Here is a 72,089-nt window from a genome sequence, read left to right as displayed (position 1 = left end):
AGTCTATTTGGTGTTCTGTATGCTTCTTATATATTGGTGGACAACTCCTCTATTAGGTTAAGAATTTTTTTTTAATTTGTTGAAAATATTTTTTGTGACTTTAACCGTAGTTCTTTCTTTTTCCTTGATTCCTATTATTCTTAGGTTTTTCTTCCATAGTGTCCTGTATTTCTTGATGGTTTTTCCAGGAGGTTTTTGTTGTTGTTGTTGTTGTTTTGTTTTTGTTTTTGTTTTTTATTTAACATTGTATTTGACCAAGGTATCTATTTCTTCATTTGTGCCTTTAGTTCCTGAGAATTTTACTTGGATTCTACTGGTGAGGCAATAGAATACATTTAAAGTTATTTGGAGTTGATACTTAGGAATGGTGATGGCTTAAAGAGGGAGCTGAAGGGGTCCACAGGGAGGAGGAAGGCAGGGTGTTCCACCATAACCTGTTTAGTTCCTTGGTCAGAGAATGGGGACAGACTGCAACACATAGTCTTTTACAGAACTGGGGATGTGCCTGGGGGGTTGTGTATGGCAGAGATGAGAAAGAGTGAAGCTCTGAAAGTCCTGTACCTGTGTTTCTTTTGCTCTGGTGGCTACTTGCTTCTCTGGCAGGCTTGGGTTGTGGATTCCCAGGGAATGCCTACTGGAATAGTGGGTTTGGAGGGACTACTTTCCTGACCTTCATGGCCAGTGGTTTTCTAGGAAAAGCCTGTTAGAGATGATGGGTGAATTGAGGTGGTAAGTGGGAGGGAAAGAAAGTTGGAGGAGAAGATCTGTGTGATACACTGGAGATGGGGCCGGAAAGTGAGGAAAGGACACAGTAAATGGAGAGGATGGAGAGGAGGAGGACTGAAGATACGCTGTTAGCCTACCTGCTTCCCTGGCAAGGGGTATGGAGGGTCCCGTCTCTGCCGTTTCCTGCTTAGAATGCTACCTTCATGCCTTCATTTTACTGGACAAGCTTTGGTGCAGCTGTCATGTGTGGCTTGAGGTCCTAATTTTCTTCCAGGCTTACCTTGGTCATAGAAAGGAGGAAAAGGTAGTTAATTCTAGCCTCCTGATCTACTCCCACACATGATGCTTAACATTTCATCAAAAGAACCCAGATCTTACTGTGTTGAGTGAAGACTTATGCCTCAGACATATGTAATTACATCTGACAATTTCCACCTTACAAAGGAAAACATTTAGAGAGGAACATCAGAGTGAAAAATAACGATGTGACAAGTACCTTGGCTTTAGGGACACTATAAACAAAATAGTTAAGCATCTGAAAAAGTAATCAGAATTTCATCTGCTTTAAATAACAACTAAAAACATGTTGACTATGTTGGCCAGCGTATTTTCTCCCCCCAATTTAGTTTCTCCAATGTTGGATCATCAAACTCAAGAGCAGACTTAGGTAAGAACCAGTAAGGACTTATTTTGTGCTATAGACATAATTATGTCTTTTCTGGGCTATTTTTTCATTATTATTTAAAATTATTATTATTTATTACAATTTATTCATTCTCTGTCCTGGCTGAAGCCCCCTCCCTCATCTCCTCCCAGTCCCACCCTCTTTCCCTCTTCTCCTCTTATGCCCCTCTCCTCGTCCACTGATAGGGAAGGTCCTCCTCCCCTACGAGCTGACCCTTGCCTCTCAGGTCTCATCAGGACTGGCTGCATTCTCTTTCTTTGTGGCCTGGCAAGGCAGCCCCAACCCCACCCCTCCAGGGGGAAGTGAGAAAAGAGCCAGTCACTGACAGAGACAGTACCTGCTCCTCTTACTAGAAAACCCACATGGAGACTGAGTTACAAATGGGCTACATCTGAGCAGGGGTCTAAGTCCTCTCCAGGAATGGTCCTTGGTTGGAGCAACATTCACTTCAGGCCTGTGCCCAGCTTCTTTTGGTTCTCTTGGTCTCCTTGTGGAGCTCCTGTCCCCTGCAGGTCTTTCTGTCTCCCCTTTCTTCTATAAGGTTGCCAGCACTCTGCTATGAGACTCAACAAAACTCCAAGTCTCTGAAGGAAGAAATCAAAGAAGATAACAGAAGATGGAAAGATCTGCTATGTTCATGGATGAGTCAGGTTAACATAGTGAAAACGTTACTAAAAGCAATCCTACCAAAAGCAATACACAGATTCAATGCAATTCCCATCAACACATACCAACACAGTGTCTGGGCTGTTGATACCAGCAGTGGGGTATGGCCTCATAAGTTTGAAGCTGTTCTGAATATTTTAAAACTTGTAGTTATGTCACAAGTATAAAATTGTGTGCATTTATGGCTTAGGGAAAAATCTCTGGCAGTGACTAAGCCACCATGTTCCACAACCCCATGCTTCTCTGTTCATATTCATTTTGACTTCTCTGGACTGAAATGGAGTTTTTCCACCTTTTGACATTTTGCTGGAAGGATTCATTTCTCAGGGATTGATGAAAGGCCATTCATGATCCCCTAAGAATCTTTTTTCACAGGAACATTTAGAGATCATTCTTCCCAACAACACAATTATTGTTGTTCATAAAAATGCCAAGAAATTAAACACTGAATAGTGTCACAACAAGTATTCAAAGGTTCTTAATGAGGTTAAGATGTTGTCAATGTGAAAAATTTGTGATCCTATAAAAGGAGTCTTTATAATTTAAATATTTAAATAATTTAAAGAGTTCACTGTGCCTGTTTTAAAGACATCTCAGTTAACTCTTGATTTAATACAACTGTAGTTCTGATTGAAAAACACTAAATGTGTGGACATAAAGGATTTATACCAAAAAGTGATGATTGTAATTTATGTGTTGAGTACTTAGATTTACTCATTTTCAATGCATATATACTTGAAAACATGCCATTATTATATAAGTATAATAATTTTCTCTGTCAACTCAAAGTAAGTAAAATACAAAACTCTTACTTCCATGTGTAATGTGTTGTTTTGGCTGGACACACAATTTATTTTATTCCTTTGTCAATTTCTCTGTGATTTACCAGGGGTCCAAAAGTCATAGAGTAAAAACTGCTGAGATAAAATATCAAGTGAACCCAAGGCAGTCTTCCCGGGTAGAATTGTATTTCCTTTAACTTCCTTAAAAAGAAAATATAGCAAATTCTCCTATAATGTTACTTGGTGGATTAAGAAAGTGCGTGGAGCTGAACACCTTGAAACTCTGCCTGGAAATGCACCATGTCTTAAGAAGAATAGTGCCGCTTAGGAAATGAACACAGTAGATGTTTCTGTAAGCTGGCACTCCCGCTGCGGTTTTTGGAGTACTCGCACAAGCATGCATTGCCCAGTAGTTATGTATGGTAGATATTTTTGGAGTCACTTGATAGAAAAAATGTTCTTATCTTGTAAAAATAAGAAAATAAACAGCACAATAAAACCATCTACTCATCAGTTGAGTTTTAGCAGCCAAGCTTTTAAAGTCGTTTAAAATTCGTTTTCTTAATTTTTTTTCTTCTTAATTATTTTATAAACAAAACTTGGATATCTGATTTCTAAAGAATTTATTTCTAAGAGTTCCTGACTTTATTAGGTTCACCTTGTTGTTGATCACAAACTGTTAGTATTAAAACTATTTGAAAAACAGCATACTTCAAACTTGCTCAATTATAAAAAAAAAAAGCTCTACCTTTAAAATTTGTTCAAATGAAAACACCAACATGAACCATGAAGAGAACTTGGTAGCACTTGTAAATGTATTTTCCACTCTAGTAGTTGTCATTAATTTGTTGACTATAGACTAGCATTTCAGATTTTTATTTTTATTTTTTTAGACTCTGAATTTGGCTGCTTCTCATGTGCTGGCATTGACTCATCTACCTACATTATAAACCTGATGTCTTAATTGATTCAGTCTCATATTTAAAACAAACTCTTCAAATTACAATGAAGAGATTCCATGGACTTTCTAGAGCATCATGAAAGGAGAATGTTCAACTTTCACCTGGGTAGTCTGTAGGGTCTCTCACATCACGGGTTCCTCATCAGCCTTTTTATCTACTCATTTCCCAGTGACCATTGCCAAGGCCCTTTCTTTCCTTTGAAGTCACACTACCATGACTTTTAATTTTTAAATAATTTGTTGTTAAATTTGTTCTGTAAAGAATAACTCATTCAAGAAATGTTGCTTAAAAGTGGCATAAAAGGACACAACTGAGCTTTTTTTTTTTAAGAATTATTTATTTTATGTATATGAGTATTCTATCTGTATTTACACCTGCCAGAAGAGGGAATCAGTTCACATTATAGATGGTTGTGAGCCACCATGTGGTTGCTGGGAATTGAACTCATGACCTTTGGAAGAGCAGACAGTGCTCTTAACCACTGAGCCATCTCTCCAGCACCCACAACTGAGCTTTTATTACCTCCCTTTACATACTAATTTTCAGAATGAGAAATTCTTATTTGTGTGACTTCAAAGTTCATCATTGATTTGGAAGGAAAAATTTGGTATATTTTAGTCACAGATGAAATCCTTTTTGATTTGCAAATCCCCCTGCTACTGACTAGAATTGGTTAGTTCTCCTACTTTTCCTTGTAACTCCACAGTATTTTCACTGTTTATTAGCTTTTGTTGTTGTTTCTGGTTTTGGTTTTGACTCAAAAAATATCCCAGGCCCATTTGTAATATCCCAGGACCTAGAAACATGCATTTCTTTAAAGCTTTTTTGTTCTTTTTCCTATTAAATGACAATTTGACTTTGAATGAGGCGCCAAGGTTGCCCATTGTTATTGAATCATCATTTCTTTGTTTTGGGGGGATCTTCAGGAAACAGAACTTGAAAGTACATACTTCCTTATGGTGAGGAAATGTTTCAGAAATTGATAGTGATACTGGCAACTTAAATTTAACATTTTGAACTTGTAAATATTATAAAAATACTTGGTAACAGCCCATGTGTGTGATATATTTTAGTAGTATCCACTCACTATTTTCCACCCTCTCCAGCTTTTTTCTCACCTTTCTCCACATCTCCCTCCTTACTTTACATCTTCTTAAAAAACATATTTATTGATTTATTTTCATAACCCATTGAGTCAGGATTTTATTAGCTCAGATTATCCTGGCCCTCTTTGTATGGCTGACGCTGACCTTGATTTCGGGTACTCTGGCCCCTGCCTTCCAATTGCTAGGCTAGGGGTGTGTGCTATGCCACCATGCCCAGACAAATTATCTGATTGTTGTGTTAAGATTTCTTTCTTTTATTTTGTGAGCTTTGCTTTCTAATATCCTTAACATACTACTCAGTTCTGTTTTACACATCTTCATAATGCCTTTGAAAAGTAATGCCAGGAGTTCTACTACTAATAATATCATTGAAAACATGAACAACAAAACCAATCAACCAAACAACCAACCAACCAAACAAACAAACAAAAAACAGCTTTGTGTAGTTTTGGGTTTTGGTTCATTTTGCTCTTAGGACATATCACACAGGAATTTGTTTGAAAATGCCTCAACATATGTATATGCATGTGATTATATTGTTGCTTCAAGATATAATGAGATTCATTTGCTTTAGTTTCTTTCCAAGATAAAGGTATACGTGTTAACTTTGTTTAGCAGATATACAGTATCTGTACAGTAATGAGGCTTCAAAGTCAAAACTCAAGACAGAAGTCTGTATTTTGACTCTATGCTACTTCTTTTTATTGTTTTTAGGGTACATTTTTGTAGTCTTTAATTATGTGTATCTTTGTAGGTGTGAGGTAATTGTGTAATTCAAATACTGATTTCTGTACCTCCCCATATCTGTTTGCAATATTTGTTCTGAGAATTTCCTGTTTCAATCTTGTGTAAACATGGCTCCCCAGTTGTCCTCTGATATGCAAATAAAGCAGCTTTTACAGACAATCACTGAACATGGGAGAGAATAGGGCTGGACTTTCTGCCAGAAAGAGGGGATTCAGCCATGGACAAAGGTCCAGGAGATATCAAGAGAGAAGAGCTGAATCAGGAAAGCCAAAAAGTACAAGTATGGCTGGGATGTATATTGGGAGGAAACCAGGTTACTTTAAAGGGTTAAGAATAGAGTAATAACTGCTCAGTTATTGCACTGTGAAGCTTGTTAAAATAATATAATATAGTCTCAAGTATTTGTATGATAGACTGGTTAAGAGAAACTGAGAAACAAACATAGTTCAGTAAAAATAACTTCAATAGATCATTGTGCACATGCCCACAAGGCCAAGCTCCAGAGGAAATCTCTGGAGTTAGTGGGCAACCCAAAGTGGGGTCTAGGCTGAACTTGGGTCTTCTGGAAGATATGTAGGGATTTTATCCATCACTGAGTTGTATGTGCACATATGTGAGCATATGCCATAGATCTGCACACACACTTATACTTTCCACTGCCCACTCATGTAAGTGCTGATAGTTCTATTCCCAACTTATTAAGTTATGGTATTAAGTAAAAACAAAAACAAAAACAAAAACAAACAATAACAACAACAAAAACTTTGGCTTGTATACTTTACCCAATAATTTATCTTGGTGATGACTGAACACCAAACCCACTTGTATTGTTTTTTTTCCTTTAATTTCCTATCTGTAGAATTGTCCATTGAGGCTTATAAAAGGAGTATGGACATCGGATCTTCTCTAATATTTTCTTACTACTGATACTATTGCTATGAATAATCTTGTCCCTTGACATATGTATTATTGCTGGTGTTCCTGGAGGAAAGTTTCTATTCATTGGATTGCAGAGATAAAGGTTAATTAAATATAATTTTCCTAGATATCAAATTTTCTTGGGTTGTATCATTCTCCATCCCAACCAAGAGTATAAGAAATTTTGATTTCCACAAGACAGGTATACAGTATGTTTTCAAATATTTTATTTGTCTTTTGATTTGATAATAAATGATATCTAAATTAGGTTTAAGTTGATTTTTTATATTCAAGTTTTTCCTGACATTTTTAATACATGAGAATTGATTTTACAATATTTTCTCCATTTTCTTTCCTCTGGTTCTAACATCTTCTACTATTTCTCAAGTTCATGACCTCTTCTTTAATTACTATTGTTACATGTATGTACAACCTGTTGTTGATCTTATATACATGTGTTTAGAACTGACCACTTAAGGTTGGATAAGATTCTTTCCTTCTTTCTTCCTCTCTCTCTCTCTCTCTCTCTTTCTCTCTGTTGTTTTTTGGAGACAGGGCTTATCTTTGTAGCCTTGGCTGTTCTGGACTCACCTGTAGACCAGGCTGGCCTTGAATGCACAAAGATTCACCTGCCTCTGCCTCCCCAAGTGTGGATAAGATTCTTTCTAGCAGCATGCAATGATTGCCTGTAATTCTTTATGTAAAACTAAGGCCTTGTGAATTCTGCTGTTCATGTCATCATGATGACTGATGTTGACCTAATGCTGGTTCTGCTTAGGCAACTGTATTTATTGTTGAGGTTTGATGAGTGCAGCTTTCCTGTATTGTCCAGAAAACGCTATCCCCCATCATACCTCCTGCTCCTTTGGCTCTTACATTCTTTTTGAGCTCTCTGTGTGATATTCTTTGAGCCTGAGATAGAAGGATTGTGTTGTACAAGTAACAATTAGGGCTGGGAATTCAACAGTTAATTATTGTCTGCATTTTGACCAGCTGTGAATCTCCATAAGAGTCTCCATATATTGCAAAAGAAACTGCTTTAATAAGCAGTGAGAGCTACACTTATTTCTGGGTATATAAGCATTTAGAATACAGATAGAAGCCATGTTAGTTTAAAAAAATGGAATCTCATATGCATCACATCATGTATAAATAAGAATGCTTTGACTTCTCCTGGATCTACAGCATTAATTAATTTTCTATTTGAATTAAGATAAAAATTTTATAGTATTCTGTCTTTTTATTTTCCTCCTTTCTTTTCTTTCTTCCATTTCTTCTGTTCCTCCTTCCTCCCTTCCTTTTTTCCTTTCCAAATTCTCTATAGGTAAATCAATCATTTCCTTACCAAAATAGCAAATGCCATTGCACTTCCTGAGGACAATACCCTTTTATCTGTTATATTTTACTGATATTTAATTTTCTGGTTTACTGATTTCCTTTTTTATTTGTTAGTTCTGTATGTATTCTTGCTTCTGCCTTATAGAAGAAAATAGTATATTATATCAATATATCAGATTTATCCTCTCACATATTATAGTGTCTTATATGTGCTTTCTTTACAAAAAGGCACACGAATTATACACACATAAAACTCATCAGTCCTTTTTTATCACTTCTTTGTTAGGTATCATAATTCGCAAGTGATCTCTAGCCTTATTGCTAAAATATTTACACATTTTAAGTATATGTATGACTATATTTTCTATGTCTCAACTTCTGGTATATGTAAAATTTATCCTGCTATATAACATGAGCAATGAACCCAGTTTATACCAATGACTTTACCATTTTCTCAGCACAGTTTTTTCTATTTTTTTAAATTTTTTTATTAATTAAACTTTATTCACTTTGTATCCCCCTATACCTCCCTCCTTCCTCCCCTCTCAATCCCTTCTTTCGTTTCCCTTCTCTACACATGTCACTCTTCAAGTCCACTGACAGGGAAAGTATTCTTTTCCTTTCTTCTTCTTATCCTAGTCTATTAGGTCTCATCAGGAGTGGCTGCATAATCTTCCTCTGTGCCTGGTAAGGCTGCTCCCCCCTCAGGGGGAGGTGATCAAAGAGCAGGCCAATCAGTTCATGTCAGAGACAGTCCCTGTTCCCATATCTATGGAACCCACATAGACACTGAACTGCCATGGGCTACATCTGTGCAGGGGTTCTAGGTTATCTCCATGTGTGGTACTTGGTTGGAGTATAAGTTTTGGGAAAGACCGCTGTGCTCAGATTTTTTGGTTTTGTTGCTCTCCTTGTGGAGCTTCAGTCCTCTCCAGATCTTACTATTTCCCACTTCTTTCATAAGATTCCCTGCACTCTGCCCTAAGGTTGGCCATAAGTCTCAGCATCTGCTTTATAGTCTGGAGGGTAGAGCTTTTCAGAGGCCCTCTCTGGCAGGCTCTTGAATTGTTCCCTGTTTTCTACTTCTTCTGATGTCCAGCCTCTTTGCCTTTCAGGATGGGGATTGAGCATTTTAGCCAGAGTCCACCCTCTTAATTAGTTTCTTTAGGTGTACAGATTTTAGTAGGTTTATCCTATCTTATATGTCTATATGAGTGAGTATGTGCCCCGTGTGTCTTTTTGTTAATGGGATAGCTCACTCAGGATGATCTTTTCCAGATCCCACCATTTACCTGCAAATTTCATAATTTCCTTGTTTTTATTGCTGAGTAATATTCCATTGTGTAGATATACCACAATTTGTGCATCTATTCCTCCACTGAGGGGCACCTGGGCTATTTCCAGCTTCTGCCTATTACAAATAAGGCTGCTACAAGCATGGTTGAACAAATGTCCTTATTGTGTACTTGAGAATCTTTTGGATATATGCCTAGGAGTGGTATAGCTGGATCTTGAGGAAGCACTATTCCTAGTTGTCTGAGAAAGTGCCAGATTGCTTTCCAGAGTGGTTGTACAAGTTTACATTCCTATCAGCAGTGGAGGAGGGTTCCCCTTTCTCCACAACCTCTCCAGCATGTGTTGTCACTTAAGTTTTTGATCTTAACCATTCTGATGGGTGTAAGGTGAAATCTCAGGGTGGTTTTGATTTGCATTTCTCTTATGACTAATGACATTGATTTCTTTAACTTTTCTCTGCCATTCGATATTCCTTTATGAGAATTCTCTGTTAAGCTCTGTTCCCCATTTTTTAATTGGATTACTTGATTTTTTGCTTTTTAACTTCTTTAGTTCTTTATACATACTGGATATTAGTCCTCTGTCAGATATAGAGTTGGTAAAGATCCTTTCCCAATCTGTAGGTAATCATTTTGTTCTGATGACAGTGTCATTGCTTTACAGAAGGTTTTTGGTTTCATGAGGTCCCATTTATTGATTGTTGATCTTAGAGCCTGTGCTGTTGATGTTCTGTTCAGGAAGTTATCTCCTGTGCCGATGAGTTCCAGACTCTTCCCCACTTTCTCTTCTAACAGGTTTAGTGTGTCTGGTTTTACATTGAGGTCTTTGATCCACTTAGACTTTAGTTTTGTGCAGGGTGATAAGTATGGATCTATTTGCATTTTTCTACATATAGACATCCAGTTAGACCAGCACCATTTGTTGAAGATGGAATCTTTTTTTCCAGTGTATGGTTTTGCATCTTTGTCAAAGATCAGGTGTCCATAAATGTGTTGGTTCATTTCAGGGTGTTCTCTTTGATTCTATTGATCCACCATTCTGTTTCTATGCCAGTACCATGCAGTTTTTATTACTGTTGCTCTATAGTACAGCTTGAGATCAGGGATGGAGATATCTCCAGAAGATCTTTTATTGTAGAGGATTGTTTTGGGAATTCTGGCTTTCTTGTTATTCCATATGAAGTTGAGAATTTTTCTTTCAAGGTCTGTAAATAATTGTGTTGTTATTTTGATGGGAATTGCATTGAATCTGTAGATTGCTTTTGGTAAGATGGTCATTTTTACTATATTAATCCTGCCAAGCCATGGGCATGGAAGATCTTTCTATCTTCTGATATCTTCTTCTAATTCTTTCTTCAGAGACTTGAAATTTTTTTTTTCATACAAGTCTTTGACTTGCTTGTTTAGGGTCACACCATGGTACTTTATGTCCTCTATGGCTATTGTGAAGGGTGTTGTTTCTCTAATTTCATTCTCAGCCCTTTTGTGTTTTATATACAGGAGGGCTACTGATTTTTTTGAGTTAATTTTGTATCCAGCCACTTTGCTGAAGGTGTTTAATAACTGTAGGAACTCTCTGCTAGGATTTTTGGGGTCACTCAGGTGTACTCTTGTATCATCTGCAAATAGTGATAATTTGACTTCTTCCTTTCCAATTTGTATCCCTTTGGTCTACTTTGTCTTACTGCTCTAGCTAGGACTTCAAGAACTTTGTTAAAGAGATATGGGGAGAGTGGGCAGCCTTGTCCCTGATTTCAGTGGGATTACTTTAAGTTTTTCTCCATTTCGTTTGATGTTGGCTATAGGCTTCCTGTATATCGCCTTTACTATGTTTAGATATGTGCTTTCTATCCCTGATCTTTCCAAGACTTTAAACATACATGGATGTTGGATTTTGTCAAACTTTTTTTCAGCATCTAAGGAGGTGATCATGTGGTTTTTCTCCTTCATTTTGTTTATATTGTGGATTACATTGATGGATTTCCATATATTGAACTACCCCTGCATACCTGGGATGAAACCTACTTGGTCATAGTGGATGATACCTTTGATGTGTTTGCAAGTATTCAGTTTGCAAGTATTTTTGTTGAGTATTTTTGCATCGATGTCCATAAGGGAGATTGGCATGAAATTCTCTTTCTTTATTGGGTCTGTGAGGATTAGGTACCAAAGTGACTGGCTTCATAGAATGAATTTGGTAGTGTTATTTCTGTTTTCATTTTGTGGAATAGTTTGAAGAGTATTGATGTTAGCTCTTCTTTGAAGGTCTGGTAGAATTTTAGAACTTTGTGCTGAAACCATCTGGCCCTCGGCTTTTTTTTTTTTTTCTTTTGCATGGGAGACTGTTAATGACCACTTCTATTTCCTTAGGGGATATAGGACTCTTTAATTGATTTACCTGTTCTTGATTCACCTTTGGCAAGAGGAATTGATCAAGAAAATTGTCTGTTTCTTTTAGATTTTCAATTTTTGCTGCATATAGGCTTTTGAAGTAAGACCTAGTGACTGGATTTCCTCAGTGTCTGTAGTTATGGCCCCCTTTTCATTTCTGATTTTGTTGATTTGGATATTGTCTCTTTGTCTTTTAGCTAGTTTGTGTAAGGGTTTGTCTATCTTGTTGACTTTCTCAAAGCACCAGCTCTTGGTTTCATTGATTCTTTGAATTCTTTTATTTGTTTCTAATTTATTGATTTCAGCCCTGAGTTTGATTATTTCCAGCCGTCTACTCCTCTTTGGTGTGTCTGCTTCTTTTTTTTCTAGGGCTTTTAGGTCAGCCATTAAGTTGCTTGCATGGGATGTTTCAAATTTCTTCTTGAAGGTACTTAATGCTATGAACTTTTTTCTTAGCACTGCTTTCAATGTGTCCCATAAGGTTGGGTATGTTGTGCCTTCATTTTCATTGAATTCTAGGAAGACTTTAATTTCTTTCTTTATTTCTTCCCTGACCCAGCTGTCATTAAGTAGCAGGTTGTTCAGTTTCCATGTGTGTGTAGGCTGTTTGTTATTTCTGTTGTCTTTGAGATCCAGCTTTAATCCATGGTGGTCAGATAGGATTCATGGGATTATTTCAATCTTTTTTGTATCTGTTGAGACTTGTTTTGTGACCCACTCTATGGTCTATTTTGGAGAAGGTTCTATGAAGTGCTGAAAAGAAGGTAAATTCTTTTGTGTTTGGGTGAAATGTTCTGTAGTTGTCTGTTAGGTCCATTTGATTCATGACCTCTGTAAGAATCATTGTTTCTTTGATTAATTTCTGTTTTGTTGACCTGTCCTTTGTTGAGAGTGGGGTGTTGAAGTCTCCCACTATTAATGTGTGGGGATCTATGTGTGGCTTCAATTTTATTAATATTTCTTTTACAAATGTGGGTGCTCTTGTATTTGGGGCATAGATGTTCAGAATTGTGGTGTTTTCTTGGTGGAGTTTTCCTTTGATGAGTATGAAATGCCCTTTTCCATCTCTTGATTAATTTTGGTTGAAATCTATTTTATTAGATATTAGAATCGCTACTCCTGCTTGCTTCTTGGGTCCATTTGCTTGGAAAACTGTCTTCCATCCCTTTACTCTCAGGTAATGTTTATATTTACCTGTATATATTTACATTATATATAGACATATATAATGTCTATATATGTCTATATATGTGACTTAGGTGTGTTTCTTGTATGCAACAGATTTTTGGGTCTTGTTTAAACATCCATTCTGTTAGACTGTGTCTTTTTATTGGAGAATTGAGTCCATTGATGTTAAGGGAGATTAATGATCAGTGGATGTTAGATGTTTTGTTTTTGCTGTTGGCTCTGGTAGTGTGTTTGTGTGTTTGGCTATGTTTAGTTTTGCTGTAGTGAGATTATTTGTTTCCTGTGTTTTCCTGAACTTAGTTAGTTTTCCTGGGTTCTATTTTTCCTTCTAGTATCTTCTGTAATGCTGGATTTGTGGGTAGGTATTGTTTGAATTTATTTTTGTCATTGAATATCTTTTTTTCTCGTTTTGTGATGAATGAGAGTTTTGCTGGGTATATTAGCTTTGGCTGACATCTGTGTTCTCTTAGGGTCTGCATTATATCGGTCCAGGCCCTTCTTGCTTTCATAGTCTCTGTTGAGAAGTCAGGTGTGATTCTGATGGGTTTGCCATTATATGTTACTTGGCCCTTGCAGCTTTTAGCATTTTTTCTTTGTTCTGTATGCTTACTGTTTTGATTATTATGTGGCAGGAGGATTTTCTTTTCTGGTCTAATTTATTAGGTGTTCTGTAAGCCTCTTGTATTCTTATAGGCCTCTCCTTTAAGTTGGGGAAATTTTCTTCCATGATTTTGTTGAAGATATTTTCTGGGCCTTGGAGGAGGGAATCTTCTTTTACCTCAATTCTTATTATTCTTAGGTTTTGTCTTTTCATATTGTCTTGGATTTATTAGATGGTCTCTGTCATGATTTTTTTTGATCTAACATTTTCTTTGACAGATACATCAATTTCTTCCATTGTATCTTCTACACCTGAGATTCTTTCTTCCATCTCTTGTAGTCTGTTGGTTATTCTTACCTCTGTCGTTCCTGTTTTCTTTCTTAAATTCTTCCTCTCCATGATTTCCTCTGTTAGTGTTTTCTTTAATTCTTCCAATTCTATCTTCAGATCTTGAGTTGTTTTGTTTATTTCCTTTACCTGTCTGATTGTATTTTCCTGTTTTTCTTTTAGTTCCTTCAAATGTTTGTTTGAACATTCCTCTGTTTCTTTTATTTATTTCAGTAATTTAATTATTTTCTCTCTGAAGGCCACAAACTGTTTAGCTGCATCTTTCCGTATTTCTTACTGATGGCCATAATCTGTTTGATTTTATCTTCATCTAATTCTTTATGTATTTTATATGTTTCCTCTGTTATCTTCTTCATCAGCATAGATATAAGGTCGTCTTCTTGAATTTCAATTATGCTGGGGTGTCCAGGGCTGCTCACCCCTGGATGACTGGGTTCTGGAGATGCTATATTGCTCTGTCTTTTGTTGGGTGAGCTTTTATGCTGACCTCTACTCATTGGGCTATTTTAGGTGTTAGGTATTAGTTTCTGGTGCTTCCTGGAATCCTGGGGTAGGGAGAATCCCCTTGGCATGAAGATGATTTTTCCTGAAGGAGGCCTCCTCTGCTTTTGGGGTATGGTCACTGAATGGCCAGTGTTTCTCAGAAATTGCCATTGCTCACCTCAGGTGTATAGACCTGAGTGGTAGCTGTGATCTTTGTTAGTTGGTGGCTCTTCTCTCACCCGTAGAAGTCCTGGAGACAGCTGCCCTGCTGCTGGTTTTCTCTTCTGAATTTAGTGAGCTGCTGCTGTTGTTACACTGTTTTCCAGGTACAGCCCTCTTGAAGAACCTGCTGATTCCCTAGCTGTGGGGTTTTCTCCCAACAGGAAAACTCAGTCCTGGGTGTCCTGGGGCCTGCACTTCTGTCTGGGAAGGTGGGTCCAGGGCACAGCAAGTCTCTGGGCCACAGGCTGAGCGCTCTGCTCTGGGCTGGTTGCTGAAGGCCCAGTTCTGGGCTGGAGACTGTGCACCCCTAGCTGGGATGACAGCTGGGGGTGCAGCTCTGGGAGGGAGACTGTGTGCTCTGATCTGGGCTGGTAGCTGTGAGCCCAGCTCTGGGCTGGCAGCTGTGCATCCCCTTCTGGAGGCTGTGCACTCCTCTGTGGTCTGACAACTAAGGGCTCCACTCTGGGCACCTCACTCTGGGCCCGAGGTTGTGTGCTCGATCTGGGCTAGCAGTTATGCGCCCAGCTCTGGCCCAGAGACTATGCGCTCCTCTCTGGACCGACATCTGAGGGCTCTGCTTTGGTCTGGAGGCTGGGTGCCTCACTCTGGGCCGGAGTCTGTGTGTCCTAGTCTGGGATGGCGGCTGGGGGCGACGCTCTGAGAGGGAGGCTGTGTGCGCTGATCTAGGCCAGCTGCTGTGTGCGCTGATCTAGGCCAGCTGCTGTGTACCCGCTGGTCCCCAGGACATTTTTCAGGGATTGACTGGGTGACCTGAGGTAGGTCCCGATTGGTTTCCATACCTTAGGATTACCTCTCACCTGGCAATCACAAACGCTGGCGTTTTGGCGCCAGAGTTCAGTCTCCTGGTCGCTGTGCTGACACTGCTGCCCTGCTCCTCAGACACAGTGTCTTCCTGGTGCCGCCATCTTGGATCTCCTCTCAGCACAGATTTTATATGCTATGTTTATTGTAGTCTAAATTTCTCTATTCAGTAGTATCATATTTATATTTTTTATGGGTGGATTAATATAGATAAATATTTTGCTTGGCTACTTTTCCGTATGAACATTAAAATGAACATAATATATATGAATATATTAAGAGATGATTTTTTATTTTTTTGTTTTATTTATGTATTTATTTTATCCTTCTTTTGTTGTTGCTTTCGAGGCAGGGTTTATTGTGTAACCTTTGCTCTTCTTTACTAATTTTGTAAACCAGGCTGTCCTTGAACTCACAGAGATCCACCTGGTTCTGCCTCCCTGAATACTGGGATCAAAGTTGTCTGCCACCTCACCAAATCGTCAAAAAATTATCTGATTCTTTGATAATTTTATAGATATTACACTAAGTTGGATAAGGCAATGTTTATTTATAAAAAAGATAAATTTACTTTTTCTCAATTCTGTTTTTAAAACTTTCTGAGATTCTCACTAAAAATATATTGCTTTGAATATGCATATAGATTTACAAGAAGCCATGACTATCTTTTTTATGATAAGTTTCCACTGAAAAACATGCATTGCTCAAGAAACCCTACTTCCTTACTTTATGACCATTTTTTGTACTCTTTTTAAGAGCTAACATGATATGAGGCTGGTATATCAATTGTAGTATTCAAAATATTTATGTAATAATACATTTGCACCTACATTTATACATTTCATCTAAATATAAGATATCTCACCATTAGATAATGTATAATCCCGGGAGGGGAGGTGGGAGGGGCTTATGGGGGGGATACAAAATGAATAAAGTGTAATTAATAAAAGTTAAATAAAAAAATTAAAAAAAGAATCACATTTTAATTTGCTACCTATATTACATTAAATACAAGTACATAGTGGTGAGACTTTATGGGTGTAGCTTCCAATACTAGTAAAAGACACAATCTCATAGCAATATTTTCTCTGGCTCTAACAACCTTTATGTCCCTCTTTCACAAGGCCCCTGAGCCTTGTTTTGTAAATCTCACCAACATGGCTTCCTAAATAATAGTTGAACAAACACAAGAGATATGCTAAATGGCTCGGGGAAGCCCACAAGGCCTGAAGCCTTCATAAAGAGGCACATGCAACTAAGAAAGGTTCAGAGCAGGAGAAATAATCTTCTCCAGGGAGGAGCACACCAAGAAAACACCACTTGGTTATTCAATTGGTCTTTTCTACAAACATACATGAATACATACATACATACATACATTACATACACACACACATACATACAAAGCAAGCTGTTTTTAGGGCTGTGTATTCAAATACACACACACACACACACTCACAATCACATCTGTGTGCACCCCACAGATAGCAACAATTACATACATAAAAAAAAAGAGGCCACAAATTTGAAAGAGAGCAAGGAGAGGCATGCACAACTTTTTTTTTTTTTTTTTTTTTTTTTTTTTTTTTTTGAGGGAGGAAAAGGTAGGGGAAACAATGTAATTAAATTATAGTCTCAAAAAATGAATAAAAGAAATAGTGGTTATATACGTAAAAAAGCATCCAAATCTAAAGAGCAGTAAGTTTTTAATTTTACTATTTTATATTAGTGCCTGCATAGTTCTGTTATTAGTTTCATTAGTAAAAGTAAATGAACTATTCAAATAATATAAATGATCAAACTCTATACTTGTATTATTTCCCTTATGATTAAATGTCTACTGCATAACAGACTTGTTTTTGTCATTTGGGTTTTGGGTTTGCGGAACTTGCAAGCCTGTACTGTGATTGCTGTCGTTTTGAAATGGTGATGGTATCTTGCTTTCCAGGGACAACTGACAGTTGTGGGTGTTTTCTTTCTTTTTTTTTTCTTTCAGTGTATTTACATGGGAGAAATGCTGTTGAATTTTTATATCAAGAACCAGAGAGTCCAAAGTCCTACTAAATAAGTGGAGTCCTCGGTGGCAGTAAGTTGTGCTGCCCTGATTCCAGAGGAGGTGTTGGAAGTCTCTAGGGACATAGAGAATAGAGAACTTTTGCTAATGTTCGTCATGGCTTGGGCTTCACAAGTTGTCCACGCATTACCCACTGACCAACTCCTGTTAAGTGAATATGTCATATTTAGGACCATAGGAAAGATTGGTGTCACTTACCTGTGGCTTTGAGCAAAATTGTGAATTTTTGTGTTTTTACAGTAGAACCATAAATTAATAAGACACTTTATAATATGCCAGAGAATAAAACTTAACAGGTTGATACTATGCACTAATTAAATTAATAAAGTGTGATTTGTTTAAGTTTGCTTATCTTGTGTTAGGGGCTTGTGCATATTTTATCTTGGGCTTTTAACTTGCACAGAAATGAATTTCCATTATATTTCCCACAATGCAACCTTTCCAATGGGAGTATACAGGCATAATCAAGAGAAACTGAAGCAGCAAGGACACTAAATTATTTCCAGTTTCCTCATGAAATTTTGTATGATTAAATATGTACTCTCTTGGTTTACAGGGTGGCTCTAAGTGGGAGCTGTGTGGGTGACATTTTTTTAATCCTTACAGGAGATTTCTAACTTTGAGTCATTGTATCAAGATATCTGGAGTGACTGCTTTTCTTCTTTAGAAATCATTTCTAGAAACAAGTTTAATATACAGTTGAAAAATCAATCTTGTTATTTTAATGGTAATTTCTTGTAAGATTTGAAAAATAACCCATTGTTAAATGTAAGAAATGAGCAATGAAACTAAAATAAAACCTTAGGAAATAATTTGACTCTTCTAAAAGAAAGGAGATGTTAACTCCAAAGGTAAATGGAATATCAGAACGTACTGAAAGAGAAAAATACTCACAGGGTTTTTTTCTTCCTTAAATTCCCCAAATCCCAGCAATCCCCAGGCCTGCATGTCAATCTCACAGCCTCGCTTAAATATGTCAAAAGTAGGCACAGGAAATAGGAGCTGGCAGTTCTCCCACCTGTTATAAAAAAGACGGAAGCCCATCATGAATGAAAGCACACAACTCTATATCTGCCATCTGCATAGCTTCCAAATCTCTTGTATTTTATAGCAGTCGCCTGCCAAAACCCCGGAAAGCCAAAACCAGAATAAAACCCACAGTCTGAAAGAAAGAATATGGTAAATAATAAAATCATCCAGACGGCAGAGAAGCAAAATTGCAGAAAATCCGACTGAAATAACAAAACTGTCAAGCAGCGCTGGGAGAGCTAAGAAATGCGGGCGAGAGGATTTGGAGGAAACTGAAGGCTGAGGATAATACAAACCATTGTTCAGTTGGGAGATTTTGCAAAGCAAGTGTGCATATGCTGGTAATAAAATGTTAAGCCTTTCCAGAAAATGTTACTTCTTTCTCATTTCTTATGTTCTAGCTATGTTTGTCTGAGATAAAGAAAATCTTGTGTCTCTGAGCATTTGGTCCCGTTTTATTTCGATAAGAATGGGATTCTGAGAGGGGCTCAAACCCAGCCAAGGCTTAATAGCTTTTAATTTGTCATTTGGGATTCATTCAAAATTAAAAGCCAAATAAACACAGCTTTGCAAGAATCAAAGCTAATAACCTGCAATACATTTTAAGACATTTTTCAGCATTTGAGACTGAGATTTTGATGTAGGTTCAAGGGACAACTGTCTCTAGAAAGTAAAATTCAATTCAGTTCTTCCAGTATAAGCAATTAAGCAGGTAGAAACACATGCTCGTAGAGTTTTCTAGTGTCCTAGTCTTTATCTGAGAGGTTAAAAGGCAAATTAAATAAATTTTTATTTTAGGTGTGTGTTATCTCTGCTCTGACTCTCTGCCCAACACTGCATTTGTGTGTGTGTGTGTGTGTGTGTATGTATATAGATGATTCCCTATTTCCCTAAAAAAAAAAAAAAAAAAAAGAAAAAAAAAAAAAAAAAAAAAAAGACCATAAGAATGTGGACTAGAACCATTGAGATGCCTCAGCAGCTAGAGGAACTACAGCTGCCAAGTCTGAAGATCTATCTGATCCCCAGGATTCACATGATAGAAAAAGAAAACCAGCTCCTGAAAGTTGTCCTATGGCCTTCCAATGAGTACTGACGAGCCCTAGTGTACATACGCACCCCACCCCCACCAACCACCCTCCCCACACACATACTTCACCATCCATCCACCGATCAAACAATAAAAGGTTTTTTTTTTATTATGTCCAGTTTATCCCACATTTTCTTAAAATCCCCAGTGAAGGAATTTCTTCACGAAGATAATGCGGGATACTTAAGTCTTGCTGTTGAATTGATGCCTGCATCGCAGGAAAAAGTTTTGCGGGAATGTAGTCTGTTACCGTTCCTCCAATGCCAGAAGCGTAACCATATTCATCAGTTGATCCTTGGTCCTTCAGATGCCCTTCTCACGAAGCACAAAGTTGATTGACAGATTTTATTTGAGAGCTCGGGAAGCCACTTAAGACTTGGGTGGCCTGCCTTATCCAGTAATTTCCGTGTACATTGAAGAGTTCTCACAGGAGGGTAGATGGCGAGGGTTGCAGTTGTAGAAAACCGAATGGCATTTCCACTTTTGGATCCCTGACCATGAGGTCAGTTTGCTTCTCATGGTAACACATCAAGAAAAGTGAAAATAAACGGTAGAAGTGAGCGCATCTTTAGGAGTGCAGAGAAGGTATTCCTAAATTTTACAGTGTGGCATTTTTATTAAAATATTGCCTTCAGGGGCTTGCTTTCCCAGTTCCTTCCATGCAGGAGCTACATATGTTTCTAAGCAATACTATCTGAAATGGGGTGATTCTTATGTCAAAGATTAATTAGTGGAGAATAGGAACAATTTAAAATCATCTATATAAACTCATATAAATAGTTTAAATATATATACATACATATATATGTATGTATGTATATGCATATACATATACACGTATGTATACACACATATACACACACATACACACAGACATACACACACATGCCCTAGGGAATACTGAAGAGTGGAAATAATGTGATGCAGGGACAGCAAGACTTTCTGCTGGAAGCTCACTGTTTCCTAATTCACCTGTAAAGCCAGATACGCTTTGGGTGATGTGACGGTTTTTAATTGTAGTCTGTAACACCCAAATGACTGCTCAATAAATATTTATATACAAATTTATGTCTTGTTACAGTATAGATCTGAAGGTAGTTAGACTAAAGCTTGAAAGCTTAATACGTTTGCTCTGTAACATTGGACAAAGGTATAATTAACCTCCTTAAACCTTAGTTCCCATTGGTAAACTGTGGCAACACTAAGTATCTCATGCGATGTACAAGTTTCTCTCTTTTCCATCTTCTTTTTTCTGTACTGTCCTCTTTCCTAGGAATACTTCTTCCTACAGTTTGTGTTTTCTTACTCGTTTTCCAAGGCCGATTTCAAATATAGATTTATCTGTAAAGATTTTTACCTCTTCTATTATTCTTCTCTTCTCTATTGGCTATTTCTTCTAGCCTGGGAGCTATTTTATCATAATGTTAACATGCTAGTGATTTATTAAAATTTTATTGTTATTACTAATTATTATTTAATAGTAATAATTGCATATGCAGACAGACAGCAGACACACACACACACACACACACACACACACACACGCCAGACCCAGCTGTGGAGGTTAGAGGACATTTTTAAGGAGTTGAGTCATATTGCTCTTTCCATGTTTATATGATCTGTGGGTATCAAATATGGTGATAAGTGACAAGTATTTTGACCAGTTGAAAAATCTTCCCATGTCTGTGGGGCTACTTTTCACTGTTGAGAGTCAAATTTTTATTAAGGTATCATTTGCATATGAAATAATTTGTAAGGAAAAATATCTTACAACAAACAGTAGCTAGGCTAAGGCGGGCCCTAAATTATAACATTTGGAGCTTTAGGTTTTTTTAATTAAATTTTTATTTTTATATTAATTACAGTTTATTCACTTTGTATCCCAGCTGTAGCCCCCTTCCCTCATCCCCTGTCAGTTCCACCCTCCCTCCCTCATCTCCTCCCATGCCCCTCTCCAAGCCCATGAATAAGGAAGGTCCTCTTCCCCTTCCATCTGACCCTAGCTTATCAGGTCTCATCAGAACTGGCTACAGTGTCCTCCTCTGTGGTTGGCAAGGCTGCTTCCCCATAGGGGGAAGCCATCAAAGGGAGGTTTAGTTTTTATGTGTGGCAAAATGGTAGCCACTGACCATTGTTAAGGAGATCAATATAGTTCCATTCCAGTTTTGTTAAAAGAACTATCATAGCATTCTGAGTAGAGTGGAATGGAGCAACTAAAACATTGTCCTTACAAGTTATTGTTGTAGATATAAGTAAGAGGTGACGATAGAATAGACATCATTGGAAGGAAGGAGGAGGCAGATGGAAGAGAGCATTTGGAGTTGTATGTAACTGGTGAGATGGTCATCATGTGGATGATGGGAAAAAGGCAAATCCAAACAGTCAGATATGTCCTGACCTGTTACGTGGCTGTATACTGGGAAAAATCAGATCATTTCTTGGTTCCCTCAGAGTGAACTATGCAATCCTTTGACTAATAAGCCATACATCATTTGGGGGAGGAGTGGGGGATGCTATATCACTTGGTCTTGCCTTTTGGTGCTTTTCCCTGAGAACTAAATCTTTTCAACAAATAATAGGATAGGTTACAAATATGAGAAGCACCTGCAAACTGGAATATAGGCTAGGATTATTACTTTCCACTGAGCATTGGATATCAGTCTCTGTCATTTTGATATCTGTGCTGGCTGGTTAGTAGGTCAAGTTCAAAAATATTTTTTCCTTCATTAATAATAGCTTTTTTCTCATACAGGATAATCTGATTTGAGTTTTCTCCTCTTCTACTCTTCCCTGCCCTTCCCCAATGCCCTCCCATCCATATCAACCCTCTTTCTGCCTCCCAGAAGAAAGCAAACATTCTTCTAAAGGATAACAAAAACAGAAAACTGGAAGCCACAATATGTATACAAAGGACCTAAGTGGTAAAATATAGAAAAATGTAAACAAAATAAAGTTAACATAAAAATAAGATTTTAAAAGAGCCCTGACATGACATTATGAGACAAGGAACCTCCAACAGTGCTGTTGAGTTTATTTTCTGTTGGCCATCTTCTGCTGGGCATGGAATGTACTCTTAAGAGTCATTTGCTTCCCCCTTGAGACTCCCGTGGAGGAAACCAATTTTTTGTTTGCAAGTGTTTATCAACTTGGAGATAGCTTCTGTATTAGGGATACAGGCATGTGTCCACTTCATCTTTCAGCTTTAGGGCCCCATTTGGTGCAAACCCCTGCAGGTCCTGTGCATGCTGATCTAGTTTCTGATAGTTCATCTCCTTGATTTAGAGGGCCATGTTTTCTTGGTGTCCTCCATCCATTCTGGCTCTTACACTATTTCTGTCTCCTTTTTCCACATGGTCTCTAGAGATGTAAGGAGAGGGAGAGGAATTTGATGAAGACATCCCATTGAGGGCTGAGTGTTCCAATGTCCCTTTCTTTGTGTAACATCTGGCTGTGGGTCTATGCATTTATTTCCATCTGCTGCAGAAGGAAGCTTCTAGGATGATGGATGAACAAGTCACTGGTCTATAACTATAGCAGATTTCATTAAGAGTCAGTCTATTGCTACTTGTTTGTTTTGTTAAGAAGATTAGTATTTGGTTTTGCCTTAGGTCCCTTGTCTATCTAGTTTCATATTCTTAGTCATTCAAGTAGTGTCAGCCATGGGTTATATCACGTGGAGTAGTTCTTAAGTCAAATCAGATGTTGGTTGGTTCCTCACACAAGCTTTGTGCCAACATTGTACTAGCATATCACCATAGTACGTAGCAGGAAACAACTGTAGATGAAAGGGATTGTGGCTGTGTTGGTGTTTACATTTCTCCTTCGGTTATGTGTAGAGTAACTTCCTGTACCAAAGATGCTATTGTGAAAGGTGTTGTTTCTCTGATCCCTAGCTTAGTCTATTTGTCATTTGCACTGATAAAGGCTACAGATTTTTGTGAATGAATTTTATTTTCATCTACTTTGGTGAAAGTGTTTATTAGATGTAGGGATTTTGGTGAAATTTGTAGGGTTACTTATGCGTATTATCATATCAACTGAACGTAAAGATACCTTGACTGCATTCTTTGCAATTTGTATGCCCTTGATCTCTTTCAGTTGTCTTATTACTTTAGCTAAGACCTCAGGGATTATATTAAATAGATACGAAGAGAGTGCCAATTCTGTCTTCTTCCTAGTTTTAGTGTACTTGCTTTGAGTTTCTCTCTATTTAAGTTGATTTTAGCCATGGGATTGCTGTGAACAGGCTTTATTATGTTGAAGTAAGTCCCGAGAATCCCTATTCTCTCCAGGACTTTTAATCATGAAGAGGTTTTGGATTTTGTCAAAGGCTTTTTCTGCATCTAATGAGATTATCATGTGGTTTTTGTTCTTCAGTTTGTTTATATGGTCGACTTTAATTACTAATTTACATATTTCTGAAGATCTCTACATCTCTGGGATAAAGCCTACTTGATAAAGGTGCATGATCTTTATGAGGTATTCAGTTTACAATACAATACAATACAATAATTTTTTGAGAATCTTTACATCTATATTCACAAGCAAAATTGGTCTGTAATTTTCTATGTTGGTTCTTTATATGGTTTGAGCTTCAAGGTAACTGATACTCAGGGCAATGTTCCTTCTGTTTCTATTTTCTGGAATAACTTCAGGAATATTGCCATTAAGTTTTTTTTGAAAGACTGGCAGAATTCTGCTCTAAAACCATCTGACCCTGAGCTTTATTTGATTGGTAGCCTTTTACTTATTGCTTCTATATCATTAGGGGATATGGGTATATTTAAATTCCTCATCTTTGTGAACTTTGGTAAGTGGTACATATTTAGAAAATGATCCATTTAGTTTAGATTTTTTTAATTTGGTGGTGTAGGTTTTTTTTTTAAGTTGTTATTATTTCTTGATTTTTCTTGGTGTCTGTTGTTATGTCCCTCTTTCATCTCTAATTTAGTTAATTTGGATCTCCTTTCTTGCCTTTTCATTTATTTGCCTAATGGTTTGCCAGTCTCAAAGCACCAACTCTTTGTTTCATTGAGTCTTTTTTAATTTTTGTTACTATTTTATTGATTCTGCCTTGATTTTGATTATTTCTTGCCATGAACTCCTTTGGGGTATGATTTTTTTTTTCTAGAGTTTTCAGGCATGTTGTTGAGTTAGTAGTATGAGATCACTCCAGTTTTTTTTTTTTTTTTTTTTTTGGGGGGGGGTGGTCACTTAATACCATGAACTTGAATCTTAGAATCACCTTAATTGTGTCCCATAAATTTTGGTATGTTGTGTTTTCATTTTAATTCAATTGCATAGAAGGTCTTCAGTTTTTTCCTAGATTTCTGTCTTGTCCAATTTTTTTTCATTTAGTTGTGAGTTTTTCTTTTCCATGAATTTCTTTTCCATGTAAGCTTTCTGTTGTTTCAATTGCTACTGATATCTAGTTTTAATTCTTTATATAGGAAGCAGAGTGTTATATTAATTTTCTTGTACCTGTTAAGACGTTATTTATGTCTAAGTATATGTCAGTATTGGAGACCATTCCATCACATGTTGAGAAGAAGGTATTTTCTTTTGTTTGGGGGGGAGGGGTGAAATGTTCAGTAAATATTTGTTATGTCAATTTGGTTTATAATTTCATCTCTCTATTTTTTGCTTGGATGACCTGCCTATTAGTGAGAATTATGGTACTAAAGTCTCTTACTACCAGTGTGTGAAGGTCAATATTTTATTTAAGCTATAATAGTGTTTCTTTTATGAACTTGGGTGTCCTTGAGTTTGGTACATTTATGTAAAGAATTGTAATGTCCTCTTGGTGGATTTTTCCTTTGAAGAGTATGTAGCGACCTCTCCTATCTCTTCTGATAAGTTTTTGTTGAAGTCTATTTTGTCACTTATTAAAATGGTTACACCAGTTTGCTTTTTGTGTCCACTTGGTTCAAACATTTTTTCCATCCTTTTACCTGGGGTCATGTTTATCTTCAATGTCAAGGTGTGATTCTTGGATGCAGAAGGATGCATCCTATTCCACATCCACTCTTTTAGTTTGCGTGTGTGTGTGTGTGTGTGTGTGTGTGTGCTGTTGATATCATTGTTGTTGAGATATATCAGTAAACAGTGTTTTTTGATCATGGTTATTTTGCAGTTGTGGTGGGTGCATATGTGTGCTTGTGTGCTTACCCCCCCCCTTTTTGGTCTGGAATTATTTATTTCTTATATTTTCTTGAATGTGATAAACATCCTTAACCTGGAGTTTTCCTTCAAGCACAGTTTTTTTTTTTTCCTTCAAACTTTTTACTGTTATGTAGGAAAAGAATTCCTTAACTGAAAATACCCTTACAAATATTTATTTAATTCCATGCTGCAAACGGCTGCTTGGAGGGAAAAAAATATCACATCTAAAGAAGGGCCTTGCCTGAATTTCAGAGCTAGTGAATGGAACCAATCAGAACAGATTACAATTCTAGTTGTTTTTTTTCCTCGATATCTCTCACTATTATTTTAATTTCTTACACCCAAAGCTATTATCCCTAGATGTTTCTATTTGACACCAAGAGAAAAGCTGGAGAGGAAGATATTCAGATAACCTCATTTATTATTATGGCAGCTTTGTTTATGATTGTGTCATGTTTATTCTGGCTGCTGTAAATATTTCTGTAGATTGGGTGGTTCGGTCCATAAACATTACTTTCCCATGGATCGGAAGGTCCTTAGAATGATAGTTGTGGTGAGGATTTCTGTCTTTGAGGTGAATGTTACCTCATTGTGTTCTTACAGGTAGGGATAGAGAGACTGGGATACAGAGAGGATGTTTTCTTGTGTCTTTTCTTATAAAGGTGTTAACTTCATCCTGACATTTTTGTTCTAATGGCTAGGTTATCTCAGAAATGTCTTCTTTAAATGTCATGACTTGTGCATTAGTGTTTGAGCATATGAATTTGAGATGGAAGCACAAACATGCAGTTAAAAATGAGAGCAGGACTTAACAATGCTTATGTGAGGGGGTTCATTCCTTTTAAGTATTGTTTTAGTTATGGGCAATACAGTCAAAATCCCTGCCTTTAGAAAAATACATGAAGCAGCATTTGAAGAGCTAATATTTGTATAAAGTCCTTATTGTGTGATATGTTCACAGTAAAAGTGGTTATTACTTCACAGAATAGAAATTGGAGGGCTGGAGAGTATCTAAATTGCAAATAAGATATTTTATCCATTTCCTAAAATATTGCATAATTCAGAGTCATTACTCTCTTCCTATGGGGGAAAGATTCTCAACACTTCTTTAATAGCTTTAGTTTCTAGTAATCAATCAGTAATTACATAATAAAGAGGAGAAATTTGGAGTTTAGCATAGAAATATGTAGAGACGTGCTATCCCACTATTGCAATCAGCTCTTGATTGTGATTTCAGCATGGGGAATTTAGAATGCCGTCTCTCTGGGGGCTTCTCAGAGGTCCAGATGAGCAGGTCCTGGAACTACTCTGTCACTTCCCTTTATCAGCTGGTAAGAAAATGGATGCCATCGGCCTAAATCACTATTGTTACAATTATTTAGCACAATTGTTTGAGACTGTTGAGCTCTATATTTTTGGCTGTAAGAAAACAAAGAATTTGGTTGTGAAAAATTCTGAGTTTTTTTTTTACCCTCTTCCTGTTCTAAGACAAATAGCTGAAAGTTTAAAAGAAATTTGGGGGAAAAATGAACATTGACTCACCATGGATAATATTACAAAATCATTAAAGGTTTTTAGTTGAGATGATGTTTTAATGATTACATATTTTTTAAATAGAATGCAGAAAGAGAGGTGGGAGGAGGCCCACACAGAGTGTCATAGCTGTAGATAATGACATCGGGAATTCAAGTCAAAATAATGAGATGAAAGGTAATTTATTCATGAAATAAATTTGGCCATAAGTTGGCAGTTATTGAAAAAGACATTCATCAAAATTTACTCTTTACTTTCTTTTAATGATTATATTCATATGAAATACAGTTGGAATTTATTAAGATGGGGTATCATGAATTGAAGCATGCTTTTAATAGAGATGTTTAGGGACAGAAGCCCGAGTGGTAACCATGTGGTTTTAAAAGAAAGTTTTCTTGAAAATGTGTTACTAAAAATCACAGTAATGAAGTAGGCAAAATAATTTGTTTCTTCCTACCTAAAAAAGGCAGAGAAAGTGGTTGGTAAAGCTTCATCACTTAGCAAATCAGACTTATAAATTGAAAACTCTAATAAGTCTATAAAAGCTGTAGAGGAATTTAAATTTAGAACATGGCTGCTCTGGCAAAAGATCACATTCAAAGACCTTCTAGGTCTGTGTGATCCAGCTGGAATACAAGCAGATCTGAGTTCAAGGCCAGCCTGGTATAGAACAAGTATCAAGTAAAGAAAAGCCTAGGTCTGGGCATGATGGTACACTCCTGTCATCCCAAACAATGAAGGTAAAGGAAGGACCCATGTTTGAAAATGATGTTTAATTGAGTGGCAAAAAAGGTGATGAATCACAGAAAGATTTGGCAGAAAAGGATAGGCCCAACTCCAAAAGAAGAGAGAGGAAAAGGAAGCTATTTAATGGACAATGCAGAAAGAGAGGTGGGAGGAGGCAGTTTACTGGTAGAGTTTTACAGAGAGAGGCTGAATGAGAGAACAAGTTACACACAGGTAAAGACAGAATGAGTCAGAGAATGAGAAGGAGCCAGGAGATTAGAAAAGGTTGCTGGAGTTAGTTTGAAGACAAACAGAGCAACTCAAGAGGCTGAAAGAAAAGCCAGATTGAATATCTCAGATGGGAGAGGAGTTTCAGCCAGAACAGCTGAGTTGAACCAGCCAGCCAAGAGCTCAATAAGAACAAAAAGGGTGAATTTATTCAGCAGTAAGTCTCAGAAGCTGAAAATTTCTAGGCCTAGGTTAGATTGTATGGAGTCTAGAAGCTTCCAGTATTGGGCCTAGGTTAGCAGAAAGAGGCAGCAAGATTCCGAGACTTACCTAGCAGAATAACAGTTTCTTTTATAAAAGGCCCATCTCAAAGAAGAAAAAAATTGAGTCACAGTAAGAGCTAGAGAGGACAGGAACTCCACAAGGAGAGCAACAGAACAAGAAAATTTGAACACAGGGAACTTCCCAGAGACTCATATTCCAACCAAGGACTATTCATGGAGATAACGTAGAACCCCTGCACAGATGTAGCCCATGGCAGTTCAGTGTCCAAGTGGGTTACATAATAATGGGAAGAGGGACTGCCTCTGACATAATCTCATTGGCCTGCTCTTTGATCACCTCCCCCTGAGGGGGGAGCAGCCTTACTAGGCCACAGAAGATGACAATGCAGCCACTTCTGATGAGAACTGATAGACTAAGATCAGAAAGAAGGAGAGGAGGACCTCCCCTATCAGTGTACTTGGGGAGGGGCATGCATGCAGAAAGGGGAGGGAGGGTGGGACTAGGAGGAGAGGAGGGAGGGACTTATGGGGGGATACAAAATGAATAAAGTGTAATTAATAAAAGTTAAATAAAAAATTAAAAAAGAAGAAAGATTGTAAAATCTCACTCATAAATTCAGTTAAGTAATAATGTACAAGGGTGTTCTGTGTGAAAAATACTAAGTTAAATGCTGGAGATTTGGGGATGATATACAAAACTTCAATAATACGTTTTATATGGCAAAATAGAGGTTAGAATAAAATGCTGTGGAACCCATATGAAGGGACAATTAATTCTTTATGGCTTTAGAAAAAGATATACGTAGTACCTTGACTTATTAAATGAGGGAAAAGAGGATTGTCAGAAATACAAATCTGTTAATGACTTTAAGTCGCTCATGGTCAGAATGGAGGGAAGGTAATATGGCTGAAGATGTTGCCAGCTGGAGATGAGTCTGGAAGATAAACTGTGGTTGGGCTATGATGGCCCTGAATTTATGACATTAGAAGTTTTGGTTTTGATGTGTGGTGAAACCAAAGGCAATTGTCATTTTTTAAGAAGATTGATTTAGCAGAATTTTAGTTTTAAGAAAAACCACATGGTCATCTCTTTAGATGCTGAAAGAGCATTTGACAAAATATAACACCCATTCATGTTGAGAGTCTTGAAGTGATCAGAGATACAAGGCACATACTTAAACGTAGTAAAGACAGTATAAAACAAGCCTATATCCAACATCAAACTAAATGGAGAGAAACTTAAATCAATCCCACTGAAATCAGGGACAAGTCAAGGCTGCCCACTCTCTCCATATCTCTTCAACATAGTACTTGAAGTCCTAGCTAGAGCAATAAGACAACTAAAAGCGATCAAGGGGATATAAATAGGAAAGGAAGAAATTAAAGTATCACTATTTGCAGATGATATGATAGTATTCATGAGCATCCCCAAAAATTCAACCAGACAACTCCTTCAGCTGATAAACACCTTCATCAAAGTGGCTAGATACAAAAATAACTCAAAAAAATCAGAAGCCCTCCTATATACCAAAGACAAAAGGGCCAAGAAAGAAATCAGGGAAACAACACCCTTCCCAATAGTCAATAATAACATAAAGTACCTTAGTGTGACTCTAACCAAGCAAGTGAAAGACCTACTTGAAAAAAACTTCAAATATCTGAAGAAAGAATTAGAAGAAAATATCAGAAGATGGAAAGATCTCCCGTGATCATGAATCAGTAGGATTAACAGTGAAAATGGCCATCCTGCCAAAAGCAATCTACAGATTCAAGGCAATTCCCATCAAAATTTCAATAAAATTCTTTACAGACCTTGAAAGAACAATTCTCAACTTCATATGGAAAAACAAGAGACCCAGAATTGCAAAACGATCCTGTACAACAACAGATTGTCTGGAGGTATCTCCATCCCTGATCCCAAGCTGTACTACAGAGCAATAGTGATAAAAACGGCATGGTATTGCCATAGATATAGAAAGGAGGATCAATGGAACTGAATAGAAGACCCAGAAATAAACCCACACACCTATGGATTCTTAATTTTTGACAAAAAAGCCAAAACCATACAATGGAAAAAAAGACAGCATCTTCAACAAATGGTGCTAGTCTTTTTATTTAGCACCCTGCACAAAACTAAAATCCAAGTGGACCAAATAAACCATAAAACCAGACACACTAAATCATTTAGAAGAAAAAAATGGGGAAGAGCCTAGAACTCATTGGTACAGAAGATAACTTCCTGAACAGAGCACCAACAGCACAGGCTCTAAGGTCAACAATCAAAAAATGGGACCTCATGAAACTGAAAAGCTTCTGTAAAGTAAAGGACACTGTCATCAGAACAAAACAAGAGCCTACAGATGGGGAAAGGATCTTCACCAACCCTATATCTGACAGAGGGCTAATATCCATTATATATAAAGAACTCAAGAGTTAAAAAGCAACAAATCAAGTAAACCAATTAAAAATGGGGTAAAGAGCTAAAGAGAGAATTATCTGTAAAAGAACATCTAATGACAGAGAAACACTTAAAGAAATGCAAAACGTCCTTAGTCATCAGGGAGATGCAAATCAAAATGACCCTGAGATTTCACCTTATACCCATCAGAATGGCTAAGATCAAAAACTCAAGTGACAATACATACTGGAGAGGATGTGGAGAAAGGGGAACCTACCTCCATTGCTGGTGGGAATGTAAACTTGTACAACCACTTTGGAAATCAATCTGGTGCTTTCTCAGACAAATAGGAATAGCACTTCCTTAAGATCCAGCAATACTTCTCCTAGGCATAAATCCAAAATATGCTCAATTACACAACAAGGAGATTTGCTGACCCATGTTTGTAGCAGCTTTATTTGTAATAGCCAGAAGCTGGAAACAACCCAGATGTCCCTCATTTGTTGAATAGATACAGAAATTGTGATACATTTAGACAATGAAATACTACTCAGCAATTAAAAATGAGGAAATCATGAAATTTGCAGGCAAATGGTGGGATCTAGAAAAGATCAGCCCGAGTGAGGTATCTCATAAGTAGAAAGACACACATGGTACATACTCACTTATAAGTGGATACTAGACCTATAATATAGGATAAACATACTGAAATCTGTACACCTAAAGAAGTTAAGCAAGAAGAAGGACCATGGGTAAGATGATCAATCCTCCCTCAGAAATACAAATGGCATGGACATTGGAAGAAGGAGAAAACAGGAAACAGGACAGGAGCTTACCACAGAGGACTTCTTAAAGACTCTACCCAGCAGTGAGTGTATCAAAGTACTGAGACTCTGAAATGCTGAGACTCATCACCAAACTTTGGGCAGAGTGCAGAGAATCTTATTAAAGAAGGGGGAGATAGTAAGACCTGGAGAGGACACGAGCTCCAAAAAGAGAGCAACAGAACCAAAATATCTGGGGACAGGGATCTTTTCTGAGACTGACACTCCAACCAAGGAGCATTCATGGATATTACCTAGAACCCCTGCTCAGATGTAGCCTATGGCAACTCAGTATCCAACTGGGTTCCTTATTAAGGGGAAAAGGAACTGTCTCTTACATGAACTCAGTGATGGGCTCTTTGACCCTCCTGAGGGGGGCAGCCTTGCCAGGACACAGACAGGATAATGCAGCCAATTCTGATGAGACCTGATAAGCTAGGGTCAGATGGAAGGGGAGGAGGACCTCCCCTACCAGTGGACTTGGAGAGGGGCATGGGAGGAGATAAGAGAGGGAGGGTGGGATTGGGAGGGAACGAGGCAGAGGGCTACAGCTGGGATACAAACTGAATAGACTGTAATATAAAAAAAATAAAAAAAATTATTTAAAGAAAAGAAAAAAAAAACTGCCATAGAATTCTGCATAGACTGGAATGGAACAACCAAAATGTTGTCAATAAGTTATTTTAGGAGATATAAGAGATGGTTGTAGAGGAATTTTAATTCAGAACATGGTTGTTCTGGCACGAGATCACATCCAAAGATCTTCAAGGTCTATGATCCTGCTGGAATATATACACTCCTTTAAAGTAGGAGACAGAGTCAAAGAGATTTGGGTTCAAGGCTAGTCTGGTTTGGAACAAGTTTCAGGTCAAGAAAAGCTTAGGTCTAGGCCTGGTGGTGCATGCCTTTGATATTGAAGTTATAGATATTTTGTAGAAGGAAGCACCCATGTTTGAAAGTGATGTCCAATTTATTGGCAGAAAAGGTGATGAATCAGAAAAAGATTTGACAGAATAGGATAGGCCCAACTCTCAAGAGAAGAGAGAGGAAAGGGAAGCTACTTAAGGGATGAGAAAGAGAGAGAGAAAAAAAACAGAGGGGAAGATGTTTTACCAGGATAGTAATAGAGAATCAGGTTGCAGAGAGACAGAAAGAACTCAGGTGAATGTAGAACAAGTTGGAGAATGAGAAGGAGCCAGTAGATTATGAACTATCTCTTGAGTTAGTTTGATGTGGCCAAACAGAGAAATTCAGAGGCTGAGAAAAGCCAGATTGTATAAATTAGATGAGAAAGGAGTCTGAGCCAGAACATCTGAGTTGAACCAGCCAGACCAGACCTCAGCAAAAACCAAGTAAAGGTAAACTTATTCAGCAGTAAATCTCTGAGGCTGAAAACACTCTAGGACGAGGCTAGATTGTATGGAGGCCAGAAGCTTCCAAGACTAGGCCTAGGCTAGCAGACAGAGGCAATAAATCTCTGAGACAGTAATTGAAACAGGAGAATAAAAGTTACTTTTACAGATGAGGATATTATAGGCATCATTGGGAGTTAGGAGAAGGCAAATGGAAGAGAGCATTTGGTGATGTATTAACTGTCGAGACAGTCATCATGTGGATACTAGGAAGTGGAGAAAAGACAAGCCAGATATGTCCTGACCTTTTCTACAGTTGTATGTTGGGCAAGATCAGACCAGTTTCTGTTTTTCTTTAACATAAAATATGTACAGCTGTCAAAGTGTTTCAGTATGTGGTCATTTGAGTAACAAGCCATGCATCCTTTGAGGGGGTGCTGGAAGATGCTGTATCATTTGTTTGCTTTCAGGTACTTTTGTTCTGAGAACTCAACCTTTTCAACAGGTGATGATCTCAGGCCATGAGAACACCTGGAAACTGTAATATATAACAGGATTACTATTTCCCACTTGGTATCTGGTCTCCATCTCCTTATTCATTTCGTGTTAGATATTTATTAGGCCAACTTGACAAAAGCTACAGTTGCTTTAGAATGAGGGCTCATTAAGAAAATGCCCTACCAAATTTGTCTTTGGGAAAGTCCATGGTACACTTTCTTGACTGATGATTGATATAGGAGAACCCAGCTCACTCACGGTGGTGCCACCCATGGCTTGTTAAACTTGCTTCCTGAAAGTTCTCCTGCCCACCACATCATAGGTGGTGCCACCCTGAGTCTAGTATCTAGCACTACTCCATGATCTTGGCATCAGTTCCTATCTCCACATTCCTGCCTGGAGTTTCTGTCCTGGCTTCTCCCAGTGATGGACTATGCCTTCAGACTTGTAAATTGAAACAAACCCCTTTCTTCCCAAGTTGTGTTTCATGGTAACAGAAACATTATAGTAACAGAAACATTAAGACAGCCTCTACACTATGGGATATTATATCAAACAATACTTTAATTGGTTTAATGTCTACCTTTCTGCAGGAATTCCAGGTTGTACTAACCAGTTGCATACACTTCAAACTTACTGACTTTCCTGTTTTTAGTTCTGATCACCTTTCCTAGTTCTTGTAACATTTGACCATTCCAGCTATCTGATCCCTTTGTTTTGAGATTCCATTGTTCAACTTGCAGTTTGAAGTTGTGTTACCTACTTTACTAAACCTCTCGTCTGCAGAAGACAGTTTCCATGAAGTTCTCCATCAATGCTCTGCTAATGTGCACCAATGCATTCCTTATTGCCTTGATAAAAGGAATGTTTTCCTTTAGTTCTTTGCACAGAATACAGTTAGCTCTATAGCTTTTGTTCTTAGGTGATATATTGTCATATTTTTAATGAATCTTTTGATCTCCCCATAATACACCACAGAGGTATTTCTTTTTTAGGCAACAAAAGGATGAGCTATGACTCTCCCAAGCATCCAGTCATCTGAAGTGTATCTCAGAACTCTTCAGGGCTTTGTCAAATAATAAATTTTCTGTCATGGAAGATGATACCTTAAAGCGAGAAGCATTCATATCCGGCTCTAGCTTCACTCTAGATCTAGGACTCTCGAGATCAACTCTTGATCAACACGCTAGCTTCCTCCTGTTATTAGTGGTCATGCTCTACAGACCTTTCAACATGCAATTCTTGTTCTTTCTTAGAAGGCCCAGAATTTATAAGTCGGACTATGAAGGGATTCAGCCTTCTTATTGACGGCCAAGAAAAAAAAAATGTGACAAATCCAGAAGAGTACAATTTCGGTCTATATTCTAAAAGCAGAGGTGGGTTGGTCATCTACCAGGAATGTTGAACCAGGCCAAGAGGTTTGGGCAAAACTAGGTTCTTAATTTTCTCAAGTGCACCTACCCAGATACCCTTAATCTGTATCTCAGAGTCTCATAGCTTTACTATTAGGGCTCTAGGAGCTTTTAAGAGAAGAAAAGTAGGTCAGTATATGACAGGGTAGTGACTTGCTGAGCACTGATGTGCCATTTGAAATCTAGCTTTAGGCATATTTCTTGCTGAGCTCTAGGGCACAAATCATATTTCAGAGTTGTCCTGAACTACAAGCTGGCTGGGCTTCCATTGTGAATTGCCCCAGGGTTGGACAAGTCATTTTTTGGGGAAGAAGAGTCAGTGTTATTCTCTGAAAAATAAGAAATAGTGAGCTGTTATCTCCTAACATGTATCATGCCTGAGATGTAAGTTCATGGGCTTGTTATAGGGAGTTGGAATGGACACCAAATAATTTAAAAAAAAAAAAAGGCATTCTGGGTCACATTTCCCCCATTCTTCTTCTTTCCATAACACAAATGACTTTTTTTCTGTTTCTTTTTTGTAAGTGGTCTGATCTAATTCATCTATTCAGCAGTGATAAGGAACCCTAATACTTATGAGGAAAAAAAAAACCATAAAAAACATGAGAGACATGTTTTGTCTATTTGTCTCTTTGTCTCTTTGTCCTCATGCAATATATTTTCTAGTGGATAATAAGACCAAAAAAACAAATATGTAATTTCAGATAATTATAAGTAATACTGAGAACTCAATATATAACTGTGAGATTGACAATGGGCATACTTTTTTTTTTTTTTTTTTTACTGAATTACAAATGACTCCTTCCTAAATCTAGTTTTCAAAAAATGGACAGAGTAAGGGACACATAAATAAATAATAGAAACACAGAAGCAGCAGACTTTTAAAGGGAGTAGAGGTCTTAGAGAAATTACGTTAGCATCATGTCGAATTACATGTGAAATTCCTTAAATGCAGGTGATTGAGTAATGCCTAGCTTGTTACTTGTAAAAGAGAAAGATATGTGGGAATGTGTCTAGTGTACTAATGAATTCGTTTCTTTTTCTCTTTGAAGTAATGAGAAGCTAACATTGTCTTTAAGCAGTAAAAAAATGTCTGCGAATCTATTTAAGTATATATATGTGTGTGTGTGTGTGTGTGTGTGTAAATGCTATGTAATGTGTGTATGTATGATACTTGTATGCACAGGCTAATATATATTAATATTATAGTCAGTAAAGCAATATATTATGTTTTTTTCCCAAATGAATGTGTAAAAGTTGTTTGAAGAGCTTGGAACGATGGCGTAGAAGGAACACAACACGATTAAACATACTGTACAGGTGGGTACCCACATGATTTCAAGCATTTTCTTCTGTAAATAGCGCTACCATGTATGTACTTACATGTATATATCTTGACGTACTTGCATATTTGTTTTAAAAGAATATATTCCAAGTAAAGATTGAGGGGGATAAAGGATATGTATTTTAAAGTTTAGTAAATATTTTATAATAATGTTTCCTCCAAAAATATATAACCTTCCTAACTTTGAATGAAAGTAAATATTTCTCTAAGCTACCATTAGTGCCAAATACTGCTGGTCTTTAAAGATTTCACAACTTTATTGGACAAATGTTAAAAGTATCTTGCTTCCTTCCTTTCAAGTTTTGCATAATTCTACTACTGACATTGTGTTTGCATATTCCAACGTGTAAAATCCTGTTTCATGATGTTTGGTCACATTTATAACACTGTTTACATATTTCCAGAAGTTTTCTGCATATTTGTCATATTGTATGTTGTAAAAATATGTTCTCCCAATTTTTATCTTTTTACTTGGTTATTGTTTTGGTAGCCATAACTTTTACCAGTACTAAAATCCCTGCATTTCCTTTTCTGGTTTTTAAGGGTCTTAAGATCTGCCTATTCACAGAATTATTAAATATTCCCATTTTCTTAAAAGTTTATGATTTCCTTCTTTATATTTAGGTCTTTGCTGTACTTACCATGACAATTTTAGTACATTAATATTATATTTTCTCAGCTAATGATGCATTTGCTTTAAGTAACTCTAAATACTGACTGGGAAATCTGAGACTGAAACAAAATGATTCTCCCAAGATCATCACAATTCACTGTGTGTTTACATTTATGTTTTTTCTCCCTCCAGATTAATCTTAGTCAAGCGAGGTTGGGATTAATTCATGTTCACATTTTAGTTGCCATTGTAACAGTATTGAAAAGTGAGACATTCATGAGGTGATTAGCCACAGGAACACCTGTCTCTTAAACAGATTGATGCCATTGTCACAGATTTAGTTTCTTCATAAAAGGACAAGTTAAGTCATCTTCTATCTTCTTCTATCTATCTTCTTCTTCTATCTTCTTCTTCATCCTCTTTCTGCCCTTTCACCATGCAATGACACAGCAGAAAAGACCTTGAAACATGCTTGTTCTTCTGTCTTGTACTTCTCAGTTTCAGAACCTTAAGTCAGTAAATGGCTGCTCAGTATAAATTACCCAGTTATCTCATAGTAGCACAAAACAGACTAAGATATAAGCAAAGGACTTGTCTGTACTGTTCACTACTTTGCCATTGGCACTTGACAGTCCCCATGAATATGAAGTTTGTCTTCTCATTAACATGACTGTATGTGCCGTTTTCTCTCACAGCATCTGTCATGGTGGTGCTGACTTACACTATACACAGGAGGGTCTCCCACTGTGGGGTGTCTGAGGAAGAAAACAGCATCAGTGTTTCAGAACAGCATCTGGTGTTGCTCTTACTGGTATTGCATCTTGAGATTCCTTGTATGGAAAAGGGCATCCAAAAGATACATAAAAAGAGGAAGTAACACAGAATCAGCCAACTGTTTTGGCTGAGTAGAAGTTGCAACAGACCAGTATCATCTAAATTAAATGCACTGTACTGAGTCAGAATTTTTGTTAAAGTGACAAATATTTGAGAGAAATGGTTGAAAGGCGACAAGTCTTTTTGCTTTGGTTCACAGTTTCAAAATCCACAATCATTTGCCTTCACTGTTCCTGAACTTGTGATGCATCAGACCATCATTGTAAGGAAAAGATGGTGGAGTAGAGATGGGTATCAAATCCTAGACAGGAAACAAATGAAAAAGAGAGAGGAATTTGGGACAGAAGATAGCCTGCAAGAACACTTTTTCAGTAATCTATTTCCTTCATCAAAGCCATACCACTAAATGTTACCGTTTACCAATTTCATCAAATTATGACTCTATTGTTGAATTGATCTATTGGTTAGTTAGAGCCCTAATCACTTTGTGCCATATAAAGGATGGATTGTCTAGTGGGCCCTGAAATATCTGAGACCTTTCATCAAGCACAGATCATATCCAAAGCCTATCCTCTTCCTCCCAAAAAGATGAGACTGTACTCTTAACAGAGGGACTGTGATTCCATCACTATTAATTATTTAACTTGAATGGGCCTGACATTTTTTATTTTTAAAATTAACCTAATAATAGGTAACATGTAACACCATTCACTGAATGATTACTGTGTAAAAATTTTCTCACTTCAGTCTAATCAAATATTTTGTAATCAAATATCACATAATTTTCAAAACAACTTCAAAAGATAAAGACTCATATTTTGCAAGTGATAAAAGTATGTCTTTGGTTAACTAGTTTTTGGTTAACTAAGATAACCTAACTAGCAAGTTGAAGAATCAGAATGTTTTCCGAGGTATGTCTGACTACCCCAGGTTTATAATCTTTCTAGGTCTAATGCATAAAGTTGGCACAGAATGAAAAAAAAAAAGTAACCTATTTATATGTGTGCAGGAGTCCTTAAATTTTTCATTGTCTATATAGTCTTAAGTACAGGTGCATCATGGAAGCCTTTTTGTGGTTCAGATTTCCCTAAAGATGATTTTTGTTCTATCACAGACAGGAAACAAATGAAAGGACAGAGAGGAATTGGGGACAAGGGATAGCCCCAGGAACATATTCCCAGTGATCTACTTTCTTCATGACTTTTGATTTTGTCTTGAGAAACTAGGAGCCATAGTCAAAATTTTAATAAAATTGAAATAGATGAAGCTGGGAAATCTAGTGTTTTGCTAGGAAGGGCCTTTCCAGTAAGATTCTTCTCCTGCTCCTTAGTTACAGAGGACACTGGGATCGTTGTATGTGGCTGAGAAGGTTGAGAGTTATTGTTTTTCACCACACTTCCTGGGGTCCAATGTAGCATGCATCAGTGTCAAAGCATTAAGCCTGCAAATATCTTCAGGAGACTCACTCAAATTCACAGCATGTAGTGAGGAAGGAAGACAAATCCAAATGTAACAGTTCATGCACGGTATTTAGATGGTATTAAAATAATGAATGGGAAACAACAGGAGACATTCATACACAACCATCAGCATTTGGCTCTACCTGCAGTGCGTCTGTTCTTTGCATGCACACATCATGTGAATTATCCAAGTACGATGGGTAGTTCCGGTATAAAACTTCAACCACTCATATGATCTGCTCAGATGGACTGTGAAATGCTGATTTGAAACAGCAGCCAAAGGATCATTATCAGTCATCTGTCCCTGAGGACACGCTGAGATAAATTAATATGCATCATTTTCTTACATTAGAGCTGTGGCTTTGTGTCCTCAGCCATGCTGCGGCTGAACTCTGCTCAGTCAGAGGTTAGCCATTTGTGTTGATCCTGAGAAATTAAATAGAGAACCTGAAAGTCTGAGAGATACTACATTTTTTTCCTGAATACAAGTCAAGGGTCATATTTTTACAGGTTCAGATGGCTTGACCTGAACAACGCTGTCTATCTCTGAAGTATTTCACGCACTGTCCTCTACTCCAGCTCTCTCTCACACACCTTGCCTGGAAATCAACCTTTATATCTTTTCCACTATGAAAATGCATAAAGCCAAACCATAGCTCCAACATCATGTGAAACGTAAAAAACATGATAAAAGTACTCAGACGATCCGGGAGAGAAATTAATTTTTAAAACTTTATGTTCGTGGTGACTGACCTCAGGTTCTCTCTTCATCTTCCTTTTGATTAAGATTTATGCAGGGAAAAGACTGATTTTTTTCAGTAAGCAGACAATGGAGCTAGTTATGATACATGTTTTTTCAGCTAAATCAATTCTTTTTTTAGTGGATAATATTTCATTTACTTGATTTAAAATGTTCACATAGCATCAACAACAAAAACAAGCAAACAAACAAAAACAGATTCTGAAACAAGCAGTGTTGGTAAAAATTTCCCCAGGTGTCACATGGATTCCAGCTAAAGAAAGGTCAATGGTCCGCGTGGCTCCCAGTTTCCCAGTTTCATAAAGAAAAGCAGCCTGGCCTTTGCGTTGACTGGATCCTACTCCTGTCACTCTGCCTCCACGGTGGACACTATGGGGCGGGCTTCTGTCAGACAGGAGTAGTTTTGCAAATAAAGACAGATCCCACACAGACAGAGAACTGCCCAGGAAAGCTGTACATGCTGAGAACGATAAGATCTGTCTCACCCGCTACACTGAGGAACCAGGTGACCAGTGGAGGATCACTGGGGTTATCTTGAGTTTTTTTCCTCTCTACTTGTTAACACTAGATCCCTGTTTATTAGGTAAGAGGAATTAAGAAATGATTGACCTACATGATTAAGGAAAATAGGATCATTTAGTAAAATGCATCTTGAACTACTTAATGTCTCCCTATTACCTACATTTTAATTTCATTCTGTCATACAATGTATTAGCTATTTTTTTAAAAAAATACCCTAACACTAAAATAATAAACTAGAGTTGAGAGTATATAAATTTATTGCTTGACTGTGCAAGTACATAATCGAAATGCCTGCTTGTTCTAAGTACACTTGAGTAATTCCCACTAATGGCAATGGGAGGAGTTGTGGATGCACGGAAAATTGTGAACAACGTGCATTTCAAATCCTCAGGCTGATCACTGTTTTTGTATGCCTATGTGGTGTGATGAAATTTGCTCTTATTCTTTTCTGGGTGAAGCAATGTGCACCAGTGCTCATTTCTTTAAATGTCAAGACTGTATATTTCCGCATTTAAAAAATTAACCAGAGATGTAAATGTAGCCAAAAGTATGTGCTATTCCAGGCCAAGCTTTGCAGCGTAGGCAGAATGAATTACCAATGGTCTTTTCATTGTGGTGCTTGTGGTCATGACTTTTTCAGAGCTGTGCCGTTTGAAAACAGACAATACATCATCAGAAGCCTTTCCCATGCAGGAAACACCCACTTGAAAAAGTTATTTTTTCTAAGAATTCCTTGTAGGCAGACACTTTTCATAATCAAGTTGCATAGAAACTCTTCTTTCATAAAGGCTAACATCTGAGTTGTATCAAAGAAACATGCATGACCTTTGCTTTGCTAAGTGGCAGGCAGCAACGCTGAAGTTGCCCATTCCATTTCTTTGAAAAGATTCAGAAAGCCGCACCTGCATTAAGGTGTGTGTGTGTGTGTGTGTGTGTGTGTGTGTGTGTGTGTGTGCAGTTATGTAGCTATCTCCTGAAATCCTTGGGAGAAGAGAGTGTGTCTCTTCCTTCTGCAATGTACTTGTGATGCCCACAGCTGAACATGGCAGAGCAGTCTCATCTTACTATAGCAGGAATGGATGGCTGTTAGGTATTCTAGAAACCTACAGAATCTGTCTAGAAGTAACAACCACTTAGCTATAAGATTGTAGTTTAGAGTTATTGTTGTGTTTCTGTGCCTCATTGCCCAAGAGTGTTTCACAAAGCAAAAGCAAGTAAGTGGATTTTTGCTTTACAGTTTTATGATGTTTACTTGTTTGTATATATTTCAAGTGAAATTGTGAAAATGTAATGATATATGCATTATCGTTTTACAAGTACTGAGAAAGGTCAAAAGAATAAAACTTGGTGGGGATGGAACTCAGGGTAGACCACTTGGCATGTGCAAGAACACTAACCAGCAAAAGCATACAGATGTTATCACCAACAACAAACAACCCAGCAAGGGGAAGAGCTTAATAATATATACAGAGAGTGCTTTGCAATTTATTTAAAGATGAATTCCAAAAGCATTTTTTTTTACATGAGATTATACAATGAGGCTCGGAATAATACAGACCTGGAGCCATGATTATGCCATCCCATGTGAAACGAAAATGCAGGTGATTTGCAATGGCTGTTTATTACCCAGTACTATAAAATGCCCTTCGTGCTGGATCCCTGACACTTACAGGGTCAGAGCTTCTATCTCCTGTTCCAGTGACGAATCTATTAGAAATTCTATTGAAATAGAGACTTGGGCAATGTCAGTATTTAAGATTTCACCTAAGTTTTAGCTTTTAGATATTCCAACCTCTGCTTTAAAAATGTTCTTTATGAGAGCTTGACATTTTACAGTCTTGGAACTTTCCTTAAGTACTTGAACAAAACTTTTTATTCATGTTTGGGAACTAGAACACATAGACTTATTATTGTAAAAATTAGAATGCGGAAAGAGAGCAATTTAAGAAGGAACACACATTGAATATGAATAGTATTCAAATTCCTTGACCTGGTTTTTAAGTAGATATGAATTAGTATGGAAAACTCCCTTTTTATTACTTAAAACATAAGAAATTGTAATGTAGTAGGCGATTAGATGAATATTTTGTGTATTATATAGAATTAGAAAATGCTTCCTATAAGATAATTTGAGAATTTAAATTTCCTCCTGAATATTTCACTGTCTTTTACTAAATGTATGGTGTCCTGAAAAGAAAACAAAAGTTCGTAATAGTTCTTTTAAATACAGATGAGAAGGAAACTCTATGTGGGATATTTTGTATATTTCTTTACGTCCCCCTTGTCTTCACTGCTCATGTTGACACAGCTTTGGGCTGCCTAAGCAGGCACCCAAAGAGGTCCCTTCAGCTGTCTGCTGTGATGAGAACAATCCGCAGTGGTTCTGAATGTTTTCTTCTAAGGCATAGGATTATTGTGATCATTAAAATGAAACAAAACAAAACCTCCAAATGTGAACTGCTTGGCCTCTGAAGGCTGTAAATCCATACATTTAGATTGTTTGTTTCTAGGGAGAGCAACTAAGATGCACTTCACTTTCATCCCGTGAAAGTGATTACATTCAACCCCTATGTCTCTAAGACAATAGGAATACGTACTTTTACTTGGTTTTATTATGGTATACAGCAATAAAATTAAAATAGGGAATATAGCAATAAAATTAAAAAAATAGATACATCTGTAGCAATGTTAGTAAATAAGGGGTATAAAAGAAGTCCTGGTAGACCTAAAGAATAAGGAAAGATTCTTTTCCCCCATTTGGTTTTCAAGGCAGTAGTCCTAAGGAGGTTAAGATGAAACAAAAATAGGAATGACTTGTAGGCATATATCCAAAAGTTGCTCAAGTACACAGCAAGGACATTTGCTCAACCATGTTTGTAGCAGCTTTATTTGTAATAGCCAGAACCTGGAAACAACCCAGATGTCCATCAACTGAGGAATGGATACAGAAATTATGGTATTTTTACACAATGGAATACTGTTCAGCAATTAAAAACAAGGAAATCATGAAATTTGCAGGCAAATGGTGGGATCTAGAAAAGATCATTCTGAGTGAGGTATCCCAGAAGGGGAAAGACACACATAGTATATACTCACTTATTTAGACCTATAAGATAGGATGAACATAATGAAATCTATACACCTAAAGAAGATAAACAAGAAAGAGGACCCAAGGTAAGATGATCAATCCTCTCTTAGAAAGACAAATGGGATGTGCATTGGATGTAGGAGAAAACAAGTAACAGGACAGGAGTCTACCACAGAGGGCCTCTGAAAGTCTCCACCTAGCAGTGTATCAAAGTAGATACTGAGACTCATAACCAAACCTTCGGCAAAGTGCAGGGAATTATATGAAAGATGGGAGAGTTAATATGACTTGGAGAGGACAGGAGCTCCACAAGAACCAACTATATCTGGGCACAGGGGACTTATATGAGACTGTTTCTCCAACCAAGGACCATGTATGGATATAACCTAGAACCTCTGCTCAGATGTAGCCTTTGGTAGCTCAGTATCCAAGTGGGTACCCTAGTAAGGGGAACAGGGACTATTTCTGACATGAACTCAATGGCAGGCTCTTTGACCTCCCACCCTCCAAGGGAGGAGCAGTCCTGCTAGGCCACAGAGGAGGACTTTGCAGCCAGTCTTGAAGATACTTGATAGAACAGGGCCAGATGAAAGGGGAGGAGGTTTTCCCCTATCAGTGGACTTGGAAAGGGGCAGGGAGGAGATGAGGGAGGGAGGGTAGGATTGGGAGGGAATGAGGGAGCAGGATACAGATGAGATACAAAGTTAATAAAATGTAACTCAAAAAACAAAACAAAACATGAATGACTTTGTGAAACTAGTGAGGATGTTATCCACCTGTGCATCTGGACCACTTTGTTTTCAAGATGGGGCAAGAGTGCTAACAGCCTGGTCATCTGATTGCTCATTTTCCTGAATGGCATGAAGAACAGTGTGGCCAGAGTACCCGACAAAGGCACATGTGTGCCAAGAGGGTAGAGTTGTATCCAGGCTCCATTTTACATAAAAAGCAATAGATGCAGTGAGAGCGTTGGGTTCTACTTTAAGTATGAAGGTCACTGTAGCTGTGGTGACCTAGTAGGCAAAGGCAAGCGCAAAGCTAAAAGTTCAGTAAGTTCTGTTGGAACTTAATGCAGATCTCAGCTGTAGACAACAATGCATTTGGGCTGGGGGTGTGTGGTGAGGTTCATTAAGTAGTTAGGATGATATGAACTGAAGTTCTCAGGAAAAAGTCACACCATTTTTAACGATTACTTAGTGCTGATTGCCTAGAGCCTTGTGGTTGTGGAGACTGGGACTATTAAAGATATGGAACCAAGTTAACCTTGGCTACTTTCACACCTATAGTAGTCACTCATTCTTCACCTCTGTGTCTGCCCTGAGAGTCTCCTGACTGACACATGAAACCTTTAGAGATGTATCAAATAATCAGATCACGAGCTTCCACCAACACGAGAGCTACAGCTGTCACCATATAAGCATCTGTGGTATTGAGCAGAAACTATGGCCTGCCTACCTGATGTTTCCGGGAGAAATTGAAAATTCCAGGAGATATTGAAAAATGCCTTGATATGTGACGTTTTTTGTTTTGCAATTACAAAGACCTCATGATTGTTACATGTTGGAACACGGTATGCGACATATTCTGACATATTCTGTCTTCCTGGACGATAGTCACTCTGGACCCTAGAATAAACTATTTCATTCTCTATAAGGTGAGAGCTGTGGTTTTGCATCAGAGAGTTGTGTATAGGTTATTCATATATTCTTACTCTGGAGTAATTTTATTTTATTTTATTTTTTATTTTTTATATTAAATACAGTTTATTCACCTTGTATCCCAGCTGTAGTCCCCTCTCTCATTCCCTTCTTATCCTACCCTCTCTTCCTCATCTGCTCCCATGCCCCTCTCCAAGTCCACTGATAGGGGAGGTTCTCCTCCACTTCCATCTGGCCCTAGCCTATCAGGTCTCATCAGGACTGGCTGCATTGTTTTCCTCTGTGGCCTGGTAAGGCTGCTCCCCTCTCAGGGGGAGGTGATCAAAGAGCTAGCCACTGAGTTCATGTAAGAGACAGTCCCTGTTCCCCTTACTAGGACACCCATTTGGATACTGAGCTGCCATGGGCTACATCTGTGCAGGGGTATATCCATGCATGGTCCATAGTTGGAGTATCAGTCTCAGAAAAAAAACCCTGTGCTCAGATTTTTTGGTTCTGTTGCTCTCCTTGTGGAGCTCCTGTTCCCTCCAGGTCTTACTGTCTCTCCCTTCTTTCATAAGATTCCCTGCACTCTGCTCAAAGTAATTTCATTTTAAAAGGCATAAGAAACAGAGCATCATTGTTCTGTTCTGAAATTGTGCAAGTTTGGTTAAACATCTTCCTTAGTTGTCTTTGCAAGGTCTTTCATCTCAGTGATGAAGCTTCCTCTTTTAGAGGGACCCCAATTCAAGCCATCCCCTTGATCAACTCAGGAAACTAGTAGCCATTGACAAGGGTCATCATCTAACTAGAGAGCATAGAGTGTGAGAAGGGCAAGCATTGTTCTGGGCAGATTATGGGGATATTGGATGAGAAAGGGAGGCCTTATCTCCCCCCTCCCCCTTTTTAGGCAGGCAAGAAGCATGTTAGTATTTGTGGCTTAATTGCATTGGCTTACTTGGATTTTTGTGGGGTTTTTTTTTGTTATTGTTTTGTTTTTACTGTGGTTAGGATGAGAATGAAGTAGGGTGGATAGAGAAGAAAGGTCAAGGGTCTTACAACCATTAACAGCCGTCTCTTCACTAGTTGAAGACTCATTCTATATGGAGAGGAGGCAGATTTTACTTTCTAAAAATGTTCAGTTTATCAATACAACTCTTTTAAATATTTTCAGTTTTAAAGTTGTTTATTTATTTATTTTATGTGTTGGAGTGCTTTGTCTGCATGTATGTATGGGTGTCACATATGTGACTTGCACCCATGAAGGGAGTTGTTCCCTCTGGAACTGAAGTTACGAATGATGGTGAGCCAGCATGTGGGGCCTGAAAATAGAACCTAGGTCCTCTTTAAGAGCCACGAGTGCTCTTAACTGCTAAGCTACCTCTCCAGGCCCTATATGTATGTTCAAATTATGTTTGTTTTCCTCACCGTTGAGGTTTTAAGCTTATTTTTCATAGCAATGTAAGTGTTCCGTTTTTTCCTTTTTCTGAGTTGCTAAGGGAAACAGCAGCTCATGCCTGCACATCTCAAGATCAAGTCAAGCATGCTAAGTGCTTTCCAGATGAAGGTGAATGTATAAATCCACCTTGGTTCTAAAACTAGAAAGCACTATCTCTGAAGACTGACCTGCATTTCTTGTGGAGTCAAGTCAGTCTAATTTTGTTTGTATGTCTATTTTAAAAATGCATGAGCTGAGAAATAATTGAGAAACCTCTATCCAAGGTTGCACTAATTGGAATTCACTAATACTTATATTTGCTTTTAAAACTATATTAATTTTGTAGTGTTGTGCTGTCCCCGATTTGCGTGGATAAGCTTAAAGAAATGGCTGTGAATGCTGGTTCTTTCTCATATTCTATCTACAAGGAGCTGAATTTTCCCAGGATCATTTCACTTTGGGTTTGCATGCCTGACTGAAGGGTTCTTGTCAAACTTCTCTGCCAAAGTGCAGTGAGAGCTAGAAACAACAACAGTAAGCAAATCTTTTGCTTCCTTTCAATGGGTTATCTCAACTTGCAAGTATAGAAATAGAAGAATAAGCAAGTTTTTGACTGTAATTTTGGCAAGAAAACCTAGCTGTATCTTACAGTGTCAAAAGAAGATTTGAAATACAGTATTATATAAAGTAATAAGATAAAAGCACAATCAAAAGTTATAGTTTAATTTTTGTCTCTACAGAGTAATAGAAGGAATATGTCTTATGTATTAGCAATTGTTAGAATTTACGTCTTAAAGTTTAAATGACCTTATGGTTGTGCAGTTACAGCTGAGACACAAGTGGGAAATCAAAATCAGTGGCATACTCATCAATTCTTCTTGGCCCAGGTTTCTTATGTCTACTCACTTAGCAGTCTTTCTTCCTAAGGAAGGAGCTATGGCTATGTTTGTTGTCCTTAGCAGAACTCTATTGGATTCTGTCTGAAAGTCCTTTGCAGCTGCTATCCTAGATAGCTCTTCCAGGCATGGATGGTAGAGTAGCAAAATGAAATCTGGTCAGAAACAAAGATTGTAATTCAACAATCTTAGAAAATGCTGAACATAGAAATGAAAGGAAGGTTGAGTTTGGTGTGTGTGCACTCATGCACACGTGGTGTTTCTGACTGTATTTTCACTGCATCTTATCTAAATACCAACCTGAACGGTGACTATTAAAATGGGAAAAAACATGGGTAGAAATATGCTGACATTAGGTGAGATGCTTTTATTTTAATATTTATTTTTTATATATATTACAGTTTTATTCACTTTGTATCCCAGCTGTAGCCCCCTCCCCCTTTGCTTCCCAATCCTACTCTCCCTCCCTCTTCTTCTCACATGGCTGTCCCCCAGTCCAATGATAGGGGAGGTCCTCCTCCCCTTCCATATGACCCTAGTCTATCAGGTCTCATCAGAACTAGCTTCATTGTCTGCCTCTGTGGACTGGTAAGGATGCTCCACTCTTAGGGGGAGGAGATCAAAGAGCCAGCCAGTGAGTTCATGTCAGAGACTGTCCCTGTTCCTATTATTGGAGAACCCTCTTGGACACTGAGCTGCATTCTAGGTTATCTCCATTAACGGTCCTTGCTTGGAGTATCAGTCTCAGACAAGACCTCTGGGCCCAGATTTTTGGTTCTATTGCTCTCCTTGTGGAGCTCCTGTTCCCTCCAGGTCTTTCTATCTCTCCATTCTTTCATAAGATTCCCTGCACTCTGCCCCAAGTTTGGCTATGAGTGTCAGCATATGTTTTGATACACTGCTGGGTAGAGTCTTTCAGAGGCCCTCTGTGGTAGGCTCCTGTCCTGTGTCCTGTTTTCTCCTTCTTCCAATGTCCATTCAATTGCAAAGTGAGGATTGATCATCTTACCCAGGGTCCTCCTTCTTGATTAACTTCCTTAGGTGTTTGGATTTTAGTATGATTATCCTATATCATATGTCTAATCTCCACTTATATATGAGTATATACCATGTGTATCTTTCCGCTTCTGGAATACTGCACTCAGGATGATCTTTTCTAGATCCCACCATTTGCATGAAAATTTCATGATTTCCTTGTTTTTAATTGCTGAGTAGTATTCTATTTTGTAAATGTACCACAATTTTTGTATCTATTCCTCATTGAGGGGCATCTGGGTTGTTTCCAGCTTCTGGCTATTACAAATAAGGCTGCTACAAACATGGTTGAGCAAATGTCCTTATTGTGTACTTGAGCTTCTTTTGGATATATGCCTAGGAGTGGTATAGCTGGATCTTGAGGAAGCGCTATTCCTAGTTGTCTGAGAAAGTGCCAGATTGACTTCCAAAGTGGCTGTACAAGCTTACATTCCCACCAGCAATGGAGCAGGTTTCTCTTTCTCCACATCCTCTCCAGCATGTGCTGTCACTTGAGTTTTTGAACTTGAGTCATTCTGATGGGTGTAAGGTGAAATCTCAGGCTCATTTTGATTGACATTTCCCAGATGACTAAGGATTTTGAGCATTTCTTTGTTTCTCTGCCATTCGATGTTCCTCTATTGAGATTTCTCTGTTACCTCTGTATCCATTTTTTTTTTAATTTGGTTACTTGATTTGTTGCTATTTAACCTCTTAATTTCTTTATATATTCTGTGTATTAATCCTCTGTCAGATATAGGGTTGGTGAAGATCCTTTCCCAATTAGTAGGCTCTTGTTTTGTTCTGATGACAGTGTCCTTTGCTTTACAGAAGCTTTTCAGTTTCATGAGGTCCTATTTATTGATTGTTGACCTTAGAGCCTGTGTTGTTGTTAAGTTCAGGAAGTAGTCTCCTGTGTTGATGAGTTCTAGGCTCTTCCCCACTTTTTCTTCCAACAAGTTCATTGTGTCTGTTTTTATATTGAGGTCTTTGATCCACTTGGACTTTAGTTTTGTGCAGGGTAATAGTGTGGATCTATTTTCATTTTTCTACATGTAGACATCCAGTTAGTCCAGCACCATTTGTTGAAGATGCTGTCTTTTTTCCATTGAATGGTTCTGGCATCTTTGTCAAACAACAGGTGTCCATAAGTGTGTGGGTTCATTTCTGGTCTTCTCTTTGATTTCATTGATCCACCATTCTGTTCCTATGGTAGTACCATGCAGTTTTTATTACTGCTGCTCAATAGCATTACTTGAGATCAGGGATCGAGATAACTCTAGAAGATCTTTTATTGTAGAGGATTGTTTTAGTGATTCTGGGTTTCTTGTTATTCCATATGAAGTTAAGAATATTTCTTTCAAGATCTGTAAAGAATTGTGTTGAGCTGGAGAGGACAGGAACTCCACAAAGAGAGCAACAGAACAAGAAAATTTGAACACAGGGAACTTCCCAGAGACTCATACTCCAACCAAGGACTATTCATGGAGATAACCTAGAACCCTGACAATGCAGCCACTTCTGATGAGAACTGATAGACTAAGATCAGAAATAAGGAGAGGAGGACCTCCCCTATCAGTGGACTTGAGGAGGGGCATGCATGCAGAAAGGTGGGGAGCGACTGGGAGGGGAGGAGGGAGGGACTTATGGGGGGATGCAAAATGAATAAAGTATAATTAATAAAAGTTAAATAAAAAATTAAAAAAAGAATTGTGTTGATAATTTGATGGGAATTCCACTGAATCTGTCGATTGCTTTTGCTAAGATGGCTATTTTTACTATGTTAATCCTGCCAAGTCATGATCATGGGAGATCTTTCTATCTTCAGATATCTTCTATTTCTTTCTTCAGAGGCTGAAAGTTTTTTTTCATACAAGTCTTTGATATGCTTTATTATTTCCTAAAAATACAGAAATTATAAAAGCATTGTATAAATAGCTATTACCATGTATTCATAATTTGTATATGAAGAATTAAATTTGTGTATATGTTTAGAAACTTTCACTATAACATCTCATTGTGAATTTGTTAGTATTTTCAAATAGTAATATATAAAGTTCAAACATTGATCTAAAGCATTTTAATACATTTCTATCTTTGCTCATATATGTAATTTCTATTTAGATTAAATTTAGAGAATTGTATACTTAATTTAAATGATTGCTATTATATTACTCCTCATGTAACATAATTCATTTATTTCTCTAAAATCATTCATAATTTATTTTTTATTTAAATATCAAACTGATATTGGGATATATTATTTACTAAATTTTAAAGATATAAATGTCATTGGTATTATAGTCATCTATTCAGTTTATAGTAGGATTAAAGCATATTTTTATTGTGTACTGATCATTGCAAACATTTCTTTGAGACTTATCACTTTATCTCACTCCTTACTTTTTACTCATGTATTCATTATATATTCAGTATTGTGAAAAAGTTAACTACGCAGTCATTATTTAGGTGTCTTAATGGTATTTTGGTGAGATTTAATGATACAGGTTTATAAAAAGCAAACACCTTTTCTGGCTTTTAGGTGAACACAGTTTATACTTATTGCTGTATACTTTGTATACATTAATCTTATGTGGACTTAGCTTATAGATCTCAGAGAGAAGCCCAGCATTTGCACAAGGTTTTTTTTTTTTTTTTTATAAGCCTTCTGAAGCCATATATAATTTGGCTTATGTAATATAAAAGACAATAACTCATTTACCTTCACCAAAATAATCTGAATATCAATGACCGGTTACCAAAATGATGATCTAAAATACATCTGAATGTGTCAAAATGAAATAAATAAAGGCCAGGAAAGTATAGTGAATAGGTGTGTGTATCTGAGAGCTTGACACCTGTCCCAGCTCTGTCCAGGAAGAATAGGAGACAGGACCCAGCCACTGACCTCTCTCCTAGCAGAAGATCACAGAAGGAAAAGGATGAAAGCAAGACATCTGGAAATTCTTTTACACTATCGGAGTTGACTACTAACTTATTTTTGCCAGAATCTTCACAAGAATACATAAAAAGCTGAGAAATAGAGATCCATGGATTTTCTTCCTAGTGAAAATTGTATTGTTTTTTTTTAAATGTGATGGAATAAATGTTAATAAATGTTAATAAATTTCATCAAAATTCTGAATAAGTATTGGTCTAGGTACGGTGCACTGCAAATAAACAGCATACAGAGTTTCTCATGTGTAATGCTTGTACTCCCACAGCGTAGACAAGGATTGAATAGATCGGTAACTTTAGGATGCTCTGTCAGGCAATGGCATGTTCTATAGTGATGGTGACATATGTACAGGAGTGATCAGTCAATGAACTTTGCGTGGATGCAAACGTATACTTCTACATCATATATTCATTCGACAACAATTAGTGAATAAAAAAGAGGACATGAATTTGAAGGAGGGTTTGGAGAAGTGTAAGGGAAGGTTTGGAGAAAGGAAAGGAAAGGGACAAATGTTGTAATCAAATTATTATCTCAAAATAAAAAAAAAGTATTTTCTGTATGTCCTGTAGTAAAGGAGCTATGTTGAAGCCAGAGGGAAAAAAGGCTTAGGAAGAGAAAGGAGGGACAGAGAGACATCTAAAAGTCTCTGAGAGAAAAGAATCTCTACGTTTTCAAGGAAAGGCAGAAATCAAAACAAAAATAAAGCTCACCAAAGTGCTTGGTAATAGACATGGAAATCCCATTGATGGTGCTGATCGAAACAGAGAACACATATATGTAGATATCTATGTGCATATACTTTATGATCTAGCAGGCTAGCATTGGTTAACCATGTGACCTTTCTATTAAAATCCATCAAATGTTGAGGCTGTGTCATAGTAAGAACAAGTACCTTGTCATTTTGCGAATGTCATGAGGACACTGAGCCTCAGGAAGAGGACTTAGCATCACATGGTGTGTCAGGCTGGTGTAACAGGCGTACTGCTTCTCAGCTGGGTTTGATGCCTTTGCACTGGCATAGAAAACCTCCCAGTGAGTGGTTTCCTCCAAGGACCTTGTGTCTCAAGAAGCCCAAGGACACCTCCTAGCTTGGGAGGGCACCAGCTGTGAGTGAGCAGGACTTCAAATGCAGCTGTTCTAGCGCAGCCCTCATAGAGTCATCGCCATCTGTGCTTTCCAGGCCTGTCTCTGTTAAATTACTGTCAGTACAAAAATAGACGATCCTAAGTGGGAGAAAACCTCACCAAGCCATTTCCTGCAGGTCCGTACTCTTCAATAATTTCTTTGACAGTGAGGAAAAATATGAAATGAGAAAATGCAGCTTTCCATGAAACTTTCCTCCCTGTGGGTCACAATTCAGTAATCCTAGTCTCTCTGTTTGTGTGTGTGTGTGCTTAGAGAGAGATTAGGAGAACATGGGTAACATCATGAATGTGCGGTTTATGAAATGTTTAATACCGCTCAGGAGTATCCTATGACTTAATTCACTCAAAAAAGTAAATTCTGTGTTTATTATAGCTTTTCAAAGAACTTTAAAAAAATTGTATGCACAGTCCCATGACCCAGAATTAATGACGGTTTGGATTTTTTTTCCTATTACTGGTATTGCAATCCGAAGTGGTCACCAATACATATAATTGATATTACAGAAAAGCAGAAAGACATACATGGTATATACTCACTTATAAGTGGAGATTAGACATATAATATAGGATAAGCATACTAAAATCTTTACAACTACAGAAGCTAAGGAAGAAGAAGGACCCTGGGTAAGATGATCAATCCTCATTCAGAAAGGCAAACGTGAAGGATATCGGAAGAGGGGAAAAAACAGGAACAGGACAGGAGCCTACCACAGAGGACCTTTGAAAGGATCTTCCTAGCTTTTCAGGTATCAAAGCAGATGCTGAGACTCATAACCATATTTTGGGCAGAGTGCAGGGAATTTTATGAAAGAAGGGGGAGATACAAAGACCTGGAGGGGCCAGGAGTTCCACAAGGAGAGCAACAGAACCAAAAAATCTGGACCCAGAGGTCTTTTCTGAGACTGATACTCCACCCAAGGACCGTTCATGGAGCTAATCTAAAACTTCTGCTCAGATGTAGCCCATGACAGCTCGTTGTCCAAGGAGGTGTCCTAGTAAGGGGAAGAGGGACTGTCTCTGACATGAACTCAGAGGCTGGCTCTGTGATTCCCCTGAGGGGAGAGGAGCCTTACCAGTCTACAGAAGAAGACAACTCAGCCTGTCCTGATGAGACCTGATAAGCTAGGGTCAGATGGAAGAGGAGGAGGACCTCCCCTCTCAGTGGACTTGGGGAGCGGCATGGGAGGACATGAGGAAAGAAGGGTGGGATTGGGAGGAGACGAGGAAGGGGGTTGCCGCTGGGATACAAAGTGAATAAACTGTAATTAATAAAAAAATAAATACATTTTAAAAAGAAAAATTTTCCTATTTTGTTTTTATTTTACCTTTGTTAAAGTCGCTACATACCATTTTTATTCTCACTACAGTTGATGAGACTGTTTCTCTACATAGTTACCAAATGTGTTTTTTCTAGTGTCTTATTTATTTTTTGTCATTTTAATACCTCTGTGTGACTCCTTATTGCTCTAATTTGAAGTTTTCTAAGGACATACGATCCTAAGTAACTGTTTTTGTGTCTGTATATCTTTGTTCAGAAGTGTCTGCTCATCTCATCGATGCAAGCTTGCCAGTGTATTAAGTGGTTTGGTTTGCTGTTGTAAGAGAGCTTGCTGCATTTAGTTTGGATACTTGCTCTCAATGTGAAAAAAACCCTTTCTGAAATCCTTGGTCAAACATTATTTGAACATTGGTTCAAAACATTGGTTCAAAAAACATTGTTTTTTCTAGATGTTTTTCTTTGCTCTGCACAGTGTCCTTCACAATTTAGAAGGTTTTAATTTTACTGCTGCTCAACTTATTAATTTGACTTTCACATCTAAAAAAAGTTATTTAGGATCATATCTAAAATGTTATTGCTAAACCCTACACAGATCTGTGACTGTCTAGACATTTTTATGGCTTTGTGTTTTACATTTTTGATAGCTGAAATATTTTTGGTAAATGTGAATTAATGTTAAAAGTTATGAATATGCAAACTGTTTCTTGCTCTTCTGTGGCATGAGTATTTCTCAGCTTCTGCCTCAGTGTTATTTATTTCAAATCTGTTATTTTCCCAGTGAGTTCCTCTTTTTCTGCTTCAGCATCAGCTGACAGATGATGTGACGCACTTCTGGGATCCGTCTTGTTTCTCTTTGCTCTATTTTCCACCAGTACCAAAATATCCTGATTACCAAGGCTTTTGCACCTTCTTACACAGAGTAGTGTCCATGTCATAACAAAATTCCTGGTCAATATTATGTTAGTTCGTAAAGCCTTTTTTCTGCCAATCTAACCTTGGTTGTCAGGTTGTCGGCCTCATGATATAATCTGATGAAATTTATAATTGGGACTGACATATTTTTTTATTTTTTTTTTACATTATATAATTTAAAAAAATCTTTATTAGCTACACTCCATTCACCCTGTATCCCCTCTGTGGTTCCCTCCCTCCTCCTGTCCTAAGCCCTCCCTTCCTCCACCCTCTGCATGCATGCCTCTCCCCAAGTCCACTGACAGGGGAGGTCTTCTTTTCCTTCCCTCCGATCCTAGTCATTTAGGTCTCCTCAGGAGTGGCTGCATTGTCTTCTTCTGTGGCCTGGTAATGCTGCTTCTCCCTCAGGGGAAGATAATTAAAGAGCAGGTGAATCAGTTCATGTCAGAGACAGTCCCTGTTCCTATTACAATGGAACCCACTTAGATACTGAACTGCCATGGTCTACATCTGTGCAGGGGTCTTAGGTTATCTCCATGCATAGTACTTGGTTGGAGTATCAGTCTCAGGAAAGACCCCTGTGCTCAGATATTTTGGTTTTGTTGCTCTCCTTGTGGAGTTCCTGTCCTCCCCAGATCTTACTGTTTCCCACTTCTTTCCTAAGATTCCCTGCACTCTGCCCAAAGGTTGCCCATAAGTCTCAGCATCTGCATTGATAGTCTGCAGGGCAGAGCCTTCCAGATGTCCTCTGTGTCAGGCTCCCAACCTGTTACCTCCTCTCTCCTTCTTCTGATGTCCATCCTCTTTACCCCTCTGGATAGGAATTGAACATTTTAGCAAGAGTCCACCCTCTTGATTAATTTCTTTAGGTGAACAGATTTTAGTAGGTTTATCCTATATTTTATGTCTATATGAGTGAGTATATACCGTGTGCATCTTTATGCTTCTGGGATAGCTCACTCAGGATGATCTTTTCCAGATCCCACCATTTACCTGCAAATTTCATAATTTCCTTGTTTTTATTGCTGAGTAATATTCCATTGTGTAGATATACCACAATTTGTGCATCTATTCCTCCACTGAGGGGCACCTGGGCTATTTCCAGCTTCTGCCTATTACAAATAAGGCTGCTACAAGCATGGTTGAACAAATGTCCTTATTGTGTACTTGAGACTCTTTTGGGTATATGCCTAGGAGTGGAATAGCTGGATCTTGAGGAAGAACTATTCCTAGTTGTCTGAGAAAGCGCCAGATTGCTTTCCAGAGTGGTTGTACAAGTTTACTTTCCCACCAGCGGTGGAGGAAGGTTCCCCTTTCTCCACAACCTCTCCAGCATGTGTTGTCACTTGAGTTTTTCATCTTAGCCATTATGATGGGTGTAAGGTGAAATCTTAGGGTCGTTTTGATTTGCATTTCTCTGATGGCTAATGAGGTTGAACATTTCTTTAAGTGTTTCTCTGCCATTCCATATTCCTCTATTGAGAATTCTCTGTTTAGCTCTGTACTCCATTTTTTAATCGGATTATTTTATTTTTTGCCATTTAACTTCTTTAATTCTTTATATATACTGGATATTACTCCTCTGCCAGATATAGGGTTGGTGAAGATCCTTTCCCAATCTGTAGGCTGTCGTTTTGTTCTGATGACAGTGTCCTTTGCTTTACAGAAGCTTTTCAGTTTCATGAGGTCCCATTTATTGAGTGTTGATCTTAGAGCCTGTGCTGTTGGTTCTGTTCAGGAAGTTGTCTCCTGTGCCAATAAGTTCAAGGCTCTTCCCCACTTTTTCTTCTAAGCAGTTTAGTGTGTCTGGTTTTATGTTGAGGTCTTTGATCCACTTGGACTTTAGTTTTGTGATGATAAGTGGTAAGTATGGATCTATTTGCATTTTTTTACATGTAGACATTCAGTTAGACCTGCAGCATTTGTTGAAGATGCTGTCTTTTTTCCATTGAATGGTTTTGGCATATTTGTCAAAAATCAGGTGTCCATAAGTGTGTGGATTTATGTCAGGGTCTTCTATTCGATTCCATTGATCCACCAGTCTGTTTCTATGCCAGAACCATGCAGTTTTTAGTATTGTTGCTCTATAGTATAGTTTGAGATCAGGGATGGAGATACCTCCTGAAGATCTTTTACTGTAGAAAATTGTTTTAGCAATTCTGGGTTTCTTGTTGTTCCATATGAAAGTTAGAATTTTTCTTTCAAGGTCTGTAAAGAATTGTGTTGGTATTTTGATGGAAATTGCATTGAATCTGTAGATTGCTTTTGGTAAGATGGCCATTTTTACTATATTAATGCTGCCAAGCCATGGGCATGGGGGATCTTTCCATCTTCTGATATCTTCTTCTAATTCTTTCTTCAGAGGCTTGGAATATTTTTTCATACAGTCTTTGACTTGCTTGGTTAGGTTCACATCAAGGTACTTTATGTCCTTTGTGGCTATTGTGAAGGGTGTTGTTTCTCTAATTTCTTTCTCGGCCCTTTTGTCTTTTGTATATAGGAGGGCTACTGATTTTTTTTTTTTTTGAGTTAATTTTGTATCTGGCCACGTTGCTGAAGGTGTTAATCAGCTGTAGGAGTTCCCTGGTAGAATTTTTGGGGTCACTCAGGTATACTATCATATCATCTGCAAATAGTGATACTTTGATGTCTTCCTTTCCAATTTGTATCCCCTTGATCTCCTTCAATTGTCCTATTGCTTTAGCAAGGACTTCAAGAACAATGTTGAAGAGATACGGAGAGAGTGGGCAGCCTTGCCTTGGGACCAACATCTTAACATGCTATATTTTACTATTTACAAATACATATTGTCTCTTCATTTATTTCAATATTTGATATCTTTTATGAGTGTTTGATAATATTCCTTATGCATGTTCGGTAAACATTTCATGAGTTTATGTCCTTTTTGGTTATAACATAAATAATGTTAATGTTTTTAATTTCAAATCCTAATTGTTCATTGTGACAGTGTAGGAAAGCAATTGACTTCTGGTATTGACCTTGTATATACAGCCCTGTAAACACCTGTCGTCTCTAAGAGTATTTCTGGAATTTATTTATTTGTTTGTTTTATATTGTCAGTTATCTTTTCTTCTAAATGTATGTGTACTTTATTTCCTTTTCATGGTTAACAGTCTTTTCTTGGAGTCATAAGATAATGCATTAAGGAATGTAATGTTATGTAAAGCTAGGAAGAAATGTCTGGATTCTCACCAGCCAGTAGGGAGTTAGTCGTTTATCAAACTGAGAAGGCTCTCAGTTCCTAGTTTTCCAGAGTTGGTCAAGATTGTGAGTCCTAGGTTATGTTTAGAAGCCTTTCACACCAATTGTAATGGTCATGTATTTTTTTTTCTTCTTTGTGTCATTCGGGTAATACACTGAACTAACTAATACTTAGAAGCTGAACCACCTTGAATACCTGAGATAAATCCTAGGTAGTCTTGGGTATATGGTTAGTATGGGTATATGGTACATAGTATAGTCTTTGGGTATATGGTATAGTCTTTGTACATGGTTAGATTTCATTTGTGAATTTTCATTTCTGTTCATAAGGAATACTAATCTATTTTCTTTTTTTGCCCTGTCTCTGTCTGATTTGAGTCTCAGGATGTTACTAGTCTTTCAGAATGATACCAGAAGTCATCTTTCTGTTTCTGTTTTTGAGAAGGGATGGCCAGGAATTGACACCATTCTCAAATATTTGGCAGAATTTCATGCTTTAATTTTATGGTTACTTCTCTTTCCCTCAGATATCTCCCTGTGACATGATTTTCATCTTCCCTGAGCAGTGTCATAGAGATCATTTCTGTGCATGATTGTAGTTAAGACAGGGTCACTTCTAAAAGTCATAACAATATTTCTGAATATTTGTTTCTGAAATGTCTTACTTTATTTTCAGTCACATTTTTGTTGGATTTGGAGTGGCTGAATGTGTTTCTTAGGTGCTTTGTTAGTGTTACTCTGTTTTAATCTCTTTTCAGGGTTAGCTGGTATTCTTCTATTCATCTGATTGTTGAGTATTCTCTGTTTGTGTTTATCCTCTGCTTCACTACTCATAGCACCAAAGCCCATCAGCAGATGACTGGATAAAGAAAATATTGTTTTTTCACAACATAATTGTATTCACAATGGAAAAATTAAACTATAATATTTACAGTAAATGGAAGTAATCTAGAAATTATTATATTAAATGAAGCTCATAGGGACTCATAGGGAGTGACATTATTGGAGGTGTAGCCTTGTTAGAGAAAGTGTATCACTTTCAAAGAGGGTGGGCTTTGAGATTTCAGATACTCAAGTCAGGCCCTGCAATTACTCTCTCTTTTAGTTGTCTGCTGATCCCTGCTTATCAGCTACCTCCCTGGCACCATGTTTACCTGCATGCTGCCATGCTTCCTGCCATGATGATAATGGTCTAAACTCTAAGCCAGCCCTAACTACTTTCCTTTATAAGGGTTGCCATGGTCATGGTGTCTCTTCAAAGCAATAGAAACCGAACTAAGTCATTCTATATCCTTGTAAATTTGGTTGTTTTATTTCAATATTTCAATGACTTACTTTCCCTTGATTATTTATAGTATGTATCTTTCCTTCATAAAATCCTCTTTTTATGAATTCAAGACTTTTTCTTTTTAAATTTTATTTTTTTTAATTTCAAATTGTTGAATGATCTCACTCTTGATTGCAAATCTGAGTTTACTGGATCATAGTCTGATTTCTCTGACATCCTCCTCTCCCACATATACCTGGTGAATTTGCTTCTTCTCCTTTTTCATGGCCCTGCAAGTTTTATTTGATCTACATCAACAGCTATGCTTGATCCTTAGTTCAGTTTTTCTATAACTGAATTGGGATACCAATTTCAATTCTGGCTGTATATATCCATACACATACATATACACATAAATATACATATATGTATGTTTGTATTTGTATGTGTGTGTGTTTAGATCCTGGGTGCTACAAAGCAAAATTCAAAATTTCCATTTACCTGAGTCCCAGCTTTTTTCCTAGGCACAAACTCTCTGCAGTGAGTTAGATGCTTCTCCTCTGACTGACAGAACCTCTCAGGCCTCTCATGCCACTGCTTTCCCAAGGTCAGCTAGCATCTTAGTTCCTGGGGTATGCATCTGATAACTTTCCCCAAGTGTGTATCTTTCATTCTGAGGATTTTCCTTTGGTATTTGGCACATGAACATTTCCTCTTTGTCTTCAACTTGGCTATATTTGTTTCCACAAAGTCTCATTTAAGAAGAAAGTGACATACTAATGTATATTCAACTTATCATCTTGAGTGGAAGTCTCAAAGACCATTTTCTAGGTTAAAAATAAAACCTCTATCAGTGAAGCTTAAGTGCTTAATTAGCAGCTACTGAAGTTCTCAGGTGTCATGGAATTGAACCTCTTTATGACTCTTAGTTGAGAGTTGTCTTTTCTCTTTTTTCCTTCCAATTACTTTGTCTGTTCTTACCCCATTAGTTAGGAAAAATGATGATCTCTTGAGTTCCTTCTGCCAGTTTTCTATTAGGTAGAAACAAAATATTTAAGAATGGTTTCTCTCCTTAATTCCCATTTTCCTCTAACCATTTGTTTTTCTGCTTAAAGGACCATCATGGCAAATGCACTAATTTCTTAAACCTTTGTGCTTTCATCTCATCTGTAACTAGCAGGCATGTCACAAGTGAATCTGGTACTTTAAGAGGAATCTCCTTGATCACACAAATGCTCTTTTATTTTTAAATTTTTATTTTATTGTATTTTTACACAAACACTTTTCTATTCTTTTCTCCTAAGTTAAAATCATAGCAGCAAATACAGAAATATTCTTGTAATTTATTAATATTGATCCAAAATTTTATTCAGTTGTGAACATACTAATTCATCCATCCAGGAAGTATATCTTGGACATTGCTTGCATGACAAATATTAGCAATGGGATTTGAGCACATCAGTAATGTTTCAAAGTATTTTCAGTGACTTTCTGGAGTATGTCACCTAAAGAAATGTTGGATGAGCCACGACCTATGGACTACTGGGACACCCACACACCTCCTTATTGCCTATGGCTTCTTTCTCCCGAAGGGTAAGCTTTAAAAAGGGCAAGCAACTCACAAGGCCTGAAATATATACTATTGTATCCATTACATAAAAAGGTGTGCTGAATTTTGGTTTAACAGATGCCAGAGACAGTAAACAATTAAATACAAAAGCCAGTGAAATAGAAAAAAAAAATTAGAGGGTGTTAGAACATAAGCAAGGAAGGCTGAGAGTACAAGGCATTTCATTGGATAATTATATTGAATGTGAAAAGCCAAGGGATAAAAGAGGCCAAATTGTGGGGCAGTCGAGAAAGTTTCAGTAAGTGTGACTCTCCCACGCTGCAGAATTTGAAATAAAATAAGTTAGAGATGAAGAGATGATGTAGGAAGGGCCAATCACATGAAGTCTAAGGTTTTTCAAAAGCTGTTTATACTTTTTCTAGGAACAGGAGAAGTGTAATGGGTAGGGAACATCTACCAATCCACTAGGTGAGAGAATGGAGATCTAGACTCATGATGAGCAAGATAAAATAACAAGCAAATGGACTATTTTGGGATGGGTGTTTTAGTCAATGGGTAGTTCCCGAACCTCCTTTCCCTGTCTTATGCTGTTAGGTACAACAAACTCAACAAAGGCCATAGACTGGAGAGGAACTCTTGTGAGTTGTATTTATGGAACGTGCTGAGTTTTGAGCTGGTGCCTGGTTATGCTAGCTTGCAACCAAGAAGAAAGACAGGTGTGAGCACAAATGTGACAATTTTTTCAATGAGCAACTTTTTTCAAAAAGGAAAAAAGTAAACTATTTAAAAAGTGATCAAAAGATGATATGACAGAAACTGATAAAGATAATACAATGTTACCTTTGGAAATATAAATTAATGTTGTGCTTGGTAAGAACTTTCAAGGTACAACTGAAAAACCATATTTCTGCTAGGTGGGGTTGCTTCTCAGTGAGTGTTCTTATATTATCTGCTTCTTTGACCTTTTGTGAATCCCGGTCTTGAGTTCTCACAAACTAGGAGTTTATAATTTTATCAGAGGAGTCTGTGAAAACATTAACCTATATGTGTGCACTTTAACTGAATGTTTACATTTCTGGTTATAAAAGAAAATGATGTCAAGCCACCAGTGTTTAAGGAAATTTATTGTGTCATTAACAGGATTGGTTTTGAGATGTGATTTGCTTTCCATTGTTTGCATAAATTATGGAAATTTATACAATAGCTCCAGGCATCAATCAAACATGGAACTAACAAATGGAAAAATATTGGCAGGCTAATTCTTCAGTGTTTTCTTGAGATTGCACTTTGTCCAAATAACATTTTGCACTAAAGGGTATGAGATTTGCTTAGAAATACTCCCAAAGTTGTCAGTGAAGTTTCCTCCCTAAATAGAATTATCCGTGCTGTTCTGTTGTTGTTCCACCAGACAAGGATCAAATTCGTCCAATGGCTGGGTCACTGACAGAAACATCAAATATGGAAATATTGAGTATCTCTACCGTAAAGCCAAGGCTAGCAGACTATTCTCTGATTCTTACATTAGGGATAACATTCTTATAATGGAAAAATTATGAGACATTATAAGTGTGCTTTAAGGCAATGGCCATCATAATAAAAGAATAAACTTTATAAATGACATGCAAACTAGAATGGGATTTTAATGGTACGACTTGTGTGTGTGTTTGTATGTATGTGTTAGGCTATATTAATTTTGTAGGTAAGTTAGACACTTTAAAGGTAAAAAGTCAATGTAATCATTAGTAACACATAGATACATTTTTCAAGTTTAAAAATCCTAAAAATTCTAAAGTCATAATTCAGTCTGTTAGAGAGATCCGGCAGGTGCTTAATATAGATGGTTTGGAGGCTTAATCAAACCAAATTAACTTCCACAAATACGGCCTGTGGTAGGCTGCTGATTATCATTCTCAATTAGAGGGCCCTCTGTTCTTCTGTTTGACGGTCAAATTTGGATCTATCCTGGCAAGGACAGCTGTGGGTGATTCCTTTCCAAGCAACTCAGTTCAGTCGCTGCCAAGTTTTCCGCAGTGTCGTCAACCCCAATGTTAGTGTTTTCAAAAGAATGCTTGAAGGTTATTCTTCAAGGGAAGATTTTTGAATCCCCCAACTGAAACTTTCATGTTTGTTTTTTAAATTATTTTTTTAATGCACTTTATATCCCGGTTGTAGCCCCAACCCACCCCGCGTTCCAGTCCCACCCTCTCTCTCTCCCCACTCCTTTCCTCCTCCCTCCGCTATTCCTCAGAAAAGAGGAGTTCGTCTATTTGTCCACCCCAGCTCATGAGCATGTCCTCTTTTCCTGTGGCCTTGCAAGGCAGTCCTTCCAGGAGTAAGTGATCCAAAAGCTGGCAGGAAGTCTGTGTCAGATGCAGTCCCTGCTTTCCTTGAGGACCCATATGAAGCCTAAACTGCCCATCGGCTACATTTTGTGAGGTCTGGGTACAGTTCATGCATGGTCCTTGGTTAATGCTTCAGCCTCAGCAAGCAATTCCGGGTTCTGGTTAGTTGGCTCTGTTGGTTTTCTTGTGTAGCTCCTGTCATCTCCGGATCCTTTTCTTTTCCTCCCTCTTTTCACAAGACTCCCCACACATCACCCTGAGATGGCCTGGTTAAATTTCATTTTTTTTTTCGTGCTGGACAGAAGAGGCCTGAGTTTTCCGTTCCTCAGAAAAAGAAACTTCAGCTACAGGAAAAGCCACAGAAACCGACTTGACCAGGACAGTTGGCCTAGGAAGAGAAGGTTGCTTAGCTACTGGTCTGAGAAGCCCCTAAACCCTGATCAGTGTCACGTAGCCTTCAGCAGCATGCGCCAAACCCTTCTAGAAGCCACAGAGCCTCCATGGGCACCAGCCAATCCCAATCGAGGTTACATAGCCACAGAAGGAATCCCCGTCTCTGGTTTTAAAAGGGGCCTTCAAATCCCCTCAGGGCCACCACCCTGTTGTGAAAGTGGTGGCCCCAGCATGCTGGTCTTCCGCAGAATAAATGCCCTTTGTTGTTTGCATGCTACTCTAATTAGGGGTAGTTCTTTCAACATCTTCTGGACTCTGACAGCCTAATGTTTGGCTGTGAGTCTCAGCATCTGTTTTGAGGCATTGCTGGGTAGAGCTTCTCAAGTTCCTGTCTGCATTCTTAGCAGAATATCCTTCACAGTGTCAAGGGCTGCCACTCTCCCGTGGGGATGGGGGGTTTCTTTGGTTGGGCCAGGCATTGGTTCAACATTCTTTTAATTTCTGCTCTATCTTTATCCCTGCATATCTTGTAGGAGGGGGGAGGGTAACAGGATAAACATGGCTATAAGGCACAGATCCAAAAGAGACAAGTAGCAAAACGGATTCAAAGGAAGATGCACAAGTTTCACTACAAAGGGGAAATAGACTAGGCAAAGGTAGTGGTCAAAGAGAAGGAACAAGGAAGGAGAGGGCGCACATAGCCGAAAGGGGGGAGATCAGACCAGTGGAGAGCTGGGCAAGAGGAAAGGAGGCCTGTAGAGGAAAGGGAAACCGAGGGTGGGAGCATCTCTGTGACAAGCTAGAGACCTAATTCAGGGTAGGCTCGTGGGAGGATGTGAGGGGAACTCAGCAGAGACTCCTAGCAGCAGAGACCACAGAGAAGGAAGAGGACACTCGCTAAGAACACAAGTCTCCTAAGTGAAGGGAGGGGAGCACCAACTCACCCACAAACTCATGTTTGTTTTAATGAACTATCATATATATTATATTATTATATTATTAATAATATATATTAATAATACATATATTACAATTCAAACCCTAGCAACCTTCATGAGCAATTCTGTAGGAATAAGTTTATTTTTATACATTGTAAATTTCTAAAATTATTTGCATTATTTTTTACATAATTGTGCAACGAAGATATACAAGTAGCTGACACTTAAGGCAGTACTAATTTGTGTGTATGAGCAGCCAGCATGCTGCCCCTTCCAATTGCAACTCCTCCAAGACGCTCTCTTTGACCTGGCCTACCCTGGTACTTACCTTCATGCCAGATGACACAGAAATTCATCACAACAACTCACTGTTTTGTGTATGAAATTTCAGTAATAAAATGCAAATAAAACAGAAACACTGCTCATATGTTGCAATGTTTACATTTTTAGCTACAGATTTTTTTTAATTTTTTTTTTAATATTAGTTACAGTTTGTTAACTTTGTATCCCTGCTGTATCCCACTCCCTCTTTTCCTCCCAATCCCACCCTCCCTCCCTCATCTCCTCCCTGCCCCTTTCTAAGTCCACTGATAAGGGAGGACCTCCTCCCCTTACATCTGATACAGGTTTATCAGGTATCTTCAGGAGTGGCTGCAAAGTCCTTCTCTGTGGCCTAGCAGGGCTGCTCCTCCCTGGAGCGGAGGGGCGGGGAGGTCAAAGAGCCCGCCATCGAGTTCATGTCAGAAACAGTCCCTGTTCCCCTTATTAGGGTACCCACTTGGATACTGAGAGATTTTTTTTTTAATATTAAAGTAGTTTCGACCTTCTACCCTGACACTCCTTCTACCCTTCCACCTATCTCAAAGTCTAAGCATTCCTCCTTTCTCACACACTTCCTCCCTCTCCCCTCCCTGCTGTTTGCCTGATGCATCCTTCCAACAGCCTGTTATTGGACAGTTGATTCACCTCCAGTGGGATCATTTGCTTTCTCTACACTTCCCAGTAAGGGGGACCCACACTCTGAGCCAGTAGTAAACTTCTCGTTGTAGTGGATGTGGGAGAAAAGAAGTTGCTTGATTGTTATCCCTGTGCCAGTTTTGCTTACTACCTCGTTTTTTGATGGGAAGCGTGTTAGGCAGGTTAAACTTTGTGAGATGAAGGTGCCTCTACTTTCTCTTTGTGCTTGGCTGGCAGTCTCACTAGTGTGGAGCCATATACAGCCAGGCATTTCCTCCCTGAATGTTAGCGGCATGGCTTGATTGCCTTAGATTCTAGATGATAATTTGAATGCCATTTGGTCCACAGTCTTTCCTGTGACCTGAGGTTTTCATTCTAAGTTCTTTTAGAAGCCAGTGTTTCTGAAAACTGGCTCGGGAGCTTTTGTTCATTGTTGCACTCATTCATATATAACTTCTATTCCAAAACCTCACTCTTTATTTCTGGAAGTTCAGTTTCTACTTTTTCTGGACTTTTATTATTAGCTGGTTTGGATTATTATATGGAACTGTTAATTCTTTTATCATTTCATTTTAAACTTACTGTTGACATTTTAAAATTAATTACATTTTAAAGTTTTACTTTTTTTTATTTTACATGCATGAGTGTGTTTCCTGCATATAATGTGATAGTTAAAGTTATGTTTTAAGTTTAAATCAATGTGCTTAAAAAATCTATAGAACAAAAATGCCCCTACCCCGTAGTCCTCATTCGAGAAAGGAAAGATAACACTCTGGAACGCTGGGAGCTGTTGTTCATGTAAGGTAACAAGCCATGTGTTTTCACTTCAGTATACAAGTCTGGTTGCACCAACTGCACAGTATGTGATTGATCTCATGTAGGCGGGAGGTCCATAGGCAGGAGGGATACCAGATGGATGCCTGTCCTGATTGGATGAAAGTGGGAAGTGTGTAGCCTTTTGATGTTTGCTCTTATAAGCCTCTGGCTGGTGTATTTTGGGGCCACTCTCTGGGAATGCCAGGTATGCACCTGGCCAGTATCCATTGTCCTAGCCACTATTAAATAAAGCTCGCTTCAGTTTTGACTCAAAAATTGTAGTAGTTGTCTTATTCTCACCTGGTGGGATTAACACTTTTTGTATATCTGTGTGCCATATACACCTGGTATCCATGGAGATCTGGTCAGAAGAGGACATTGTAGCCTCTGAGATCAGACTATAGTAGGTTGTGAGCCACTAAGTGGATACTGGGAATCCAAGCCAGAAGAGTACCCAGTGGTCCTAACTGCTAAGTCATGCCTCCAGCCCCAAAGAGTTATTTTTATTTGAGGCATAGCCTGACTATGTAGCACAGACTGGGACTGAACACACTATGCCATCCAAGTTATTCTTGTATGTGAAATGTAGCTCATCCTGGCCTGGAACTTGGGATTCCTCTATTTGAGCCTTCAGAATGCTGGAGTTATGGGTATGCATTGCTCTGACCATCAAAATTTTTCTTTAAATTCTGATATCACATTTGTAACTATTGAACAGTTTCCTTAGTATCTTTTTTCTTTTTTTTTTAGTATTGTTATCAAAATTAGCATAAGACACTGTGCATCTTCATACACAGATCTCATTTTTCTCTGCTCATATTCAACTACTCTTATACTTACTCTCCCACCTTCTTTTCCTTGTTCCATTTTGCTTTCCTTATTAAATATTGATTCATCTTGTTCCCTCAATCACTGAGTAGGTAAATAAATTGACATAGTTCTTAAAGAAGAAAAGGAAATAAATGAACATTCTTTTTATGTAGCCCTCTATATTTGGTTTTATTTGAACTTTTCAAATAAATGCACCTATAATTGTTAAGGGGAAAAAAAAACTAGATAGTTCTTATACTCACATTTCCCAGTGTGCTTTAATTACAGCGATTTGTTAATTTATATTATAACATCACAGTCATGTATCTACATTAATATAAGTCACTAAACTAACACAAATGCCTTTAGTCGTGTGTGTATGTCTGTGTAGATTAATTTGTCTATCTCTGTGTCTTAGTCTGTATAATTTTATCACATGTGTATCTTTGGACTTCCATTATTGTGATGACATTTTTCTGAAAATACCTTTTATTAAAAAATCATAAACTTATTTTATTTTTGAATTTTAATTCAAGTACAAGTTAGATGGTTAACGTAAACACAGAATAAATTTATATAATTTACTGCAATTTACAATAAAGCAAGAATAGCAGCAATCATATGAATGGGCAAACTATTATCTCTTTTATAACTGACTAAACTATGAGTGTTGATGTAATTTAATTCACATCCACTAGGTACATTTAAAATGTTTGTTAATATAAATGAGTAGGATAGGGGGATCCAAGATGGCGGCAACCAGTGCACACTGTTTCTGAAAGACAGAGGATTTGAAACTCTGAAATTGGTGAGTGGAGGGGCAACTGAAGCTAGAAAATCAACCTCGTGGCTTCCTGAAAGAGAGGGGACATCACAGGAGCAGAGAACATTTAGATTCAGGTCAGGCTCGGAATTCTTTGGGAACAGAGAGGGGCACTTCCCTTGTTCGGGCCTCCTTCCTCCTGGGGGGAGGGGTCGACCCCCAGCCAGTGACAAAGAGCACAGAACTCACTGCCTGGGGACCTAGACAGCAGAGGCAGAGATCCTAGTTCCATAGCCACGGCAGCCAGCTGTACACACCAGCCAAGTACCTGCCAGCCACCAAGTACCCGCCAGTCACCAAGTACCCACCAGATGAGAACCCGCTGGCTGAGGCTGAGTCCCAGATCCCAGGGTACAATCCTTCCTGGGTCCCATGTCTGCTAGCAGCCATGCTGACTCCACAGGGCCTCCCAGCAAGTGACTTTAAGGACCTCCCAAATCCCTCAGTGGCAGATAGCCAGCTGTACAGCAACCAAAGCCCAGCAGACCTGCAAAACCATCCAGGTACACCAGGTGCCAGTCCACCTAGGTCTGTGAAACACTTTTGTGGCTCCTCAGTACTTCCCAGCAGGCAACTGGACACTCCAATTCAGCAGCCGCAGCTGGACTCCCCAGTTCAGTTCAGTGGCTGCTGCACCACTGAGCTGACTGAGCTCAACCTGCCACATTTGATTCAGCAGGTCCAAACCGCCCAGTAGAGAACAGGAGGAACCCCTGTGCTTTACAATTTGACCTGCTAAAGAGTGTGTGCACCCTCAAGTGCCTACAGAGCCCCAATCCAGGCTACATCTAAACTAGCAGCTAGACAGCAGATCCCCTCCCACCCATACATCTATCTACTGTGGGAAACAGGGTTTCTTGGGACATTGAAACCCCTGCTCTGTGGATCTACCAGTGGAATTTAGGCAAATAACTCCTGGAGCTCAGTTAGAGATGAACACCAGTAGCCTGTAGGCCACTGAGGCACTCAGGGAATTTGCGCCCAGGATCGTCACAAGTGCTTGAGATACCTTTAACACCTGCGCCCCCTTCAGTGCCTGGAAGGCACTCCTCCCTCACACTGAAGGCTTCTACATTTTCTAGTACCCTGTCCCTCAGGGCACACTTCCATGCACAAGCACACCAACATGCTTGCTCGCATTTGTCCTTCTGTGCCCATGGATTTTCCTCTCACAGGTACAGCTGAAACACCAATGCACACGCTGAAACCATTGGACCTCTCTCATCTTCCTGAAGAATTCTCCAGACACCAGAGAAAGACAGTACCAGTCTGAACTGTAAAATCCAAGAACAAACAGTGAAGTTTAAAGATAAGCAAATGGCCAGAGGATGGCGAAAGAACACATCCAACAAAAATCAGGAAAGAGAAAAACCACATGATCATCTCCTTAGGTGCTGAAGCATTTGACAAAATCCAACACCCATTCATGTTTCAAGTCTTGGAGATATCAGGGTTATAAGGTACATACCTAAACATAGTAAAGGCAATATACAGCAAGCCTATAGCCAACATCAAAATAAACGGAGAGAAACTTAGAGCAATCCCACTTAAATCAGGGACAAAGCAAACCTGTCCGCTCTCTACTCTCTCGCTATCTTTTCATAATAATATTTGAAATCCAAGCTAGAGAAATAAGACAACTAAAGGAGATCAAGGGGAAAAAATCTTAATGGAAGAAGTCAAAGTATCACTATTTGCAAATGATATGAGAGTATACATGAATGACCCCAAATATTCAACCAGAGAACTCCTTCAGCTGATAAACACCTTCAGCAAAGTGGGTGGATACAAAATTAACTAAAAAAAAAATCAGAAGCCCTGCTGTATATCCAAGACAAAAGGGCCGAGAAAAAAATCAGGGAAACAACACCCTTCACAATAGCCACTAATAACATAAAATACCTTGGGGTGACTCTAACCAAGCAGGTGAAAGACCTATTTGGAAAAAAACTTCATGTCTCTGAAGAAAGAAATTGAAGAAGATATCAGAAGATGGAAAGATCTCCCATGCTCATGAATCAGTAGGATTAGCATAGTGAAAATGGCCGTCTTGCCAAAAGCAATCTACAAATTCAATGCAATTCCCATCAAAATACCAACACAATTCTTTGTAGACCTTGAAAGAAAAATTCTCAGCTTCATATGGAACCACAAGAAATCCAGAATCTCCAAAACAATCCTGTGCAACAACAGAGTATCTGGCGGCATTTCCATTCCTGACCTCAAGCTGTATTACAGAGCAATAGTAATAAAAACTCATGGTATTGGCATAGAAACAGAAAGAAGGATCAGTGGAACCGAATAGAAGACCCAGAAACAAATCCCGCCTATGAACACTTGATTTTTGACAAAGAAGCCAAAACCATTCAATGGAAAAAAGACAGCATCTTCAACAAATGGTGCTGGTCCAACTGGATGTCTACATGCAGAAAAATGAAAATAGAGCCATACTTACCACCCTGAACAAAATTAAAATCCAGGTGGATCAAATACCTCAACATAAAACCAGATACACTAAATTGGTTAGAAGAAAAAGTGGGGAAGAGCCTAGAACTCATTGGCACAGTAGACAACTTTCTAACAGAAAATCAACAGCACAGGCTCTAAAAAGAACAATCAATAAATGGGACCTCATGAAACTGAAAAGCTTCTGTAAAGCAAAGGACTCTGTTGTCAGAATAAAACCACAGCCTATAGATTGTGAAAGGATCTTCATCAACTCTGTATCTAACAGAGGGCTGACATCCAGAATATATAAAAACTAAAGAAGTTAAAAGGCAAGAAATAAAGTAATCCAATTAAAAAGGGGGCTGTGGAGCTAAACAGAGAATTCTCTGTTGAAGAATATAGAATGACAGAGAAACACTTAAAGAAATGTTCAACGTCCTTAGCCATCAGAGAGATGGAAATCAAAACGACCCTAAGATTTCACCTTACACCCATGTAAATGGCTAAAATAAAAAACTCAAGTGACAACAGATGCTGGAGAGGTTGTGGAAACCTTTCCATTGCTGGTGGGAATGTAAACTTGTGCAACCACTTTGGAAATCAATCTGTTGCTTTCTTAGACAATTAGGAATACTGCTACCTCAAGATCCTGCTATACCACTCCTAGGCATATATCCAAAAGATGCTCAAGTATTCAACAAGGACATTTGCTCAACCATGTTTATAGCAGCTTTATTCGTAATAGCCAAAACATGGAAACAACCCAGATATCCCTCAGTTGATGAATGGACACAGAGATTGTGGTACTTTTACACAATGGAATACTACTCAGCAATTAAAAGTAAGGAAATCATGAAATTTACAGGAAAATGGTGGGATCTTGAAAAGATCATCCGGAGTGAGGTATCCCAGGTGCAGAAAGACTTACACGGTATATACTCACTTATAAGTGGGTACTAGACCTGTAATATAGGATAAATATCCAAAAACCTTACACCTAAAGAAGATAAACAAGAAAGAAGACCTGGGTAAAATGATCAACCCTCACTTAAAAAGACAAATGGGATGGACATTGGAAGTAGGGGAAAACAAGTAACAGGACAGGAGCCTACCACAGAGGGCTTTTGATACACTACCTAGCAGTGTATCAAAGCAGATGCTGAGACTCATAACCAAACCTTTGGCAGAGCTTAGGGTATCATATGAAAGAAGGGGGAGTTAGTATGACCTGGAGAGGACAGGAGCTTCACAAGGACCAAATATATCTGGGCACACAGAGGCTTTTATGAGACTGTTTCTCCAACCAAGGACCATTTATGGATATAACCTAGAACCTCTGCTTGGATGTAGCCCATGGTAGCTCAGTATTCAAATGGGTACCCTAGTAAGGGATTATTTCTGACATGAACTCAATGACTGGCTCTTTGACCTTCATTCCCCCCGAGAGAGGAGCAGCCTTGCTAGGTCACAGAGGAGGACATGGCAGACAGTCCTGAAGATACCTGATAGGCTAGGATCAGATGGAAGGGGAAGAGGACCTCCCCTATCAGTGGACTTGGAAAGGGGCAGGGAGAAGATGAGGGAGGGAGGGTGGGATTGGGAGGGAATGAAGGAGGGTGCTATGGCTGGGATACAAAGTAAATAATGTGTGATTAATATAAAAAAATAAAATTATTTAAAAATGCAAATAAACATGTTTTGACTTTTAAAAAAT

Source organism: Psammomys obesus, unplaced genomic scaffold (assembly GCF_907164565.1).
Source record: "Psammomys obesus unplaced genomic scaffold, mPsaObe1.curated_primary_1811, whole genome shotgun sequence".
Lineage (NCBI taxonomy): Eukaryota > Metazoa > Chordata > Mammalia > Rodentia > Muridae > Psammomys > Psammomys obesus.
Note: the sequence above shows the minus strand (reverse complement) of the source record.